Source organism: Vicia villosa, linkage group LG6 (assembly GCF_029867415.1).
Source record: "Vicia villosa cultivar HV-30 ecotype Madison, WI linkage group LG6, Vvil1.0, whole genome shotgun sequence".
NCBI classification, from domain to species: Eukaryota; Viridiplantae; Streptophyta; class Magnoliopsida; order Fabales; family Fabaceae; genus Vicia; species Vicia villosa.
In genome coordinates, this window is record NC_081185.1 from 28748638 (window position 1) to 28820726 (window position 72089).

The 72089-nt window shown below is 37.1% G+C and overlaps 4 protein-coding genes, 1 long non-coding RNA gene and 2 other non-coding genes across 7 annotated transcripts; 4 read left to right on the forward strand and 3 right to left on the reverse strand.

The window, feature by feature from the left end:
• The first annotated feature begins 17118 nt into the window (after nt 1–17118).
• LOC131615386 (small nucleolar RNA R71) lies at nt 17119–17225 on the forward strand. Its single transcript, XR_009287803.1, has one exon. It is a non-coding gene; the product is annotated as a small nucleolar RNA R71 (small nucleolar RNA).
• A 7426-nt stretch (nt 17226–24651) lies between these two features.
• LOC131613450 (uncharacterized) lies at nt 24652–25503 on the reverse strand. The gene has a single exon (XM_058885119.1). It carries the CDS (start codon nt 25501–25503, stop codon nt 24652–24654), a length of 852 nt encoding a protein of 283 aa, XP_058741102.1.
• A 16319-nt stretch (nt 25504–41822) lies between these two features.
• Nucleotides 41823–41928, reverse strand: LOC131615389 (small nucleolar RNA R71). Its single transcript, XR_009287806.1, has one exon. It is a non-coding gene; the product is annotated as a small nucleolar RNA R71 (small nucleolar RNA).
• Nucleotides 41929–44528: 2600 nt separating this feature from the next.
• Nucleotides 44529–46474, forward strand: LOC131611381 (uncharacterized). The gene is made up of 3 exons (XR_009286878.1): nt 44529–45019; nt 45434–46065; nt 46303–46474. It is a non-coding gene; the product is annotated as an uncharacterized LOC131611381 (long non-coding RNA).
• Nucleotides 46475–47273: 799 nt separating this feature from the next.
• LOC131613451 (G-type lectin S-receptor-like serine/threonine-protein kinase At1g67520) lies at nt 47274–47858 on the reverse strand. Its single transcript, XM_058885120.1, has one exon. The coding sequence runs from the start codon at nt 47856–47858 to the stop codon at nt 47274–47276; it is 585 nt and encodes a 194-aa protein (XP_058741103.1).
• A 392-nt stretch (nt 47859–48250) lies between these two features.
• Nucleotides 48251–51625, forward strand: LOC131613452 (uncharacterized). The gene is made up of 3 exons (XM_058885121.1): nt 48251–49713; nt 49897–50784; nt 50875–51625. The coding sequence occupies exons 1-3, from the start codon at nt 48251–48253 to the stop codon at nt 51623–51625; spliced, it is 3102 nt and encodes a 1033-aa protein (XP_058741104.1).
• A 1169-nt stretch (nt 51626–52794) lies between these two features.
• Nucleotides 52795–56338, forward strand: LOC131609057 (uncharacterized). The gene is made up of 7 exons (XM_058880688.1): nt 52795–52932; nt 53023–53269; nt 53354–53557; nt 53654–53746; nt 53833–53940; nt 54036–54398; nt 55990–56338. Exons 2-7 carry the CDS (start codon nt 53057–53059, stop codon nt 56134–56136), a joined length of 1128 nt encoding a protein of 375 aa, XP_058736671.1. The 5' UTR covers nt 52795–52932; nt 53023–53056; the 3' UTR covers nt 56137–56338.
• Nucleotides 56339–72089: the final 15751 nt, after the last annotated feature.

The following is a 72089-nucleotide window of genomic DNA, read 5'->3' on the forward strand; positions in this document are numbered from 1 at the left end:
TGTTCCATTTCATCTATTGTTGCATTTTTGGCTCCGCCTTGCACATTTATTCTGGGTGCGAGTGCATTTAGGTCATATATCCAATTATCCATATTCCTTGGGTTGGTGTGTGCTCTATTTGGTAGAACAATGGTTGGAACTTCCTTGTTTTGCACCATGAGAATGTATCCTCCTACATCCCTATTTTTGACTAGACCACCAGCGCGACAGTTGTTGAGATCAAGGAATTGGGTTGGAAGTCCAGGAAAATTTTCTATTTTGTTCAGTAAATTCAGACCAATCCGCCAATACAAAAAGGTGTGGTTCCATCTCTTGAAACAAGGTTGTGGATATGTTGAAATATGAATGAACTAGCATTTATCCTCCATTGTTTAGTAAAATAACAATACATAATAAAAATCTCCCTTGCGTTTACCTTGTTCTTGTTGGTTATTCCCATGATTGTATTGGATAAGATGCGATGGAAATACCGGATAGTTGGATTGTGGATCTGAGAGGCGAAAAGTTTGTCTCAACCAGTAGGACGCTCACCGGTTAAACTTTCCCATATTATGAATCCCATACCTAACCAATCCGCATCGGGTGGAATTCAGTAATGCACACCTTCGGTACGCGAGAAGCGTAGCATCTCGCTTAGACGTGCTTGAGTTATTGAGTATTCGGTGTTAAGCAGTCGGAATTTGGCGGCTCTGGTGAGGTACATGCAATCGTCTGGGGGAGTGATGTAGGAAAATGAACTTAGGAACTCCAAGGTTAAGGATTCAACAGTAGGGTGGTATAAGGTGCATACACATTCTAAATTTGACCATTGGAGCATTTCTTTGATACCTTCTAGGATTCCTAATTTGCGCATGCACTCTTCATCGGGATACCTTGTGGAAGTTACAGAGCGTTGATAATAGGATATGTACTTCTCTCTTTAAAGTTCTCCGGCCTCACCTTGGTGGAACACAATTTCGGTAAGATTCGGTTCTCCCCTATTTTGTTGAATGCGTTGATTTTCTCTACGGGCCATCGAATTTTCGCATGCGAGGTTCTGTTCGTTCACAGCGGAGATGGAAAGAATGAGAGGTGATAGAATGAGGATGAGTAGAATGGTTTGTAAAGAAAAAGGGGTATAAATAGAGATGGAGTTAATGGATAATTAAGTGAGAAATTTGAAATTTCAAAATGGGTGGTTATGAAATGAATGAGAGAATTAAAGTTGAGTTAATGTGATGGTGGAGTGTGACAGGAAGTTTGAAGGAAAAGAGAAAAATGGTTAGAAACAGAATAATACGCGTGGAATTAAATTCTGCGCAGACTTGGAAACTGGACAGAGTGCTTGTCGGCACCTGGTGTGTTCCGAGCGGAACAGGGAAAAAGGAAGGGGGTACCAGTCGGCACTGGGTGCAGGACGGTCAGCACTGATTCCACTTTTTGCTGTTTCACGCGTTCGTGAGGTAAAATGTGTTGCAGGCATGCTTTTAAGTAACGTGCTTCTTTGAATGCATTAATTGTAATTTTTTTCTGGAGCTACATTGTATGTCATATATTAATATTGGACAAGTGAACCATAACATGGGCTTGTCTTGAAATATTCGTAGCAGACTAACAGTAGCAACTTGTAATACAAATTTCCTGTATGATAAATATATGGCTTAAATAGTCCCTTGGTCCCTGTAAGTTAGCGTGTTTTTGAATTTAGTCCCTGTATCTTTTTTTTTTGGTCTAAATCCTTGTATCTCATTTTCACGTTGGCGTTAGTCCCTGGGGTTAGAATTCTGTTAAAAAAAAGCTGACTGGGCTAACGTTGCTGATGTGAAAATGATTTATAGTTATTTTTTTGCTTAATACGTGGAAACCTAGTGATGTGGCCATTATAAGGAGGAAGAAATCAAAAAGGGGTCATTTTCTCACATTCCTCCTATCTTCTTCCTACCTTCTCAGATTTCTTCATCTTCTCTAAATTTTCAATGGCAACATCGAGCATAGGTGATTGCACTGAGTCTCAAATCCCAATTTGTGGTTGCAATAAATCAATGAGGATGTTCATCTCAAATTCAACCGAAAACCCTAAAAGAAGATTTTGGAAATGTTCAAATTTGGGATTAGGTTGCAAGCTATTCATATGGGATGATGAACTTGAACGCAACACATCAACTGAACCCAACAAATTAATTGGATGCAATTTCTCAGAGGTAGTTCAGGAACTAGGTTGCATCATTAAAGAAATTGAAGCCAAGATAAAAGAGAGGATGAAATTGAAGTTGGAAAACGAAAGGAAGAAGGCCAAACTGCTCAAGCTTTTGTTGACTCTTTCATGGTGTTTGTTCTTTGTTTACCAGAAATGGTAGTGAGATTCAAGTTGTTTGTTGTCTGTAATGTTTTTATGTTTTGGTCCCTAGAGGAAAATTAAATGTGTGTATTTCGTCCCTGTTAGAATCAATTATTGACTCAATCGGTACTTGAAATAGTGTTGTTATATTTCATCCCTATTTACTAATGATTTGTTTGAGTACATATATGTTTGTAAATGGTTTGTTTGTAGTAGAACATAAAGGCTAACAAGACAAAAATGGCACATAATTATGTCTCAAAATACTTAAAGCATACTTAACCATAATGATGTTTGATATCTCAAACTTACATAAAGCCAAAAAATGGCATATAATTATGTCTCAAAATACAACAAGATACACCATGCATAAGCCAGTTTCATGGTACATATCTCAGAATTACATAAAGTAAACAAAGCCATATATTGGCCAACAAAGTCAAAAGGCAATAAGACAGTTCCATAAAAAGCTTATTAATCAAGACAGTTCCATAGGTTGTGATGGATCACTTCCTGCTCCATTGAGTTTCTTGGTTTTAAGCACCCTTGTCCTGTCACTTCTTCTCAACTCTAACTTTCTTGCAACTTTTGGTTTTGGTGTCTTCTTTTTCTACAAATTATAAAATATTAGATATACAACCACATCATCATTAATGCAGTCAAAATATTAGCATCTATAATAAACTCAACTAGTTTAAGAACTGTTGGAGTAGTAGAAACAGTTTCAGGTGGAACATCATCAGCAGGTGCAGTCAAAATATAGTCTGGGGCAGAAACTTGTACATCTTCAACAGGTGCAAATGTAAGTGATGATGTTGCTCCAGTCTATGCATGTGTATCAAGGCCAGTTTCAAATAGTTTTGGTTGAGATTGACTTGCCTCAAATGCTGTTGGAAGATCTACAGCAAGCATTTCAAACTCAGGGTCAACATCAGTTTGTGTTACATTATGTTGAGGTTCAACTCCTGCAGTTTCAGCATTGGTAGCCTGAGTTTGGTCTTGTGTTGAAGCTTCAGCATTGGTAGCTTGACTCTGGTCATTTCTTGCAGTTTCAGCATTGGTAGCCTGAGTTTGGTCATTTGTAGCAGTTTGAGAATTACTTGGATGACTTTGAACATCAGTCTTCTTTGGCTTTCTCTGTATAAAAAAATTCAGTGAAAAAACATTACACATCAATAATAGCATATGCCAATAATAGACAACATCAGTACCTTTCTTTTTTGAGCCTCAGGATCAACTTCTTTACTTGTACAACTTCTTGCATTATGGCCATGTACACCACACCTTGTGCAGTAGTAGGTTGTTTGTGTCCTCACCTTATTAGGGTCCTCATCAGGTTCCCCCCTCCTTAGCTTCTTTGGCCTTCCAGGTCCTCTTTTATAAGATGGAGGCAACATCTCTTCCATGTCAACCTCTGGCCACATGTCTTGGCCATTAATTGGACTTACACTATAGCTATAACATTTAGCATAAGCAGCTTTGGAATAATAATCATCCACAAAATCCTCAGGCCTTTGGTTCTTAAACCCTAGGGCAGCTACTGCATGTCTACAAGGGATGCCCACTAATTCCCAAAAGTTACAAGTACATGTTTTTTAGATGTATCAACAATAAAACTATTCCTAGTATGGATATGTTTAACTTGCCACAAAGTGTCACCAGACCAATTTGGTATCCAATTCCCTGCATGTTCCACCTCTTTATCCAACCTTATTCTAGGTCTAGGCATTATCCTATGTTTCAATCTATCAACCCTTTCTCTTAAGCTTGCATTCCTATTCATGAGGTAATTTCTTATCCATTCACACATGGTTAATATTGGTTTATCTCTAGCCACTAATGTAGTGCTATTAAAAGCCTCAGACACATTATTCATAAGCACATCACATCTAGGATAAAAAGAAAATGCATGCTTACACCAAGATTTAGTAGGTATGGCTGACAACCACTCCCAAGCCTTAACATTCAGCTCCTTCAATTCTTTCATCTTCACCTCCCAAGCTTGGATATATGTGGCTTTTGCAGCTTCCATCATTAAGTCTCTGATCTGTGTCCCTCCCCCAAACTTCTTTTTGAAATTGGCATATAAATGCCTAAGACAAAGTCTGTGTTCAACCCTTTCAAACAGTTCTTCAAAGACAGGTATCAGACCCTACAAAAAGAAAGGGATGTCATACAAAACAAAATCTACATTCAAGGATGATATCCAAAAAGAAACACATATTTAGGGATGAGATCTAAAAAAGTTTACATTACCTTTTGTTGGTCTGAGATGAAAACCCATCTCTTATCTTGACCAATATCCTCCAAAAGCAATGTAAGAAACCATCTCCATGACTCCTTTGTCTTAGTTTCACATACACCAAATGCTATGGGATAGTATTGGTCATTTGGATCTCTACCAACTGCTATAAGAAGAGTCCCTCCATACTTGGTCTTGAGATGACATCCATCAACACCAATGAATGGCCTACAAGATATTTTGAAGCCCTTCTTAAGCCCATCAAAGCAAAAATAGAAACTGCCAAATCTTGGTTGGAGTGTAGGTGCAATCCTAGCCATATCAATTTTACAAGTGTTCCCCATGTTAACTCTCCTTAATTCTGCAGAGTATCTCTGTCATACCCCAAAATTTGCTCATCATATTTTGACTTACATGATTTTCTAATGCACAAGACTACACCAGAATTGGGCATGCTCATCCTCCTCCTAAGCAAAAGGGCCCCAACTAGGGTTTTGTTTCTTTTCAGAAAAAAAGAGATTTTTGACACATCAAGTGGAATTCATGGCTTCCTATAGGCTTCAAGGAATCTTCATACCAAGTGTCAATCTCTGATTCATAAGACTGCTCCGTCAACAATTCAAATGGTCAACAATCGACTTGCTTGACCTAAAAGTCAACTATGGTCAAACGACAGTCAAAACTCCTGATTTTTGGTCAACATAAATATTTTGAAGTCACATTCATCATTTGATCAAGTTTTGATCATGATTCATCAAGGAGAGCTCAAAAATCAACAAAAGTACAAGTTGCTAAATTAGGGTTTCTAGACAAAAGTCAACTCAACTTTGACCAGTCATATCTCTCTCATACTTTCTTTGAAATTCTCCAACCAAAGCCTATTCTCAAGGAAATTTCATTCTCTACAACTTTGATGTTGGGCCCAAAGCCAAGAAATGTACCATTTGAGAGATATCAGTCAAAACATTACAGGTCCTTCTAGAAGCTCGCAAAAAGGTGTTTTTTGTCAGGAGCCATATCATCAAGATAAATTCTCCAAATGAAAAATATGTTCCAAAGTGGCTCGTAGAGGACATCTTGGGCTTTCCAAAAAGTCCTAGATCATCTCCATATGATAAAAATTGAAAGAGTTATGATTGACAGAAGTTGGGGAAAATTTGGGAAATGTATGAAACCCTAAATGAACAAAATCAAACTTTTGGGTAATGGGCCTATAATATTGAATTGTCCACGTGATAATGAGCTTATGAGAGGCCCATAGGTCATTTTTTTATTTATTTAGTGGTTTTATTTCTTTTATCTTTGAATTTATCAATTTAAGTTCAAAATTAAATCAAATAAAACCATAAGATATTAAATGATTAATACTCCAAATATATTTGATCACTCAAAATCAATCCAAGGGCCAAGAATCAATGAGAAAAAGTCTGAAAATAGAGGGGAGCTTGAAAAGGAAAACTTTGGTGCAAAAGTGAAAGCAAATATTTTGTCATCAAAAGCAATATATTTGTACACGAGTCTTAACCTAATGGAGGCCCCTATATATACTGAATACGTTCATGTCATTAGGGAAAGGGATTCAGCAGCCACGAAGCTAGGTTTCACTCTCAAAAATCTTCACGAAACTTACTCATTCGAGTTTTATTTTACAGCTCTTCCCAAGCAATTTCAAGCGCTCCACTACACCCCTGAGGTAGGTTTGGTCAGGTATGAAACAAATTCCATGGCTGTAACGCAACAAATCATGCATACGTGAACCTACTTCTATCATATTTTTGTGTTTTTCTAAACTTCATGTTACTGTCCGTTTTACCTCAAGCTAATGATACTAACATATTTCTGGAAGTTTTTAGAAGAGCTTTGACGTTTCACATGTGAAGATTTTGACCTGAACCACGACTTACCATCATTAGGGCACCGAGCTTTTGTTCTTCGTATTTAGGGTTACGGGCCTTTTCGGACAAAACTAATGTTACCACCTGATTCGGGAGGTCTTAATTAGTAGAACTGGGTGTTTTTCCTTTTTGTTTTGTGCCGTCTTCGCAGGTTCTAAATCCCTCCTCGTCAGAGAAGAAGGAGGAAACCGTCGTGGGCGGTGGTTTGAATTTCATGGGCCCAGTCAAAGACCTGCATGGTGTGGTGGCGAATGTTGATTGGTCCGTCAACAAAATCCAATTATCTCTCTAGTCCTGATTGGCCAAGCGTGTAACGAGGGTCCCACTTTGATTTCATCTTGGAATCTTCTATTTAGTATTTTATTTTCATTTATTTATTATGTGTTACCTATAATACTGATGACTAATAGCATGCAGCATGAATGGCAAATAAAAACGCTCACAATCGTCAAAATCTGGGTTCGAGTCCAGGTCTAGACAATGTTTTTTGCAGTCATTTGATCATTAATCCAGTACGCACGCACAGCCTGCACGCATGAAGGACCCTCGCCCTTCAGCCGTTAGATCTCCTGGACACGCGATCAGGTGTCTCCTAGATGATACTCCACCATGGTCCGTCAGAAGCCTACAACACTTAATCAGAGCTAAGTGCTCTAATTTTTCTTATTTCTATCTTATTTGTTTTGTTTTTACTACTTAGTTTTTCTATTCTTTTAATAAAAAAAACATTTTAATTAACACTTTTAAACTTCAATCTTCCCTTTTTTACATATAATTTAAATTAAATTGATAATTTTAAATTAATTAGGGTTAGGTTGATAATTTTTTTTATTTTTTATTTTTTATTATTTTCAAACCAATTGCTTTAAACCCTGATTTTATTCTAACTATTTTTCATATCACTAATCACTGTTATATTGGTAGATGTTATCCACTAACGCACGGTTAAACCTTATATACCTTTTGGGTCAATAAGTTTTCTTAAATAACCCTTTAGGGTTTGTAAACCTTTAGGGTTTGTGATCAATTAGGGTTTAGATCAGTCAAATGCACTAACCTTTTTCTGTCTTTGAATTTTCAGGATTAATCAAGGTTCGTCCGCCCACGCGCCATGCCAATCAAAAAGCTAAGTTCCGACTCTTTTTCTTAAATTTAATTTTTATTAATTGTTACATTTGCCTTATAGGTTCAACTAGGGTTTACTTCATCTGTTAAAGAATTCCGCTTACACTCACCCCTATTGTTTTTCTGTTTAATTCTCAGATAATCAAAGTCAATCGGAGGTTCGAGGAATGTCAAGACTCAAGAGGAATTAAATTAATTATTCATTTATTTTATTTTCTATTTTAATCCCCCATCCCCGCAGGTGTTTATTGTAATAGCGTAGGACCTTTAACTTCTGCCTTTAAATTCTGCCATTTTAACTGCGTGGTTAGTAATATTAGGGAGTGCAAGCCTTTAACAGAATTAGATAACTAATTACAATAAATATCTGAATTAACCACTTGATTGTGCCACACACGCACCTTTAGGGTAATCCCTCTGGTTGCCTTGTTGCCTTATACTGTTGCATTATTGTTGCCTGTTGCTTCTAAACGTATTAATAGTCAAAGTCCCTCGATTCCGAGGATACCTAAAGCAATGTTGCCTGTCGCCTTCAGAGTTATTGAAACTCCCTCGATGTTGCCTTATAAGATGATTGTCCCAATTGCTAAGGTATCCTCGCATGATGCCTTAAATGACTATTCTATCCTTCCCTTAGACTACCTGCCCTCTTTATGGCATGGGACAGTCTTATGGCGAAAGATACTCTCGATGACCCTTCAAACATCCAATTGAAAGGCTTCCTGCCCTCTTATGGTATGGATAGACCCTTTCGCCCGAAAGACTAAGAGAACAATTTTCAAACTTAGGGTAGGTTGTTTTTAATTGCTTGCTCAATTCAAATTCAAAATTCAAACTCTTTTTCCCACTAATTTTCAAATACTCTTCAAAAAGACTACGCTTATTTACAAGCTAAAGTTCTTCTTCAAAGTTTTTACTTTTCACACCTCCTTTTCAAACATTTCAAACAATACAAAAGCGAGCTAAGCAATTAAGAACCCATGGGCAACCATGGATACAAAGGGTGCCTTACACCTTCCCTTTGTATAACTTACCCCCCGAACTCAAAATCTTTTTAAAAGGTCTTTTTCTGTTCTTTTAGCCTTTCCAATTGGATAAAATAAAAGTCGGTGGTGACTCTTGCTATCCGCAACATTTCAAATAAAGTCAGTTCACCGTATTACAATCTCCATAAAAGGTTGTATTGTTTCACTGCATCACCTTCAATCAATGCCTTTAAAATTTGTTTGGCCTTCCATGCCCTGCTCATAGTTATACCAACAGCAAAGTTACTCCTTATTTCAGAGACAATATCACGAATCTTCACACCATCAGAAGATGCCATTCTAATCGCCACTGTTTTAGCAACCCATTTGGAACTAGCAGAACTATTATTCAATACCCTACCACACGCGTGACTTTCAACCCACTTCTTCATTCTATACGTGTGCTTATTCCCAACTTTACTTACTAGTGCTAAAAATCCACATTTGTCCTTGCAAATTACCCTTACTCTGACTTTGTCATTTTTCACAAACTTGATCTCCCTCCCATTCAATACAGACCATTCAGTAATTGCTTCTTTAAACTCATTTAGTGATACAAACTCCAACCCCACTTTGAATTTGTAATTCTTGCTCATATCCTCCTTCTTAAACCTTGGATATTTTTGGTCCTTCTCTCCATCAGATGCATCAGGGTCACTGCTATCAAGCTCATCACTAGCATAGTTTGTCTCCATCTCCTTATCCATACCACTTGTTGACCCTGCATTATCAACACTAATTTGAACTTTCTTTGGAGTAAGCTTGTGCTTATTTGCTGGAACTTTCACCCTACCTTTTTTGCTATTTGCTGAGTCTTCATCAAAGCAGTCATCCAACCCAAGAGCCCTTTCATTATCACTGTCATCAAATGATAAACCATCAGCTTCATAGTCACTATCCTGACTGTCCTCACTATCCTCAGTATCCTCAGTTTCATCACATACTTGTACATCATCACCTCCACCATTATCATTTCCTACTTGTACATCATCACCTCCACCAACATCATTTCCTACTTGAACATCTTCAACTCCACCAGCATTATTGGCTACATGCACATCATCACCTCCACCAACATCGTTTCCTACTTGAACATCTTCAACTCCAACATCATTGCGTACTTGTACATCATCACCTCCACCTATATCATTTCCTACTTCCACTGCATTGCCTTTAAGCTCGACATATAAGTTGACTACAGATTTCATTTCTAAAGCATAGTGATATACATTGTGAGCATCCACATCACTGATCATTCTACTATACCTATCAGCATCATTGTTATACCACCATAACCAATATTTTGACTGCTCAAGACCAGTTATCTCTTTCACAATCCCTGTTGCTTCAAATAAGCTCCATCTATCTGGATCGATTTCTAATGCATGCTCATTCCCCCCACTATAATATACAATACAGTCCCTAAAAAACCTACCCCCGTAATGAACAATCACAGTGAACTCCATGACTTACAGGTTTAACAGATAATGAGCAGAAGTAGAAGTAACTCACCTATAGAACGAAGAACAAATAACGAAGAACAAAGAACTGAGGCGAATGCGTTACTTGATCATGAAGTTGAGCATTTCTCCATCTTCATCCCTTCGTCTCCTCCAACCCAGAAACAGAGATTCTAATTTCATCCAACATACTTAACCCTAATTTACAGGGACTAAAAGCAAATGTACATTTCTAAAATATTTGACATTTTTGGTGAGAAACTAATAGGTTTCCACGTGTGCAACATATTAAGCAAAAATAAATGTAAATCATTTCCACATCAACAACGTTAGCCCAGTCAGCTTTTTTTTAGCAGAATTCTAACCCTAGGGACTAACGCCAACGTGAAAATGAGATACAAGGATTCAGACAAAAAAAAAGATACAGGGACTAAATTCAAAAACACGCTAACTTACAGGGACCAAGGGACTATTTAAGCCTAAATATATTCATGTTCATGTAGAAGTAAGCTTATGATAAATCAGGAAAAACAGAACATGCAACTGAAACAATGATATACTCATAGTAAATAAATGGAATTAAATATTTAGAACCAGTACTTAATGTAATTCATCATAAAGAAAATAACAGTGCAGAACTTAGGAAATCCTAAAACTAATAAACTTAAATTAAATTAAAGCGGAGAAATCCTAATACTAAAAAATAAGTCTTCTTCACATACTTTCAGCCACTCTTTTGTCTGCCATTGAAAGGTGCAGTTGAATAGATGTGCTTGAAAACATCATCGAACTGTGTTGTCACCGTGTCCATAAAACCAAGAAAATCTACTTGCAAGGAGTGTAGTTCTTCTCGCACGTGTTGAAGGTCATGTTGCAACGCATCGATAGCGGTACCATGATCAACCGGGTGATGAGCATGGACAGGAAACGCATATGGAGCGTTAATCGGAGCAACAGATTAAACATATGCAATATGACGCACAAGAAGAGCGAGGCGCGCAGGAGAGGCAATTTCATAATACCCAGTAGGAGTTTCAGGGTCAGGCTCAACTTCATACATAAGAGCATCAAAATGCTCATAAGGTTGTGGTGTCTCAAGAGATGGCTGTCTTTGCTGAATTTCTCTGTCATATAGCCAATTGTCTTGGTTATGAACACTGGTTCTTGGATTAGGCAAGGTAAAAAGGTCCATGGTTTGGTTGTTAATGAGTAGCTCAAAATGATTGGGACCTAGGTTTCCAATGATGCATGTGTTGAAGCAGAATTCAATATTCATGGATCAGAAAGTACCAAGAGGTGTGAGTCCAAGGAGTGGTTGTCTCGAGCCTATTGCATTGGCTATCATGGTAACTAAACCTCCAATTAGGATAGGTGAATGGTCATTTTGTGTGATACGCTCAAAATTGGCTAGCATGAAGGTGGTCGCATTCACCGGACGGTTTTGGGAGGCACATAATATAATAAAAAGATCATCTCTTGAGACAGTGGTGGTGTTTTCTGGTTTTCCAAAAAGGTAGTGAGATAGGATCTTGTGGAAGTATCTAATGGCGGGATTATGTATGTCCCTATAATTCATGGTATCATGTTCAGCATTATTACCAGATATGCTACTCCAAAAATAGTCAAGCTCTTGGTATTCAAAAAGGTCTTCTTGAGCTATGGTGAAAGCGTCGACTCAGTTAGGAAGTCCCAACAGGTCAGCAAACTCATGGATGTTATAACTGTACTCAATGCCGAATAGTCTAAAAAGAACCACTCTTCTCTTTAATGTTAGTCCACAGTAAGGCAGGTAGGTGAGTGAACTTAAGAATTCCAAGGTTAGCCTACGGTAATAATTAAATCTCCTCATTAGGTGAGAACTAGTCCAACCTATTTGGTTAAGCAGGTACATCACACTTTCCTCAATTCCTAGGGAATTCATGGTTGGATTATCAGGATAAAAGGTTAATGTCATCTCTCTTTCAGCCAATCTCGTATAACACCACACTTGTCCTCTCCCTCTGAAAATAACTTCTATTGTGTCAACTCCTTGCATCGTTAGTTAATTCAGTTAGCTAAGTTAAGTTAGCCTGAAAAGTAAGTTGATCAAAGGAAAAATAAGTCAGAACTTGGCCAGATGCCGAAAGAAGAAAATAAAGAATAAAAATAAGAAAATAAGAAAATAAGAAAGTAAAAAATATATAAGAAAAAGATAAAATTTCTGAAAAATTCAAGAAATAAAATATGAAAGGATAATAATGAAAAAGAGTAAAGATAAAATGAAAAATATGGGTTGTCTCCCACAAAGCGCTTTGTTTAATGTCTCAAGCTCGACACAAATGGTGACTAATCAACCTAGAGCTTGTGCGGGAAACTCCTTGAGCTTCAGACTATAGGAATATTCTTGATTTTCATCGTAATTATAATGTTTCAACCGTTGTCCGTTTACCATGAAAAGTTTACAAAACTTTCCTTTTATTTCTATCGCTCCACTCGGACAAACTTTTGTTATTTTGAAAGGACCAGATCATCTAGAACGTAATTGTCCTGGAAATAATTTTAGTCTAGAATTAAATAGGAGCACTATGTCACCCTCATTAAAGTTCTTTCTAGATATGCATTTATCAGGCCATTTTTTCGTTCTTTATAAATTTTGATGTTTTCGTAAGCATCTAGTCTAAGTTCTTCTAATTCTTTTATGTCTAAGATTCATTTTTCTCTTGAAGCCACATAATTTAAATTGAGGGTTTTGATGGCCCAATACGCTTTATGCTCTAATTCTACCGGCAGATGACAGGATGTACCATAGACTAGTTTGAAAGGTGTAGTTCATATCGAGGTTCTATAGGCTGTCCTATATGCCTATAATGCTTCATGTAGCTTTGAAGACCAATCCTTACTAGATATAGCAGCTGTATTTTCTAAAATTTGTTTGATTTCTTTATTTGATACCTTCACTTGTCCACCAGTCTGTCAGTGGTAAGGTGTTGCTACTCGGTGGCGGACTCCATATTTGAGAAGAAGTTTCTCCAAAATTTTCGAGATAAAATGAGAGCCTCCATCACTAATTACTAGTCTATGGACACCGAATCTAGGGAAAATGATGTTCTTAAATAGTCGGATAACAACTCGTGTGTCATTGGTTGGAGAAGCGACAACTTCTATCCACTTCAATACATAGTCGACAGCTACGAGGATATATTTATTACCAAACAAAGAGGGAAATGATCCCATGAAGTCTATTCCCCACACATCAGAGATTTCGACTTCTAAAATGCCCTTTTGAGGCATTTCATCTCATCTCGAAATGTTTCTAGTGCATTGACATCTATCGCATTTTATGATGGCGGCATGCACGTCTTTCCACAAGTTAGGCCAATAGAGGCCGGATTGTAGGATTTCCGCGCAAGTTTTAGACGTACTTGCATGGTCTCCTTAGGGAGCTGAATGGCAATGTGCTATTATGCTTTCTACATCCTCATGGGGTATGCAACGGTGAAAAATACCGTCGGCACCTCTCTTGAAGAGTAGAGGGTCATCCCAATAATATTGTTTGAGGTCGTGGAAAAATTTCATCTTTTGTTGGTAAGTTAATTCAGGTGGAAGTACACCAACGGATAGGTAATTTACGAAATCTGCATACCATGGTGTAACGGAAATGGCTAAGGTGGTTTCCACTAGTTCATCAGTTTTATTTTCTTCTAATTGAGAGATAAGTTTATCATATGGAAAATCATCATCGATTGGTATTTGTTCAGGTTCTAGGTTTTCTAGCCTAGAGAGGTTTTCTGCTACAACGTTTTCGGTTTCTTTTTTGTCCTTAGTTTCTAAGTCAAATTCTTGTAGTAGCAGGATCCATCTTAAGAGTATCGGTTTAGAATCTTTCTTAGTCAGCAGGTATCTAATAGCAGTGTGATCTATGTATATGATTATTCTGGCTCCTACTAAATAAGAACAAAATTTGTCTAGTGCGAAAACTACTGCTAAAAGTTCCTTTTCAGTTGTGGCGCAATTGATCTGAGCTTCGTCCATAGTTCTACTTGCATAATATATGACATGAAGTTTTTTATCTTTTCGTTGTCCTAAGACAGCGCCTACAACATAGTCACTCGCGTCACACATTATTTCGAATGGTTCGCTCCAATCTCGGGGTTGCATAATAGGTGCTGAGATCAATGCTTTCTTAAGATTATTTAATGCTTCTAAATATTTTTCATTAAAGATGAACTCGGAATCTTTCATTAATATTTCAGTTAACGGTTTATTGATTTTTGGGAAATCTTTAATGAATCGTCGGTAAAAACCGGCGTGTCCTAAGAAGCTTCGTATCTCTCTTACAGTTTTTGGAGGTTGAACGTTTTCGGTGACTTCTACTTTTGCTCTTTCTACTTCAATTCCTCTATTTGACACGATATGTCCTAACACAATTCCTTCTTGTACCATGAAGTGACATTTTTCCCAATTTAGTACTAGGTTTACTTTCACACATCGTTCTAGAACTTTTTCTAAATTTTCAAGACATCCTTTGAAACTTTGACCGCATACGGAAAAATCATCCATAAAGACTTCCATGATATTATCAAGGAAATCGGCAAATATTGCCATCATACATCTTTGAAAGATTGCGGGAGTGTTACATATTCCAAATGGCATTCATTGATAGGCGAAAGTTCCAAAAGAGCAAGTGAAAGTTGTCTTTTATTCGTCATTAGGATGAATTGGAATATGGAAGAAACTTGAATAACCGTCTAAGTAATAGAAATGAGAGTGCCTAGCTATACGTTCTAACATTTGATCAACAAATGGTAGAGGGAAATGGTCTTTTCGGGTGGCTTTTGTTTAGTTTTCTATAGTCTATGCACATCCACCATCCCGAATCAACACGTTTGGTTATGGTTTCACCCTTCTCGTTTTTTATCACAGTGACACCTCCCTCCTTTGGTACTACATGAACTGGGCTAAACCATTTACTATCGGATATGGGATATATAATTCCAGCCTCTAATAGCCTAAACACTTCTTTCCTTACTACTTCACTCATGATCGGGTTTAGTCTCCTCTGGTGTTCTCAAGAAGTTTTTTAATCTTCTTCATGCATGATTCGATGCATACAGATAGAAGGACTTATTCCCTTAAGATTAGCAATGTTGTATCCTAGGGCGGTTGGATATTTTCTCAAGATGTGTAGTAGTTTCTCAGTTTCGATCTGTCCTAAATCTGCATTGACTATTACAGGTCGTTCGAGTTCAATGTCTAGGAATTCATATCTTAGGTTTTTAGGTAAGCTTTTAAGTTCTATGGGTGGTTTCTTTGGACATGGTATAGGGTCGGGTGTTAGTGCTAAACATTCACCTAAACTATTGTCTTGATATTCATTGTGCAAATCATCAGATGTTGGAGTCATGGGAATTTTTAAGATTTATGGATCTTCAGGTGGTTCGATTTTGGCTTCCTTTATGCATTCATCGATGACGTCCATGAAACAGCAAGTGTCGTCCATTGTAGGTGCTTTTAAGAAATGGGAGAGGATAAATTCAATTTTCTCTTCTCCTACTTCGAAGGTTAGATTTCCACGTTTCACGTCTATCATGGCACCGACTGTTGCTAAGAAAGTTCCTCCTAATATGATTGGAATGTTAGAGTCTTCTTGGGTATCCATGATGATAAAATATGTTGGAATGTAAAATTGACCCGCTCAAACTAGAATATTTTCTAACATACCTACGGGGTACTTAACTGAATGGTCAGCTAGTTGAAGGGGCATTCTTGTTAGTCTTAGCTCACATAAGTTTAGCTTTTCACAGATTGAAAGGGGCATTAAACTTACACTGGCTCCCAAATTGCACAAGGCTTTGTCTATAATGGTTTTCCTATTACGCACGGTAGGGAAAAGCTACCAGGATCTTTTAATTTTGGAGGCATGTTGTTTTGGATAATGGCGCTACATTCTGCTGTAAGCATTACTGTTTTGTTATCCTCGAGTTTCTTCTTGTTAGATAGGATTAATTTGAGGAATTTAGCATAGGAAGGCATTTGTGTTATAGCTTCTGTAAAATGTGTTTTAATATTTAATTGTTTCAGAAGTTCTACAAATTTCTTAAATTGCGCTTCAGTTTTAGATTTTGCTAGTCTTTAAGGATATGGAATAGGTGGCTTATATGGTGGTGGAGGTACATAAAGTTTCTCTTTTTCAGCCTCCACTTCGATTTCATTTTCACTTGTCTTAGCAGGTTGGTCATTATTAGTCATCTTTTTAGCTTCCTTTACCTCTTGTTGAGACATGGGTACACTTTGGATTCTCGGATCGACTAGCCCTTCATATTCTGTTCCACTTGGTAGTGTGATATCGTGAGCGTGTCCTTTTGGATTTGGTTGAGTTTGTGCGGGAAACGTGCAAGCAGGGGCAGCAGTGGGCGCTTGTTGTTGTGCTATTTGAGAAATTTATATTTCAAGCACTTTATTATGTGTAGCTAAAGCGTCTACATTGTTCGCTAGTTGTTTAAGTTGCTCACTAGTGTGTATGTTTTGATTAAGGAAATCTTTATTAGTTTGAGCTTGGGTAGCTATGAAGTTTTCCATCATGATTTCAAGGTTAGACTTCTTAGAACCGTTTGGAACCACTACATGGGCTTTTTGATATCCAGGTGGTGTAGCAGGTTGTACGTGTTTGAGTAAGGGTTTCCCTGAGCATAGTTCACTTGATCAGGCGGTATACATGTTAGTAGTTGGCATTCAGATATGACATGTCCGGTTACTCCGCATATCTCGCAGTTAGGAGTTAGAGCAGCCGCAGTGGCTACAGGAGTTATGGTTAAGCTTTCGATCTTTTGGGTCAAGGCGTCTACTTTGGCATTGACGCGGTCTATACCACTAAATTCCTCCCTTGGTTTGAGATTTCTCTACAGAGGTTCGTTCTCCTCCCCATTAGTAGTGGTTTTGTGCCATGTTTTCAATAAGGTTATAGGCTTCATCATGAGGTTTGTCCATCAGAGCACCGCCTGAAGCAGCATCTAGAGTCATCTTAGTGTTGTATAGGAGACCACCATAGAAGGTATGGATAATCATCCACGGTTCAAGTCCATGATATGGGCAAAGCCTTAACATATCCTTGAATCTCTCGCAAGCTTCGAAAAGTGATTCGTTGTCTTTTTGGGTAAATCCATTGATTTGGCCTCTTAGCATTGCGGTCTTACTATGTGGTAAATATCTCGCTAAGAAAACTTTCTTTAGTTCGTCCCATGTAGTTATGAAGTTAGAGGGTAAAGATTGGAGCCAAGCTCTAGCTCTATCTCTCAAAGAGAAAGGAAAAAGACGTAATCAGATCGCTTCGGGACTGACATTATTAGCTTTAACCGTGTCTGCATATTGCACGAATACTGATATATGGAGATTTGGATCATCCATAGGGCTTCCAGAGAATTGGTTGTGTTGCACAGCTTGCACTAATGAAGGTTTTAGTTCGAAGTTATTCGCCTCAATTTCGGGAGGTAGAATACTTGAGTGTGGTTCAGCTTAAGAGAGCAGCGTAGTCCTTAAGAGGACGGTTGGCGGCCATTTCTGGTTTTGGAGTTGGTTCTTCAGGAGTGGGAATCAGCTCTTGGGGAATTGGAATTGCCTTACTTCGGGAAGATCGTGGATTTTACGTCTTATATTTACAAAACGTTCGATTTTGTTGATTCGTTGTATTAATTCCCCTCCTTGTAAATGAGTATTTGGCATACAAACGTTTAAAGAAAGGAATATGTTGCCTTAGTATATACGGTGCAACTACAGAGTTACGATATTGACTTAATTGGTCTCTGGCAACGGCGCCAAAAACTTGGTCGCGAATTTATATGTCTAAGAAACTTGACATCAAGTGCATTGTCGTATCGTGTAGTTTTAAAAGATATCGAACCCAAAGGACCAAAAATCAATCTACAGTTATCCTAAATTACTATGTAAATCTAAGGCTAGTATTTTAGTTTAATTAGGGGAAATAACATGGACTAAAAAGGGAATAATTGAATTCTAGTTCGAAATATTAATTAATGGGATATCGATATGTAATTCGTCAAACCTAGGAAATCTAAAGTTTTGTTGGCCATTCTCAATTAACAAAAATTCTTTTCAGCATATACCATTAACTTAAAAATCCTTATCTCACACTTCCGTGTTTATTGAATTAGACTATGATCCTAGACCGTAATGTATGCTTCCGCTATCCCGTCAGGTGTAAAAACACTTTTTGAAAACAATAGAATCTAATTAGTTTTAAAGTGCTTCCGCTGTGTTCAAAACTAATGTTCAGTGTCCAATATCCAATTAAAATCCTCAAACTTTTGCTCTTATAGTTTTCTAACCTTTGTTCGTTTTTACTTTCGTGACAAACCGTTTCAATATTAATTATTGGAAACTTATGCCGGAAAAGTGATTTTTCATAAAATGTAATTAGGCCGACTTATTTCGGACCCCTTAAATTTGATTAATTTACATACCGATATCTAATTGGTTTAGTGAGACATACTTATTAATTCAATCATGCATAAACAATAATAACTCAAATATCCAGACATTTTCATAAATATAGAAACAGCAAACATAAATTAGATAATTAACTTTATTAAACAAGAACCTGAAATGAAATAGTTCTGGAATTAAATCTTGAAATTGTGAATACTCGAACAATCTACCACACGCCGGCTAGATTTGTATCGTAGAAGTTCTTGAATCAAAATGACAAAGACAAGGAAATAAAAATACTAAAACCTAACGTAAGGTTAGATTCAGTAAAAATTTCACAATAATTTCCGGTGTAGAAATTATTGTGAGAAAAAGTATCTTCCTAAATCTATGCGGAAAATAAGAATTAAAATTGGAACTTGAATACTTGATTGTTGAAGAATGTGCTCGCTGGAAACCGCTCTGGAAAAATTAGGGAAATTGGCGAGAGAGCTTTTGGTTACCAACTTCCTTGCTTTTATATCCTCCTTGTAACTGTCCTTGAGAAAATATAGGGAAGGTGGAGTCAATCCCTTTTGTTTCTTGTTGAGAAAAAGCAGGAGAATTAGTGAGAAGCATGGAGGAAAAATAGGAGAAAATGGGTGTTTCTGTTGAAAGAGTGAAGTGTGCCATGGGGCAGCCTTTTAGTGCCGAGGGGCACTCATTTTTGAACCAGTGTCGAGCGGCACTCACGATGTTCTGAGGGACACACATCATGTGTTGCATTCCTGGGCTTATATTTGGGCCTCTTCTTTTCTGTTGGCTCTATTGCTTCGTCCTTCCTCCATTTTTACTTTTTCTACCAAGCATATATCATATTTATTTGAAAACCCGAAATACTACAAAATGCCATAATAATACCATCATAAAAAATAATTATAATAAAATAACGAAATGATTTATGTTTTAATTAAGCCAAATATGCAATATATTTTGGTGTTATAAGTTTTTCCTACTGGGGAGAAGAGGATCTGTTCGTCGTAACCTGACAATCAGATCCCGATGTACGACATATGTTTTCGAGAGCTGGAATTGTAGCCGCCCTTCACTAATCTCTAGGTGGTCATTTTTTATTATCTACATCTCACACCCTCCCAGTTACATCCGAACTCGACAGCCTTTCTCTGGGCGTTTGAGTTGGTTTGCGACTATCTCCAGCTCAGGGCTACTCTTCCTTTGTTGTCTCCATCTTCAATGGGGCATTTCCGCTGGTCGTTGCGGATGGGTCTCTCTAAATCAGCCGAAGAAACTCTTCAAGGCCTTTTCTAATACGGTGGGATAACTGACTTTTAAAATATGTGGATAGCAAGAGTCGCCACCGACTTTTATTTAATCCAATTGGAAAGACTAAAAGAACAGGAAAGACCTTTTTAAAAGACTTGAGTTTGGGGGGTAGATTATACAAAGGGAAGGTGTAAGCACCCTTTATATCCATGGGCTCTTAATTGCTTAGCTCACTTGTTTGTTTGATTGAAAAAGTTTGAAGTGTAGTGTGTGATTTGAATAAGAACTTTAGCTTGTAAATAAGTGTAGTCTTTTTGAAAGTATTCATTGAAAAGAAGTGTGAAAAGTAATTTTTGAGTTTAAATAGAGCAAGCAATTAAAAGCACCTACCCTTAGTTTAAGTCTTTCTTGTTCTTTAAGATTTTCGTTTGAAAGGGCTATCCATACCATAAGGAGGGTAGGTAGTCTTTTCATTGGATGTACGGGTCATCGAGAATCATCGTTTGCCATAAGTCTATCCATACCATAAGGAAGGTAGGAAGTCTTAGGAGAGGATGTGAATAGTCATTTGTAGGAAACCAGTAAGGATACCTTAGCATTCGAAGGGACGATCATCATTTATCGAGGCAACATCGAGGGACGAAATCATTTTACCGTATGCAACTCGAAGGGACTGTGATCTTTTATTCCGAGGGACTATGATGATTTGAATCAAAGGCAGCAGGCTAAGGTATCCCTACGCTCGAGGGACTTGACTATTTTATCCGAAAGGCAGCATAAAAGAGGTTACCCTAAATGTGGGTGTGTGCATCAATCATGTGATTCAGCTCAAATATTTTATCTTGCAGTTTAGTGATCTATGTCCAGTTAATTGTTTTGTAACTCCCTAAATTACTAACCACGCAAATAATATATTGACGGAAAGTAAATTGTGGAAAGTAAATGTCCTACGCTATTACATGGTTTTGGGGAGGGGGATTACAATAAAAACCTGTCGGGGGATGTGCGGAAAGTAAAGTGTGAAATTAAAAGACAGAAATTAAAGTCATAATTACTATTTCATAAAAACCTTGATAGTTTGAAACCTAAGGAGTCATATGAAGTCCATTGGAGACCTTGATTTATCCTTTTTCACCAAGATATTCACAACCCTAATTTAAGAGCCTTGTGCATTCTGTTAAATCTTGAGCTTTTGATACTTGGATGATTCTTGCATGAAAATATGGTGGGAAAATTTTGGGGTATGACACCTTTTCTAAATACATTTGGGGATTCAAAGATAAGTATTTTTTGGTGTAACCTATCTCGAAAAGGACCCTCATAAACTTATTTTCCACTGACTTCATATATCGGGGTCGTGCAGCGCGTGGCTAAAGGAGGCCTCCTGATTTTTAACCATAAGGGGGAGCTCGTGTTTGATCCTGTACTGATTAATGTTAAGGATCTCCTCGAGTGCAAGACGAACAAGGAGATCCATCGTTATCTGAGTAGATGTTTTTGTTTGTTTTTTAGGAGTGTGCATGTTTCTTCTTTATTTACTGAATTTTGTTAGAACAAGATTTGTTCTGATCAATTATCTTAGTTTTGATGATAACAATAATATGAATTTTGCTTAAGATAATATGGTACTCTAATCCATTGCAATTTCCCTTTCAGGAAATATATAAAGAGTACGCATAATTCAGCGCTCAGAAGCTTTGTCTCAAAGGGTTCAGCATGCAACATCAGAACATGGTCTGGCAAGACATCAGAAGATGGTCGAAGCAGAATCAGAACATGGGTCTATGGAAGCATCAGAAGAACAAGAGAACAGAAGCACTGAAGTTCTGATGGTATCACGCTCAGAAGCACTTCAAGGTCAGAAGATCAGAAGATGCTATGCACCAAGCTGTTTGACTCTGATGATATTCAAACGTTGTATTCACAAACATCAGATCAGAAGAAAGTACAAGTGGCAAGCTACGCTGACTGACAAAAGGAACGTTATAAGCTATTAAAGGCTACGTCAGTAGACACAGCGTGAACAAGGCTCGAGGTAGTTGACAAAAGCGTATAACATTAAATGCGATGCTGTACGGAACACGCAAAGCATTAAATGCATTCAACCACTACAGGAAAAAAGGTCTCCCGCCACGCCCAGAAAACCGAGGCTATATGCAAAATAACCGTGGCGTAACGCTTAGGCCACGGTTTGGCCACGGAAATCCAACTGTGGAGTATACGGTCGTGGCCTAAAGTAAAGTCCACGGTTTTTTGGTATAGACCACGCCTTTTTTACAACCGTGGCATTTTTAGGCCACGGTTTACGTAGCTTGATTAAGGCCGCGGTTTGATCTTGCCATGACTTATAAACTGTGGCTTTATGGTAAAGCCACGGTTTCATTTTAACGTTTACGACACAGTATTGGTTCAGGATATAGCCACGGTTTGGTTATGACCACCTATTTAAAACCGTTGTTATATGTTATGCATTTTAAACCATTTATATGCCACGGTTTATTTCATGTTATGCATTCTAAACCATTTATCTGCCACGGTTTATTTCTGTATCATTACATAAATATATATATTTATATTTATATTTATATATATTTATAATATATATATATATATATATATATATTTATATTTATATTTATATATATTTATAATATATATATATATATATATATATATTTATATTTATATTTATATTTATATTTATATATATTTATAATATATATATATATATATATAAATATATATGTATAAATATATATATAGCAATATTAAATTAACAATGAAATTAACATTAATAGTAGTTCATCCACTAATAATAGTTGGATACTAAGTTTTTCATCCCAAATTCAAAATCAAAACAACCATATTAAGTTGATCCATGATCCCTACACTATTTAAGTTGTACCACCACAAGTTTCTCTCAAAATGGAGTCATCCCAAAATAACCAAAAAAAGTTCTAAAAACTGGGCTAGATAACATAAAACAACTATTCTTCTTGATCTTCTCCTTGCTCTTCTTCCACATCTTCTGAACAACCACCTTCTTCAACATCTTCAGCATAACCTCCTTCCACATCTTCACGATCATCACAAGCTTCTTCCATATCTTCATCACAATCTGCTTCCTCTCCACCCTACAATAAACATAACATCATTCAACATTCATAAGTGTACGTACTAGTCATGGTTGTGTAAAATAGAATCATGAATCAAAAGACAGTTTTAGGCCATCACCACCAGAATCATGCATACACCTATTTCAGAATCGTTTCCCTATTTCATACACATATTTCAGAATCAAATCAATGGAAATATAGAATTCTTACAAACTGAAATAAAATAATCAATTAAACAAGTTGGTCCATCAAGGCGCAAGGGCTTGAATTCAGTAAGTATATCCTAAGTTAGAACCCACTTTTACTCCATTTCATTTGGTCATTTTTGGAGTAAGTATATCAATGACATGTATTGTAAAAAAGCCATGATGGCATCACCTTCCAACATCAGAGACCATTTATGAGGATTAAATAGAGTGATTGAAGATCTAACTTGTTTGATAAGAGGTCCATTTCTATCACACCTTATTCTTTTTCTAGCAAATACACTAACATCATGTTTAGCCTAAAAAGCTGCAGCATTAGTCACTGCAATAACTTGGAATGCTAAAAATAGAGGAGTTTCTATGTACAACAAAACACAATGATTCTTTTATTTAGTGCATGGCTTATCAAACAAGAATCATAAAACCACAACAAAACCTTCAAAATCAAATACCTATTAAGGGAAAGCCATATAAGACACTCAGTTTCAAAAGGTCAATCAGCAACACAAGTTAAAACTAGAATACTAGTTATGTCATAGATTTTTGCTTCTTTGAAAAGATGGTTTTGAAACACTAAGATAATATTGAGATACTATAAGATACATGAATATCTTCTAGCAATTTACCTAGTTATAGTTCTTGTGTATTTATCTTTATGCCTACTTTTTTTTGGCACAGGTTTTAGAGGCAAAAGTTATCCAAATAAACTCTGCACGTGGGCGCATATTTTTATCATTAAAGGAGGTCACGGTAATCATCTATATAGTTATTTTCTATGAAGTACTTCCATTATTTGGGAAAATCTATTTAAACTAAGCAAGTTTAGATTCCTAATTCAACAAATCATTGCCTGCCTATTACAGCCTGATCCATTGATGGAATCCTTAGAGTCTGTAGTTGGGGATCATGAATCCTTTGATGGGAGATTGGAAGCAGCTCAAACTGATACAGAGGTAATCTTGACATGAAAGTAGAAGTGACCGGGAATTTTTTTTAAATGAACCTAAGTACACCCATTGTATTGATTAAATAACTGTGTTGTTGGATCTTATTGTGTCAGTAGTTTAGCAACCAACAAAAGGCTTATGAAAATTTAATTCTCAGACATTGACATGCAGAGTCATGTTCGTTAGATTATTTCTGCTTGATGATAAATCCAAGGGTAACAAAAAATGGTCAATCAGCAACATGATGAAGCAAATCAAGTAACAAAAATTGATCAGTTTCTAATTCAGTGCCCTATACACTTTCAGAAAACACTTGCCATCAAATTAGTGCCCTATACAGTTTCTAATTCAGTGCCCTAAACAGTGCCATATGCTGCAATTTCAGAAAACACTTGATAATTCAGTTCCCTAAACAGTGCCATATGCTGCAATTTTTGTAGTTTAGAGTATACCTGTTCGCAATGCGGAATATGAGTTGATGCAGACGAATGTGGATCAGCAGGAGCAGCAGTAGAACTAATGGAACAGCCCATAGCACTTGCCATCAAATTAGAGATCTCGTCGTCGCTCATTTGTGGGTTTTGTTGCTTCATCATTGTCTTAAATAGCGCCTTCATACCATCCATCTCCCTCTTCATGCCATCCATCTCATTGACTCAGCTGTCTTTGAACACATGAACAACCTTTGTAGTCTAGGAATCAACGGAAAGTGCCTCAAAACTTTTGCAGGAACTCTACAGTCATTTTTGGGTTGCTCAGACTCACATCCTTCAGTTGCAGCATTTTGTTTCCACCGTGAAGCTTCACAAATAGTGCAAGAATTGTCCTTTTCATGCTCCTTCCAAAATAGCATGCAATCATTTGGGCACGCATCTATCTTCTTATAATCAAGGCCTAAACCACTTATCATGGCTTTTGTCTTGTAAAATGATTCCGGAATGTTCAAATCAGGCATTGCTTCTTTCAATAATTCTAATAGGGCAGTGAATGACGTATTGCTCCAGCCGTGGAGACATTTCAACAAGTAGAGTCGAATCGTGAATGATAACGAAGAGAAGTCTTTGCATCCAGGGTACAGTTCTTGTTCCGCCTCTTTAATCAAACTGTAAAACGTTCTAGCCTCGTCATTGGGACCTTCACCAACTCCGTGTGCTTCTGCCCTATCTCCATATATGTCATGCAATAAGCCAGGAATGTCATCATGTGATCCATCTTGATCTTCCATCCCATCACCAATTTCCATAGACCTTTGTAGTTTCTCCCCATGGTGCACCCAAACGTCATAACCGTCTAGAAAACCTTTGGCTATTAGGTGATCCCTAATAATATCCCTGGTTTTCCAATATATATTTTTACACTTAGCACAAGGGCATAGAAGTTCACCTCCTTGAGGACTTCCTTTAGTGAAGGCAAAGTCTAAAAATCGAGTAACACCGTTGATGTACTCTTGACTAAACCACGGTAATTTAGTCCACTCTTTGTCCATCGCTTGATAATCTATATATTTGAAACACAACACATAACACATTCAAAACACATAACACATTCAAAACTGAATTCATATAAAAAAAATGCACTAACAGTACCAAAACATGTGTTGAGCAACCAAAAAATTACTGGGACAGAATTATTGTATATAAATGGAATTACTGGGACAGAATCTTTGCAAGAATTAAATGCAGTTGGTGGTGGCAGAGGCGGATCTCTCTCTCTCTCTGACAGAGATTGGAGAGAAGTTCCTCTTCCCAGCCAAAGAAAGACAGCCTCCACTAAAAATTCCAGACAGATTTACCTCCCACCAAAGATCAAATCTCTCATACACTCTTTTTTTATAGTCGAAAAATAAGAAAAAGCCTATAGAAACAATACTTTGGCTACTATGCTAGACACAGGTAACTTTGTACTTGAACAACTTCACCCCAATGGAACTAAGAGTTTATTGTGGCAGAGTTTTGATTATCCATCAGATATTTTGATCCCAGCAATGAAGTTAGGTGTTAATCGAAAAACGGGACATAATTGGTCTCTAATTTCGTGGTTGACTCCTTCACTGCCATATTTGGGTGAATTTAGTCTTGAATGGGAACCAAAAGAAGAAGAATTGAACATTAAGAAACGCGGGAAAGTGTATTGGAAAAGCGGAAAACTTGGAAATAATGGATTGTTCGACAATATTCCAGCAAATGTTCAACAAAATTATCAATACGTTATTATCTCTAACAAGGATGAAGATTCTTTCAGTTTCAAAATTAAAGATCGGAACTCTAAGATGCTTACAGAATGGGCACTCTTCTCTGATGGGAGGTTTGTGAGTTTGGAAGGAGAGTTGGGTAATGCAGATATTTGTTATAGATATAGTAATGATACTTGCAAATTGCAACTACTATGGATAATAAGCATGAACAGAGTGAAAGAGGAAAATCATAATCAATGCATAGTCAGTTTCCAATATATTATGATATGAAAGTAGTTACTAGTTTGCCAAAAAATCACTTTTCTACTTAAAGGTCATCAAACACAAATCATTCCGCTACAAAGTACATGTCAAAATCAACTCTAGCAAGATCTAATCCAACACATAGGAAAGCAGCAGCAAACACAAATCTAAGTGAGCTCAGAAACAAGTTAGAACACTGACCTTAGTGCCAAAACGACCTTCTGGATGATCTGTTTCAAGAATATTCCTCCCCTAAACAAACAAACAAAAAATACATAATTACAAACTTCCTTCAAATGAATAATCTATAGTATATTGCAGCATAATAGAGTTTCAGAGTAAAATTCATAAATTATCATACACATACACATATCATAATAACAAGAATTTCTTCTAATAATCACAAGAAATTCAATTCAATTCATGATATTAAGCATAACTAGCATTCTGATTTCGTCCCAAACAGAAATTCAATTTTAGATTTAACAATACTAACAGTCAAATAACGGAAATAGCAGTTATAACTTGAATCTAACATACTTTCTCAACCTAAAATCCAGATCAGTTTTCAACCCTAACAAAATCTAACCTAAATCACCATAACAAAGTCTAACATAAACTCAGTGCCTCTCTCAGTTTCAAATCACCATAACAAAATCTAACATAAATAACAACAACAGATATAACAATGCAGAGATTAGTTCAAAATGAAGCCCTCAGTAGATTAGGTCAAAACAAAACATGCATCAAATCACACTATCCAAACATCAGTAGTAGAATTTCTTTAAACATAGATTAGGCCAGAAAGAAACCCTACCGTATTAGTGTCCAGAAGCTTTGGTACCTCACATGCAAAACAAAATATATATTAGGTCAAAACAAATCAGAGGAGACGAGGGAAGATGAGGAACACGAAGAGAGAAGAGAATCGTACCTCAACTACAAAACAATCGTACGCAGATGAATAGAGGAAGCCTCCAGAAGCTTTGGTACCTCAACTACAAAACAAAATATATATTAGGTCCAAACAAAATCAGAGGAGACGATAGAGAAGATGAGGAACACGAACAGAGAATCGTGAGATGAAGAGAGTTAGGGTTCGTGAGTTAGGATTCGTGAGATGAAGAGGGTTAGGGTTCGTGAGATGAAGAGGGTTAGGGTTCGTGAGATGATTGAGGTTAGTGAGATGAAGGTGAAGCAGAGATTAAAGCAGAGATGAAGGTGAAGAATCTAACCTGTAGGCGATGGAGGTGGCAGCAGCGGCGGAGCGGCGGAGCGGCGAAGCTGAGATGGAGTTTTCAGATAGTTTTGGGAGATGAAGTTTTCAGATAGTGTTTTGTTCATATGGCTCTGCAATCTCGTTTTTGTTATTCTTTCATTTTTTTTCTTTTTTTTAATTAAAAAAATAGAAAAGAAAATATTAAAAGATAGAGGGAAACTAAAAAAAAAAGGAGGGAACTTTTGGAGGGTTTTTTTTTTGGGTTTTGGCCACAGTTTGAACTGAAAATTATAGGCCTCGGTTTCTTAGTTGCGGTTTAAAATATCTACCGCTATACAGGCCACAGTTTTACACTCCGGATTCAATATTTCTATAACATACATCTACGCTTTGATAATCATGGCTAAATCATATAAGTGGCCACAGTTTCTGAGCTGTGGACAATTTTAGCGTGGCCGTAGGCCAAATTTCTAGTAGTGCACCGGTCATCTTCTCCAACGCCTATAAATATGAAGTTCTGATGAGAAGCAAGGTTAACGATCCTGAACCAAAAACAACTCAAATCAACTTGCTGAAACTCTGTTCAAATCAAAACTCAGAATCTTCATCTTCATCAAAGCTCACTACATTGCTGTTGTAATATATTAGTGAGATTAAGCTTAAACGTTAAGAGAAATATCACAGTTTGTGATTATCGCTTTCAAGAAGCAATTGTAATACTCTTAGAATTGATTACATTAAGTTGTAAGGAACTAGAGTGATCGTGTGGATCAGAATACTCTAGGAAGTCTTAGAGGTTATCTAAGCAGATTGTAACTAGAGTGATCGTGTGGATCAGTAGACTCTAGAAAAGTCTTAGAGGGTATCTAAGCAGTTGTTCCTGGAGTGATCAGTGTGTGATCAGAAGACTCTGGAAGACTTAGTTGCTGACTAAGTGGAAAACCATTGTAATCCGTGCGATTAGTGGATTAAATCCTCAGTTGAGGTAAATCATCTCTGCGGGGGTGGACTGGAGTAGTTTAGTTAACAACGAACCAGGATAAAAATAACTGTGCAATTTATTTTTATCTGTCAAGTTTTTAAAGCTACACTTATTCAAACCCCCCCCTTTCTAAGTGTTTTTCTATCCTTCAAATTTATCTCTGCTTTTCTTTTCAGGTGCTATGTTGAACCCTCAGAAGCGTCAAGAGCATCTACAGAGGAATTTAGCGGCCAAGGTGAAGAAGGGGCAAAAGGTCTTCGCTGGTCGTGTGGTGGATGGGGCCCTTACAACCCAAACAGGCTTGGATGGCTCTTCCTCGACTCCCCAGGTTGAGCAGGCTTCCCCCTAGGCGATGATGTTAAAGCCTAAGCGTTAAAGGACTGAGACTCTGGTCAACCTTACAGGTGAACAAGGAAAAGGAAAATATGTGTTGCCTCCCGTGCTCCATGACCTGCAAATCTTCAAGGGGTCGTCCTTGGAGATGGACCGAGTGCATTATCTTCACCTGGAGGAGATGGATCACCCGAGGAGGAGGCTCCAGCTGGCTCAGGATGCTTCTACCGTGATGAGGTTAATTGGGATGGCCGGGAGATTGAGCTACAAAAAGTCTGGGCGTCGTTGACGTATGCCAAAAGGAAGCTGAAAAGGGCCGACTTTGACCTCATATATTTTAAGAAGGTGAAGGATGCTTTTGCTCAAGCGAAGAAGGATTTGGAGACACTCTCTGAGGAGAAGAAAGCCTTGGAAGAACAACTTGCATATTTTAAGGCCGCTTTTGTCCCTGTCGAGAATGATCTGGAGGAACTTATGGGGGTGACCACTTTGGATGAGCTCGTTGCCAAGTATCAGGTGGCTATATATGATGGTCTGTCCAATGCAACACTGGATTTTGATAATGCTGTGGTGCAACTCAAGCTCTTTAATTTTGAGCTCGACATAAGTACGGAGGGGAACAGTTACATGTACTCCGCAAAGGACGGGAAGGTGGTGGTCCCTGCATTTCCGAAAGATTTTAATATGGCAGGAGAGATCCTTGAGACCATTGTCGAGGATTCGAGCCTTGAGGAGGTCGCTCTAACGAATTCTGGTGTCAGGGAACAGCCATCCCAGGAAGCCCGGGTTGTTGTCGAGGAGCAGCCGCTTGAGTAATTAGTTGTTCTTATCTTTTTTGGCCTGCTTGCCACTTTATAAGAATTGGTAATGTTTGGTTGTTCATGCTTTGCATGTTTTGATGTAATTTTCAAACAGATATGGTCTTTGCGGCTACTTTTTATATTCTGTCGGGGTTTCGGCCCCTTTTCATGTAATTCAACATATTGGTCCCTGTTAACCCAGGTTTTGTGAGTTAATTCATGTCCTTATAGTATTTAGTTTGGTTCTATTTTAGGTTTATATGTTCAAATTCCCTACAAATTTATTCTTAATTTTAATAAAATTAGTGGGGGTACATTAGGTGCTCCCTTTTGTTAATTTAATTTTTGTTTTGTGTACAGAAGTCAGTAATAGTCAATATGAGGCAAGACTGAGCTAGTTTGTGGGTGAGCTAAGAGTTGAGGAAGCATAATTCAGAATGAAGAAACACTTGCAAGCTGCTACGTTAGTGGAGAGAGAGTGGAAAGAGATGCTAATTAGAGGGAGAGCTCGGTGGGTGCTGAAAATGATAGTGGAAATGATTCAAATTCAAGGATGAAGGAGGTGGAGATAAAAGACAAATATGGTACAAAGGTACACTACGGGCCGCCTGCTATGAGAGTCTACAGATTTCACCTTGTCCCCCTATTGCTGTCGGGTAGTACAAATATTCCCTCTTTCTATGCTGAAGACGTTGAGGATGTGTGGGCTGAATGAAATTCTTGAATCCAGGCCCATGATCCAAGGCAACTGAAGAAACCCTAATTCCTTGGCCTATAAAAAGAGCTGGAAGCAAAATTGGAAAGGGGTTCAATAATATTCCGAGTTCATAATACACTAGTCCTAGAGCGTGTTTGTGGAAGTGTGAAAAAGTCTTCTCTCCTTATCTTCGTCTGTGCTTAGTGATGATCACTGGCGCGACTGGAGTTTCCTCTTGAAAACTTAGCCGTTTCAAGTTTTACTACAAGTTTCTCTTGTAACCCTTGTACTCGGCTCACTATGAGCTAAACTTGTTTTTGTTGAGCCATGTGATATTAATATTAAAAGTGTCTTTATGTTAGATGTTTGTGTGGTTAGTGCTTGCTTTATTGTGTTTAAAACTCCAACATTTATTTCCTTGATTGATCACCTTAGAGATAGGTAATAGCTTGTTGTTATGAGAGATCGAACAACAAGTGTATTTCATGCATAAAAATGGTTGAAAAAGTATGATATATATATATATATATATATATATATATATATATATATATATATATATATATATATATATATTCACTTGACCTAGTTTGCTTAGACATAAACCCTAAGGAATATCAGAACCATTAAGGAATATCAGAACACTTAATAGACACATATTAGGGTTACAAGTGGAACTTAGATATTTGCTTTCCTTGCTCTTCAACTATAATTCTCTTGATACTTCTACACACATTTCTTTATTTTCGCTTAACAATATTTTAAATGAAAGTTGGATTCAAACCATCACCTATTATTATTTCTCTACTTATGCTTAAAGTGAAATAATAGATTTAATAAAAAGTCATATCTAAGTAGTAACACTCCCTATGGGTACGATACTCTTTCTTTTATCACTTGCTATGATAAAAAACATGTATACTTGCATGTGACACCTTTGAGATACGAACAAGTTTTTGACGCCGTTGCCGAGGAGTGATTTCACTATATTTTTTATTTTGTATTTGTTTTTATTTTCTTTTCATTTTAAGCATTTGTGTTTTTGACAATCTATTGAATTTTGGTGTCGCGACAGGTATTGAGCTATTGCATGCACAAATTGTTGCGCCAATTGTAACACCCTTCTAAGTCCCGCGGCAAATTAAATAAATAATCAGAGTAAAAACATGAACACAAGGGTGCCACAATTATTTAAAAACAATTAAACCGACTATGGTCAAAGTCATGCTTCATTAGGAAACGATTTACTAAAACATAATCATGTTTATCACAGCGGAATAAGAAACATCGTCAATACAACCAAATGGAAACACAATTCATCACCAAATAAAATAGAGTAATCTCATAAAACTCTAAGACTATCGTCCCCTAGTGTTACAAGATCAGAGCATGACCGACACGATCCAACATAAACGGATAAACTCTACGAGTCATCCTCACCGAGCACTAATGCCGCTACTCCTCAATCTGAAAATGACAACATGTAAGGGTGAGTCTCATTCTCAATTAGTAAATATTATGCAATTCATAAGCAACAAGCATCATAATATACCGTTCACCCAATTATACATATTCAGATTCACATCTATTATTCATCAACTCATACAAATATAGATTACACTACATAACATAGAAATCCATTCAACCACGAAATAACAGAATGCATATGACACAACTGACACTATGCATGTGGTACCAATAAACCGTGGAATCAATCCACCTGACCGATCTACGCCTCATCGAGATACGACCCACCGACGCAATTTTCGCACAATGAGAAATATGTCCACCATCGATCCAAACATCACCGGGATCCATCACCGAATGCATATGAATGAATGAAACACACATAACATACTTAAAAACATCATCGAATCACGATGAACAATTCATCTCAACACCACATCACCGAATAAGTATGTACATGTTTTTAACATCATTCAAATAGTCATGCATTCATCACAATCATAATAGTAATCACAACCATTTCATCATCACACCAAATACATTGTCACGCCTATTTCATATGCACACAATGTTCAATTCTCATCAAGTAAATAAATCGAGTTTTAAAGAAATAAAGTCGGCCACTGCCCATATTCATCATTCTGTTAGACGCTGGCCTTAGGATCTAGAGGGGGGGTGAATAGATCGTTCACAGTTTTACGGAGTTAAACGACTTTTCAGCGGAAGTGATTCTGAATCGACTCGCGTCTATTCCGAACCACTATCGAAACGATTGTATATGTGTTTAAAACCAGTCAAAAACTTGAGGTAAGTGATAAGAGTATACGTTGCAGAATCAAAGCGTTGCTCTTATTGAAAATCAGATTAACTTCTTGTATGATGGACAATGTTTGCAATGCAGTAAGAGTGATAGAAACAAATATTCAAACACTTGGTGATAGTGATCAAATTGACGGTGATTCAATATGTGATGGATTGTGATGTTTATATAAGTTCTTAATTCACAATCTTAACACTCGAATCGTTGATCAATTTGCTATTATAACCAAATATGAACAGAACGTAAATGAAAAAAGTAAAAGCGACAAGAACACGATATTTGTTTAGGCAGTTCGTCGATCGTCCTCGCTACGACTACGTCTGCCCCCAATTCCAAATTGAAATTGGGTAATCTTTCATTAATGTTGAAAGTAGTATATACAAAGAAGATAACAAAGCGATAAACCATAAACCAATTATGTCGATCCTTTGAATCTTCTTCCCCCTTAATCTTGAGTCAGATCAAGGTTATCCAAGAGCTTCACTTTGATCCCTTTCTGCAGTGTCTTCAATTCCCTCGAACCCTTGTTCTTCAATCTTCACACTCAGCCGGATCCTCGATGAAACCTCTTGATAAAAACCCCCAAGAAACACCTATCTTGGAGGACAAAACCCGCAGATTTTATTCACCAAAATCCCCACAAATCTTCACCCACTAGGAATCTTCAATTTCGTTCCATGGACGTTATCGAACTCGATCACTAACCCTCAACGCAAGAATGATTATGTGTAATTGCGTTGGAGATGACGAAGAACGAAGATGAGAAGCCTTTGTGTATCTTTCAGTCGTTGGTGTTACGTGTAATAATGAACCTTGGACAATATATTTGATAGCTTAACAGTTGGAGATGAGAGAAACAGAATTTTTGGCATTCTTGATCAGTTAAGTCGACCTCTTGTAGTGCTTAGGTCGACCTAGCAGAGCTTGCAGAATTTTGCTCCCAGTTAGGTCGACCTGTTTAAGGAGTAGGTCGACCAGAATCCTCTTCAAATGCATTCTGGGGACATTTTCTCAGATTAGGTCGACCTAGTTGTTGTGTAGGTCGACCTAGCAGACTGGTATGTAGATTTCATCAATTTAGGTCGACCTAGATGATGTGTGAGTCGACCTAACAGAAGTATTTGGATTTTTCTCCATTTTAGGTCGACCTGGTTTGACAGTAGGTCGACCTAACTGCTGGTTTTCTGCATTCTTCTTGTTCTGCTTGTGTTGAGTCAACCTATAAGCATAATAGATCAACCTGTACTATCATGAGTGATCAATGCTTGCTTTTCTTTAAGTTTTCTGCTTCCGCCTTGTTTTTTGAATGCTTATTTGAGTTTGCCATGAATCAAAAACATCTTTGAGTGTAATCTTGTATTCACATACTCCCCCTTTTTGATGATAGCAAACCATTAGTCGAAGCTTTAGTAGTAAGTGATAAAGACTCAACAAAGCTCCCCCGTACATCCAGCATCTATCTCTCAACCAGGCAATCTCTCAACAAAGCTCCCCCGTACACTCAGCATCTATCTCCCCCTTTGACAACATCAAAAAGAGGAAACAAAGAGAAAACAGGAGAGTAGAAGAGCAACGAGAGAAACATAGATAAAATGACATGAAAATGATAAAACAGTGAAGTTGACAATAAAATAACATAGATAAACCATAAGATACATAAGATCCAAACATGTTTAGCAGTACATTTTAACATAACAATGATCCGAGATATAAGCAAACTACAAAAGAGTGTGACAACACATAGAAATATAACATAATTATGATGAGATAAGATGCAATGATATGATGATATGATGAGGAATGCATCCTAGCGCCTGCCCCTTCTTCCTCTTCCTCTCTGAAACATGTGCGGGCGATCTTCTTCAACCTGTTCCAACAGATCCAGCACAGATAAGTTGAGAGTGTTGAAGCTTTGGCTTATGTTTGCATGACGATTCAGAGCAGTTTCTTCAAACTGATTTTGTCTTAGGACAGAGTTGGATGCAAATGTTTCAAAATCATTCTTGTGGTCTTGAATCAAGCCGTATAGTGATTGATATTGAAGTTGTTGTTCATCATATCGATCTTGTTGTAGCTGTTGCATTGTTTGGAACTGGAGCTGTTGTGATTGATATTGAAGTTGTTGTTCATTATATCTCTCTTGTTGAAGTTGTTGCATGGTCTGTAACTGGAGCTGTTGTGATTCAAAATGTTGTTGTTGTTGAAGTCGCATATTTTCAAGCATGGAGATAATGTTGGACTGATCTTGTGGAGGTGGAGCCGTGTATCCCCAAGGGATTTCTTCCTCTTGAGACGGAACATATTGCCAATTTGGATCCGTGTCATGAGCTATATCTTCCATGGTTTGATCCTCATCATTTGCTATTTCTTGATCATTTCCCTCTTCTTCATTTCCTACAGTATGACCAAATTCAGTAGGATCATCATAGTTGTAGATAATTTTTCCGGTTCCCTTTTGTATAAGATAGTAGGTTTTCTTATTCGGATCCCAATGATATCCCATGAGAGTTAAAGTTGTTTGAGAGAAATCCTGGTTCTGTTTCATGTGCACATAAGACAACCCATCCAGTTTCATACCAAAGTGGTTTACTATGGTTTGAATGATCGAGCCATAGCATAAAGCAGTAGTCTTTTGTTGTATCTCTTGAAACTTGGCAGTCAGAAAGTGTGGCCAGTGCACACGCGTCCTGTTTTGAATCAGGTACATTAACACAATCTCATTCCTTTCAATTCTGGAAAATCCGCCTGCTCGTGGTCGAATGACTCTTGAGATAATCCAGTTAAGGAGCCTGGGATCCCTTTTTAGGTGACCGGCTGTGATGGATTCATTTTGCTTGTCAAGAACAGCAGGATCTTTGAGAATGGATGTCATGTAAGCGACATGATCATAATTGGCCGGAAAGTCACCGTCTTCTATATGAACTTCGTCTCCCAAGAGTGTAAGACCAAAGATACTAATCCATGCTCGTTTGTCAACAATATGAGATCTTGACCCCATCTTAAACCTAAAATTACAGCCTTCCTCTCTTGTGAACCCTGCATAGAAGGCCCTAACAGTGTTCTCACAGTACGGTGTGGCACATTCCAAAAGGGGGTGAACGTTCTGATGCTTAATAAGACTAACAACATCAGGAATATGCATATTCTTAGCAACATGCTAGTTAAAGATATATTGCTTCACTACCTTCCTTTTCATTTGCCATTTTTCAAAATTATCTCTGCAATCAGGGTGAACAAGGGCTACAGCACTTACCGGTTGTGAGGATGATCCAGACGCAACTTCCTTTCCCTTTCTTGATTTTGGAGGCATGGTTGTTGAAGATTTGTGAGAGAGAGAGAGAGATGATTTTGACACTTTTTGACCTTTGAGGAATTAGGGTTGGCCGTACACAATGAAGTGAGAATGAATGGAGATGGAAAGAATGAAGAATGGTTATGTATGGGGATGGGTCGGGTCGACCTAACAGACCCAATTTGGGAATTTTTGAACCAATAGGTCGACCTAAATGAAGACCTGGTCGACCTAACAGAGGTAGTGAGAAAAATAACCAGTTTAGGTCGACCTAAAGAGTGAGTAGGTCGACGTAACTGGACAATTTTAGTTTATGCTGAAATTTTTCTTCTGTGGGTCGACTCAGATACAAGGTAGGTCGACCTAAATTGCTTCAAAATGTTTGAAATGACTTAGAGATGTTGCTATATGATGGATTTATGCTTAGTTGCTTGCTTGTATGCCCTAATTATGATATGTTATGAGTGGAGATGATAAACACATATGTAATTGAGATATATAGATAAACATATATGAAGTCACTATAAGCATGTTAATTGATAGCATATTATAGCATCAATAAAATTTTTGGAAGTGAACAATAAACATGTTACCGCTTTCTCAATATGTAGGTGTTTTGTCATCATTGTGTGGAGTCCTCTTGTTAGTGTGCCATACTCCTAGATTTGATGATGAATTGTTTTGATGGAATGTTTCACAGCTTGATTTGCTTGATTTTTGCGAAAAACTCATCTAGTGTCGATTACTTGATGTTCTCCTGGATGCGGAACATGGTCCCAAACAATATTCTACTAAGAATAGGTTTAAAATCTCTTTGCAATGCAACTTGCCAATTGCACATCAAGTAATGCGTCCTTTGCGTTTTTCGGGTTAACTGTATTTGTGATGTATCTTATACATTTGTGATGGCCAGGTCACCTACATTTCCTCTGCCAAGTATGGTTCTTCAATCTGTCTTTATAGATGACATACCAAGAGTGGTATGTCTTCCTTTATGTGTCTTGAACACCAGCTGTCAAGGAACCACCACCTTTCGGCGATGTCAAGACACTTTTTCTGCAAAATTAATTTAGAGTGGAAGGTCCCCAATCTTCATTGGGTCCTGGATGGTGAGTACAGACATTGTTGCACTTAGGCAACCATTGAAATACTCCTTTAGGAACTAAAATTCTCCTAAATTTGCATTTTTCAATGGTATGTCCCTTTTTGCAACAATAATGACAGGTAATATGATGAGAATATGGAGTTTTGCTAGTTGATACTTTTGGTACAAAAGTGTATTTACTATATAAAGGAGTATACGATCTTTTGAACTTATTTGGATCAACCGTAAAAGTCACTTTTGGTTGTAGAGCCTTGTCTAACTTGGCTTTTAGATCTCTTACTTCTTTTTGCCAAATGTGACATGTCTCACAACCAAACCATGATGTAGGATCTATTTCAACTTTATCCTTTTGAATGTCTAGCATAGATTGTTTTAAAGCTTCCATATCCTTTTCGGTTTTCTCAACTTTTGATTCAAGATATGAAAATATTTTCTTATTTGAGGCCAAAAGTTTGAAAGCTTTAATTGCATCTCTATGTAATTCTTCAAAAGCAAGTTTTAGTTGAGAATGAGATACCTTATCTACGAGTTCAGGTTTAAGATGACTTACAGCTTTCTTTTTCTTGTGTTGATGAGCCATGAAACATAGGTTTGCTGATTCTTCTTCATCGCTTGATGAGCTTTCACTAGATGAATCACTTTCCCATGCTATGTAGGCTCTTTTAGATTTGTTATGACCTTTGCTTTGGTTCTTCTCCTTTTCTTTCTTAAGGTATGGACAATCCGGTTTGTAGTGACCGGTTTTCCCACAATTGAAGCAAAGACCTTTGATTTTTCCTTTGTTGTCGTCATCTTGTTTGAACTTGTTTGATTGCTTTATATAGTTGATCAAGCCTTTGTCAGAATGTTTTGCTCCATTTTTCCTTAGAAATTTGTTGTATCTTCGCACAAACAGTCCCATTTCCTCATCATCGGAGTCTTCGTCATCACTTGTATCACTATCCTTTGGCTCTTGTCTTGAGGTCTTGGAGCTTGAAGCTTTTAGAGCTATTGACTTCTTCTCTACCTCTTTCTCCATGTTCTTTTCTTTCTTTGCCCTTTTCTCATGCATGTCAAGGCATTTAAGGTGTTGTTCATGTTCCTCTAGTTTACCAAAGAGAGTGGTAATGTCTAAGGTGTTTAGATCATTTGCTTCCTTTATTGCTGTAACCTTGGGTTGCCATTCCCTGTTCAAGCATCTTAAGATTTTGTTAGTAGCAACTGCATTGGAAACAGGTCTATCAAGAGAATTTAACCGATTTTTCAGGTGAACGAATCTCTTCTGCATGTTTTCGATGGATTCACCATCTTCCATGTGGAAGAGTTCGAACTCTTGAGTTAACGTATTGATCCTAGCTAGTTTGACATCATCCGTTCCCTCGTGGGCAACTTGCAATGTGTCCCACATAGCTTTAGCTGATCTACAATGGGAAACGCAATAGTATTCATCAACTCCTAGAGCTGAGATTAGAATGTTTCTCGCTTTCCAATCGTATGCATATCTCTTTTCATCTTCAGCATCCCAAGTATTTTCTGGTTTTGGAACAACTGCACCAGCTGCATTTGTCATGGTGATCTGAAAGGGACCATTGACAATAGCTGTCCAGATGTTCCTATCAATTGCATTGATGTGGACACACATACAATCCTTCCAATAGCCATAGTTTTCACCGTTGAAAACTGGAGCTCTATTGTGAGCCCCTTTAGGTCCGGAAGCCATCTTTCCAATAAGTGTTCCACGTAGCACGGAATAAACCAGGCTCTGATACCACTTGTTAGACGCTGGCCTTAGGATCTAGAGGGGGGTGAATAGATCGTTCACAGTTTTACGGAGTTAAACGACTTTTCAGCGGAAGTGATTCTGAATCGACTCGCGTCTACTCCGAACCACTATCGAAACGATTGTATATGTGTTTAAAACCAGTCAAAAACTTGAGGTAAGTGATAAGAGTATACGTTGCAGAATCAAAGCGTTGCTCTTATTGAAAATCAGATTAACTTCTTGTATGATGGACAATGTTTGCAATGCAGTAAGAGTGATAGAAACAAATATTCAAACACTTGGTGATAGTGATCAAATTGACGGTGATTCAATATGTGATGGATTGTGATGTTTATATAAGTTCTTAATTCACAATCTTAACACTCGAATCGTTGATCAATTTGCTATTATAACCAAATATGAACAGAACGTAAATGAAAAAAGTAAAAGCGACAAGAACACGATATTTGTTTAGGCAGTTCGTCGATCGTCCTCGCTACGACTACGTCTGCCCCCAATTCCAAATTGAAATTGGGTAATCTTTCATTAATGTTGAAAGTAGTATATACAAAGAAGATAACAAAGCGATAAACCATAAACCAATTATGTCGATCCTTTGAATCTTCTTCCCCCTTAATCTTGAGTCAGATCAAGGTTATCCAAGAGCTTCACTTTGATCCCTTTTTGCAGTGTCTTCAATTCCCTCGAACCCTTGTTCTTCAATCTCACACTCAGCCGGATCCTCGATGAAACCTCTTGATAAAAACCCCCAAGAAACACCTATCTTGGAGGACAAAACCCGCAGATTTTATTCACCAAAAACCCCACAAATCTTCACCCACTAGGAATCTTCAATTCCGTTCTATGGATGTTATCGAACTCGATCACTAACCCTCAACGCAAGAATGATTATGTGTAATTGCGTTGGAGATGACGAAGAACGAAGATGAGAAGCCTTTGTGTATCTTTCAGTCGTTGGTGTTACGTGTAATAATGAACCTTGGACAATATATATGATAGCTTAACAGTTGGAGATGAGAGAAACATAATTTTTGGCATTCTTGATCAGTTAGGTCGACCTCTTGTAGTGCTTAGGTCGACCTAGCAGAGCTTGCAGAATTTTGCTCCCAGTTAGGTCGACCTGTTTAAGGAGTAGGTCAACCAGAATCCTCTTCAAATGCATTCTGGGGACATTTTCTCAGATTAGGTCGACCTAGTTGTTGTGTAGGTCGACCTAGCAGACTGGTATGTAGATTTCATCAATTTAGGTCGACCTAGATGATGTGTGAGTCGACCTAACAGAAGTATTTGGATTTTTCTCCATTTTAGGTCGACCTGGTTTGACAGTAGGTCGACCTAACTGCTGGTTTTCTGCATTCTTCTTGTTCTGCTTGTGTTGAGTCAACCTATAAGCATAATAGATCAACCTGTACTATCATGAGTGATCAATGCTTGCTTTTCTTTGAGTTTTCTGCTTCCGCCTTGTTGTTTGAATGCTTATTTGAGTTTGCCATGAATCAAAAACATCTTTGAGTGTAATCTTGTATTCACACATTCATCATATAAAACATTTAATTACTTGCACAACGCCCAAAACGGCACTAGGAAAAGATTCACGGATCAAAAGATACACTATTTTAAAGTTCAGAAAAATTCCCACACAGCAAGGTTCGCTTAGCGACGCAAGGCAGAAGCGAATTCCTTCAGACCTCCGCTCAGAGGACCTCTAGCGACGTTAGACAGAAGCTAACCAGGTCGGGTCCTCCGCTCAGCAGACCTGCGATTTTACCAATTCTCAGGTCTGCGACAGACCTGCGATTTCACATCCTTTTCACCCAAAAATGATTCCATACATCATATACAGGTACACAAACATTGAATTTATCATCATACATCATCATACCTAAAAAATAACGCATCATAACCATCAATCATACAATTTCATCAATTCAATCCAAATCATAACACCCTAACCTAACAATCCCAATATCTAATTGAATCAAACCATACATCAATCTACCTATTACCTAAGACCACATAAGAGATACTAAAAGGAAGAGTCCCTCCTTACCTCGATGAATTTCTTGAATGCCCTTCTTCCGTTTCACGTTCTTGCTTCTTTCTCTTCTCTTGCCCTTTTCACGTGTTCTTCCTTTTTCTCCCCTAAATGGCTCTTTTCTTATTTTATGAAAAATAAAATAAAATGAACACCACTTAGTAAAAAGGCCTAACCAAATAGCACCCCTCTTTTACTAACATCACACCATAAGCCCAATAGCTCTTATTCCATAATTTTTCAATTAAATCCAAATTAAAATACTAAAATTCCAATTATTTAATTTAAATCCAACTTAAATTAATAAACCGAAATCATGGGGTGTTACACCAGTGGGTATCCTGAACCTGAAAGAACATTTAGAGCGTTAAGAAGAAATAGACGTGCTAGACGTATCCCAGAAGTTCTTGTAGAAGCTAATCTGGCTGATCATGATCCACCGGAGCCACCACCAATACTAGAGGATTCAGACGAGGAAGAGCAAATCCCAATCATGGCAGACAATGACAATATTGTCTTTGATTCTACCACCATGAGCACTTGCATTGTATTGCTAGAAGTTACTGCAACTCTGTTTAAATTCAAGAAAATGATGTTCTAAATGTTGCAGACCACTGGTCAATATTCTGGTTGTCCAATTGAAGACCCTCACTTGCACCTAAGACAACTTCTGGATGTCGCTAGAAACTTCAAAATTCCAAGCGTGACTAACGATGCCTTCAGGCTGAGGTTGTTTCCTTACTCTCTAAGGGATATAGCCAAGAGTTGGTTAAATTCCTTGGAGCGTAATTCCATTGCGACATGGAATGACTTGGCTGAGAAGTTCTTAGTTAAGTATTTTCCTCCCAAGAATGCAAATATGAGAAATGAAACCACCTCATTTAGGCAAGGAGATGAAGAATCAATTTTGAAGCCTGGGAACAATTCAAAGAGCTGCTTAGGCAATGTCCTCACCATGGTATCCCTATTTGCATCCAACTTGAGAAATTTTACAATGGGCTAGTTCCTTCTTCAAGGAATATGCTTGATGCATCTAGTGGGGGAGTGTTGTTGTCTAAACCATATGAAGAGGGATATCAGTTGATAGAGAGCGTTACCGAGAACACTTATCAATGGCTTATTACAAGAGCTAATGCTAGTACTGCTCAAAAGAGATCTGCTGGAGTTCATGAAGTTACTGAAACTACTGCCCTTGCTGCTCAAGTGGCCCAAATTCATCAAATGATTAAAATAATTATGACTCCAGAAGCGCCTAAACCTGAGCCTGTAAAGGTGGTTACTAACGCATCAGAGGTTTCATGTGTCTACTGTGGAGGGGCACATTTATTTGAAGAATGCACTACAAACCCTATTTCTACCAACGATGTAGGCAGCAACAATAGGTATAACAATCATTACAGCAACACTTACAACCCTTGATGGCGCAACCATCCAATTTTTTTATGGAGCATTAATCAAGGCTAAGCAAAGCCTCATGCTACTCAAGCAACCCAAACACCACAAGTTCCTCCAGGTATTGCAGCACCGACTCAAGGCAATAACGAGTTGGAAAACATACTGAAATTATTCATCCAAGAGACCAAGAATTAGTTCTTAGCACAAGGAGTGAGTATCAAAAATCTTGAGAACAAAGTGGGGCCAATTGCCACCGCTTTGAGTTCAAGACCAATGGGGAGACTTCCAAGCTCGACTGAAACACCATCCATATTTGGGGTGAAAATGTGGAAACTTGCAAAGTTATTAAGCTAAGAAGTGGTAAAAAGTGCGAAACACCCTTACGCAAGGATAATGAGACTAGTAGAATCCTACCTGAGAAGGATAACACTGACGATAAAGAAAATTCTGCTGAGGAACCAACCTCACTGGAAAATAATGAAGATAGAGGTGGTGTAACTAAACTTTGAAAGGCTTCTGAGTCAGTTAAGCAACCTGAAGTCATGCTAGAGCCACAGAAGATGTGGCGGCGGCCACAACCTTCTGTGTGCAAATTTCCTTTGTTTCTTTTCTGTCAGTATCATTTCTTCTCATTTGTTTTCCAATTCCTCTTCTTTTCTCATGCAAGCTCAGTGGAATGGACATACCTGAAATACACTAGAAATACCAACATAATACGACATAAGTAACTAAAAACAGTAACATAATTCATGCAATTCGAGTCGAATACGCAATGTAATTTCGTGTTATCAACGTTAGACAACCTTCACCTTAGAGTTGGGAAAATTTTGTAATAGTAACTGAATATATCAACTACCTAACTAAGATTGAGACATACCACCAAACACCCTATATTACCCTTTAATTTAATTTTCATTTACACTACTTAATGTCCTTTTATGTAATTGACTAAATACACATTTATTATCCAATGAAAACCAAGAATTATGCCAAGTGGAAACTACATCCCATTTTCAATGTTTCCCTCTCTCATTTGTTTTCAAATTTGCTTCATTATCTCTCTTTCTCCCTATTTCATTTTCTCTTTCACCGAAAACCATAAATCCCGTCGCCATACCTATATCCATCACCACCTCTATCTTCCAAACCCTAGCCGCCGCATCAACATCTTCCAAACGCCTCTTCTTTCACGGGTAATGGAGTTCTGTGTGACCAGGTAAAGGAATTATGTATTCCAAACCCTAGCCGTCGCAACAACATTTTCTATTACTCTTCATTCATGTCTTCTTCTTGTGTTCACAACAGATTTTGTTTAACTTATTTATTGTTGTGTTCTTTGAATTTTTCCATTTTTTCTATTTTATGTGTAGATGTGATTATTGCTAGAGGAATGATATGACAAAGATGGTGTCCAGTCAAATATGAGAGGACGTGTTTACAACTTTCCATGGTTCACCTGCTCTGTTGACATTCGTGTATTTTGAATTCGAATGTTTACTATAACATAAATTAATTTTCGTGTTACTCATTAGCTATTTGATGAATGATATCAAACTACATTTTTCTGTGAGAATTTGAATTAGACTAATCATATTTTGTTTACCACTAAAACCTAGGCCTGATGCTTTCTTAATGGATGCAACTGCAACAATATTGTTAGAGTTTTGTGATTATATAATTTAAGAGTCACATGGTTCTAAATTATAATTATGTTTCTGCATTACAATTGATGACATGAAAGTGTTCAACATGCTGCACTTTATGTTCACCTGCACTTTAATGTTCAACATAAGCTACTAAAAAATATGATGTCAAATAGATTTTATGTTACTTGAGTTTCTTTGTTGTGTTCATTGAAGGCATATATAATTTTGGATGAGCATAATAACAATTATGTCACTTCTTCCTTACATTGTTTGTTACTTCTCCATGTACAGGGGAAAGGGCTTATCCAAGCTAATAAAGAAATATGGTGAGGTAGACGGCGTGCTATAGATCCAGCATTGCATTTAAAGATTTTCTAATGTTCTTAGATTGTTTAACTTATAGTCATAGTTGAATCATATCCAATATATATTTCTTGTCTGCTATTTAATGTTTGTCATATAGTAAACCTTGTCTAAGTAGTTCTAATACCATGGATATGTCAAGTATGGTGAATCTGTACTGAGTCGCTTTAGTTTGTGTTTTGTATTGAAAATAATCTTAATCTGTTGTTTTCTTCATGAAGATGATTTTGTCTGTGTCTTTTATGGATTATTATGGCTATAGTCCTACCGTTTGGATATTCTTATCTAGATTTTGTACGAAGTTGATTGGTCAGTTGGCATACTTCAGTTTTTGTTTTGGTGCAAAGCCATCCTGATCTGTTAATTCACCTATCTTCAATCAATCATATCAACAATATCAGTTTTCATATCTTTCAATACAGTAAGATAAATTTTATTTATATTTAATGAGCAGTGTGATACTAATGGTCTAAAATTTCAATTTTCACATGTAGAGCTGGGTAACTACCTGTATGGAAAGCTTCTTTCAGTCCCAAATATTCGCATCTATGGGCCAGCCCCTTCAAAAGAAGTCAAAAGAGCTTCTCTTTGTTCTTTCAATATTGAGAATTTGCACCCTACTAATCTTGCAACGTTTCTAGACCAACAGGTAAGAAGATGAAATACTCTCTCCAGCTATATGCATTTTCTTGGTCTTAACACATTCTATGGTGCCTTTGGATGAATAATTTAGTCAAGTACTATATACATTATTCTAAGGAAATGATTAAGTACTAACCCATAAGCTATTACATTGAAATAAGTTGGAAACAACTCTTGAGCATGCCAAAAGCTATTATCTATAAGTGTATCTTATGTGAAAGACAAAGATGACAATAAAAAACACCTATCCGGAGTAAGTATCACAATCTTCTCGGTGCATGCAACTCTGTATAAAGGCTACTTGTCGCTCCCTACTATGACAAAAAATTATCAATCCGTCCTGGCCTATAGTTGTTTATTTCTATTCCGAACTGTTCTATCTTTTGGTTTAATATTAATCCATATGGATGTGGTCTTACAGGTTTATGAGAGGGTAACTTCCATCATTTCTATGGAAAGAGAGAATTTAAATTTGACAAGACCACTAGAATGATCATGGAAGAGATAATGAGCAAATTTCGGTTTACTTTGTCTACATGTAAATTACTCCAGTTTTGTTGCCTGTTACGTGATGCAATGTATCACTACTAGAAATTTGGCCTACGGCCACGCTAAAATTGTCCACAGCTCAGAAACTGTGGCCACTTATATGATTTAGCCATGATTATCAAAGCGTAGATGTATGTTATAGAAATATTGAATCCGGAGTGTAAAACTGTGGCCTGTATAGCGGTAGATATTTTAAACCGCAACTAAGAAACCGAGGCCTATAATTTTCAGTTCAAACTGTGGCCAAAACCCAAAAAAAAAACCCTCCAAAAATTCCCTCCTTTTTTTTTTAGTTTCCCTCTATCTTTTAATATTTTCTTTTCTATTTTTTTAATTAAAAAAAAGAAAAAAAATGAAAGAATAACAAAAACGAGATTGCAGAGCCATATGAACAAAACACTATCTGAAAACTTCATCTCCCAAAACTATCTGAAAACTCCATCTCAGCTTCGCCGCTCCGCCGCTCCGCCGCTCCGCCGCTGCTGCCACCTCCATCGCCTACAGGTTAGATTCTTCACCTTCATCTCTGCTTTCATCTCTGCTTCACCTTCATCTCACTAACCTCAATCATCTCACGAACCCTAACCCTCTTCATCTCACGAATCCTAACCCTCTTCATCTCACGAATCCTAACTCACGAACCCTAACTCTCTTCATCTCACGATTCTCTGTTCGTGTTCCTCATCTTCTCTATCGTCTCCTCTGATTTTGTTTGGACCTAATATATCTTTTGTTTTGTAGTTGAGGTACCAAAGCTTCTGGAGGCTTCCTCTATTCATCTGCGTACGATTGTTTTGTAGTTGAGGTACGATTCTCTTCTCTCTTCGTGTTCCTCATCTTCCCTCGTCTCCTCTGATTTGTTTTGACCTAATATATATTTTGTTTTGCATGTGAGGTACCAAAGCTTCTGGACACTAATACGGTAGGGTTTCTTTCTGGCCTAATCTATGTTTAAAGAAATTCTACTACTGATGTTTGGATAGTGTGATTTGATGCATGTTTTGTTTTGACCTAATCTACTGAGGGCTTCATTTTGAACTAATCTCTGCATTGTTATATCTGTTGTTGTTATTTATGTTAGATTTTGTTATGGTGATTTGAAACTGAGAGAGGCACTGAGTTTATGTTAGACTTTGTTATGGTGATTTAGGTTAGATTTTGTTAGGGTTGAAAACTGATCTGGATTTTAGGTTGAGAAAGTATGTTAGATTCAAGTTATAACTGCTATTTCCGTTATTTGACTGTTAGTATTGTTAAATCTAAAATTGAATTTCTGTTTGGGACGAAATCAGAATGCTAGTTATGCTTAATATCATGAATTGAATTGAATTTCTTGTGATTATTAGAAGAAATTCTTGTTATTATGATATGTGTATGTGTATGATAATTTATGAATTTTACTCTGAAACTCTATTATGCTGCAATATACTATAGATTATTCATTTGAAGGAAGTTTGTAATTATGTATTTTTTGTTTGTTTGTTTAGGGGAGGAATATTCTTGAAACAGATCATCCAGAAGGTCGTTTTGGCACTAAGGTCAGTGTTCTAACTTGTTTCTGAGCTCACTTAGATTTGTGTTTGCTGCTGCTTTCCTATGTGTTGGATTAGATCTTGCTAGAGTTGATTTTGACATGTACTTTGTAGCGGAATGATTTGTGTTTGATGACCTTTAAGTAGAAAAGTGATTTTTTGGCAAACTAGTAACTACTTTCATATCATAATATATTGGAAACTGACTATGCATTGATTATGATTTTCCTCTTTCACTCTGTTCATGCTTATTATCCATAGTAGTTGCAATTTGCAAGTATCATTACTATATCTATAACAAATATCTGCATTACCCAACTCTCCTTCCAAACTCACAAACCTCCCATCAGAGAAGAGTGCCCATTCTGTAAGCATCTTAGAGTTCCGATCTTTAATTTTGAAACTGAAAGAATCTTCATCCTTGTTAGAGATAATAACGTATTGATAATTTTGTTGAACATTTGCTGGAATATTGTCGAACAATCCATTATTTCCAAGTTTTCCGCTTTTCCAATACACTTTCCCGCGTTTCTTAATGTTCAATTCTTCTTCTTTTGGTTCCCATTCAAGACTAAATTCACCCAAATATGGCAGTGAAGGAGTCAACCACGAAATTAGAGACCAATTATGTCCCGTTTTTCGATTAACACCTAACTTCATTGCTGGGATCAAAATATCTGATGGATAATCAAAACTCTGCCACAATAAACTCTTAGTTCCATTGGGGTGAAGTTGTTCAAGTACAAAGTTACCTGTGTCTAGCATAGTAGCCAAAGTATTGTTTCTATAGGCTTTTTCTTATTTTTCGACTATAAAAAAAGAGTGTATGAGAGATTTGATCTTTGGTGGGAGGTAAATCTGTCTGGAATTTTTAGTGGAGGCTGTCTTTCTTTGGCTGGGAAGAGGAACTTCTCTCCAATCTCTGTCAGAGAGAGAGAGAGATCCGCCTCTGCCACCACCAACTGCATTTAATTCTTGCAAAGATTCTGTCCCAGTAATTCCATTTATATACAATAATTCTGTCCCAGTAATTTTTTGGTTGCTCAACACATGTTTTGGTACTGTTAGTGCATTTTTTTATATGAATTCAGATTTGAATGTGTTATGTGTTTTGAATGTGTTATGTGTTGTGTTTCAAATATATAGATTATCAAGCGATGGACAAAGAGTGGACTAAATTACCGTGGTTTAGTCAAGAGTACATCAACGGTGTTACTCGATTTTTAGACTTTGCCTTCACTAAAGGAAGTCCTCAAGGAGGTGAACTTCTATGCCCTTGTGCTAAGTGTAAAAATATATATTGGAAAACCAGGGATATTATTAGGGATCACCTAATAGCCAAAGGTTTTCTAGACGGTTATGACGTTTGGGTGCACCATGGGGAGAAACTACAAAGGTCTATGGAAATTGGTGATGGGATGGAAGATCAAGATGGATCACATGATGACATTCCTGGCTTATTGCATGACATATATGGAGATAGGGCAGAAGCACACGGAGTTGGTGAAGGTCCCAATGACGAGGCTAGAACGTTTTACAGTTTGATTAAAGAGGCGGAACAAGAACTGTACCCTGGATGCAAAGACTTCTCTTCGTTATCATTCACGATTCGACTCTACTTGTTGAAATGTCTCCACGGCTGGAGCAATACGTCATTCACTGCCCTATTAGAATTATTGAAAGAAGCAATGCCTGATTTGAACATTCCGGAATCATTTTACAAGACAAAAGCCATGATAAGTGGTTTAGGCCTTGATTATAAGAAGATAGATGCGTGCCCAAATGATTGCATGCTATTTTGGAAGGAGCATGAAAAGGACAATTCTTGCACTATTTGTGAAGCTTCACGGTGGAAACAAAATGCTGCAACTGAAGGATGTGAGTCTGAGCAACCCAAAAATGACTGTAGAGTTCCTGCAAAAGTTTTGAGGCACTTTCCGTTGATTCCTAGACTACAAAGGTTGTTCATGTGTTCAAAGACAGCTGAGTCAATGAGATGGCATGAAGAAGAGCGCTCAAAGGATGGAAAATTGAGGCATCCTGCTGACGGTAAAGCGTGGAAGGACTTTGATGAGCTCCATCCAGATTTTTCTAGTGAGTCCCGCAATGTAAGACTTGGCTTAACGAGTGATGGGTTTAATCCATTTAGGACCATGAGCTTATCTCATAGTACATGGCCTGTCTTGATGATGGTATACAACACACCACCTTGGCTGTCCATGAAACCTGAATATACAATGTTGTCATTGTTGATTCCTGGACCAAAATCTCCAGGCAACGATATCGATGTTTACCTCCAACCACTGATAGAGGAGCTAAAGGAGTTATGGGAATCCGGCATAGAGACATATGATTCTTCAATGAATCAAACTTTTCAAATGCGTGCAGCTCTTCTGTGGACAATTAGTGACTACCCTGCTTATGCTATGTTGTCGGGATGGAGCACCAAAGGAAAATTGGCGTGTGCTTGTTGTAAATCTAACACCAATTCGTTATACCTCAAACACAGTCATAAGATGTGTTATATGGACCACCGTACCTTTTTACCAAGAACTCATTCTTGGAGAGACGATGTCAAATCATTTAACGGAGAAGAAGAACATAGAACTGCACCATCCATGTTAAACGGGGCTGAAATTCTTGAACTCTTAAAAGATTTCAATAATGAATTTGGGAAGAAAAAGAAGAAAGTTGATGGCCCGTGGAAGAAGAGGTCAATTTTTTTTGAGTTGCCTTACTGGGCTCAAAATACATTGCGCCATAACTTAGATGTAATGCACATTGAAAAAAACATATTTGATAGTATTGTTGGAACTCTTTTGGACATCATGGGGAAGACAAAAGATCATATTAAAGCCCGTTATGATTTGCAAGAAATGGGAATTAGAGAAAAACTTCATCCAAGGGAGATTGGTGGAGGACGTTCAGAGTTTGCAAAAGCGTGTTTTTCAATGACTCCGCACGAGAAGTCAATTTTTTGTGGAGTTATAAAGGCTGCCAAGTTACTAGATGGGACTGCATCAAATATTTCAAAATGTGTACAAGTTGGTGACAGAAAAATATCTGGTTACAAGAGTCATGATGCGCATTTCATGTTACACTATTTGTTGCAAATCGCAGTAAGAAGCACAATGCCCAAGGAGGTGGCAACCCCACTAATTCGTCTTGGTTCCTTTTTCCGCTCTCTATGTCAGAAAGTTATACAAGTGGAAGATTTAGATTACCTAGAAAATGAGATTGCAGAGATACTTTGTCAGTTGGAGATGATATTTCCTCCAAGTTTCTTTGACATAATGGTTCACTTGCCTATTCACCTTGTAAATGAAGTTAGATTGGGTGGTCCTGTTCAATTTCGATGGATGTATCCCACCGAAAGATACTTGTGTAAACTTAAGAACTATGTCCGCAATAGAGCTTATCCTGAAGGTTCTATTGCCAAGGGGTATCTGGCTGAAGAAGCTATAACATTTTGCTCAAGGTATTTGCATAGCAATGTAGATACAAGGTTTAATAGGAAGAGTCGGAATTATGATGTTACCGATTCACTTGAAACAGATCCAGATGATTACTTTACAACTGCCGGTCGTCCTTTAGGGGGGGCAGGCAAACCCTTTCATCTTGATGTGAAATCAAAGGATGATGCCCATCGATACATCTTATTCAATTGCAATGAAGTTCAAATTTACATCAGGTAGTACAATAACTATTTGTCCTCCTATGTATTTATCTACTAATCCTAAGATTAGAGATATGTTAACATATAATTTGTTGACTTTTGTAGTGAGCATGATCAAAGTGTTAATTCAAACACTAACAAAAGGAAGTGGACCAAGGCCAAAACTCAAAGTAAAGAATTTAGTGAATGGTTTAAAACTCGTGCCCAGAATGATGATGTGCCATTACAACTTGAAAAACTTTCTAGAGGTCCTAATTTTGTTGCAAAGAGGTATCCAGGTTATGTCATTAATGGATATAGGTTCCATACTAGGAAACGAGATACAAATCGCAAAACTCAAAATTCTGGCGTAACTTTAGTTTCACTAACTTCAAGTTTCGCTAGCTCCAAGGATGGAAATCCTAGGACAGAACCCATCACATATTATGGAACCATTGTTGATATAATTGAGTTATACTACTATGGAAATTTCAACTTTGTATTGTTTAAGTGCGATTGGTTTGAGGTTGAAAAAGACAAATACGGACTTACTTGTGTGCGTTTCAATAAGAAAATTTATCAGAATGATCCATTTGTGCTACCTTCTCAAGTTCATCAATGTTACTATATCCAAGACCCTTTTGATCCAAACCGGCATTATGCTCTGCAAACAGTTCCACGAGATTTCTTTAACATTGCTGAACCGTCAAACTTACAAGCTGAAAGTGGAGAAAATAGTGATGGTGATGGTGAATTAAATTGGGTTAGGGAAGACATACCTGCAACAATAGCTGAAACACCTTATGAAATGAATGAAGCTGAAAGTGATGGAGAGGATTTTGATTATGATGATACCCTATTTGATTTCATGGACTAATGTCAATCTATTTCATTTCTGGTGTAATACATTTCTTTTTTATTTTCCATTTGAACTTTTCATGTATTGGTTTTATGAGCTGTTTTCATTAGGAGAATGACAATATCATTAGAATTTCTGATGTAACTGATTGGATATTGCAAATTAGTGAATTATTTGTGACTGGTTTTTATTTTTGATTGATTAGAATTTCTTTTTCCTGATGTAACTGGTTTTTATTTTCCATTTTGATATCATTAGAATTTCATGTCCAGTAATTTGTGAGTTATTGTTAACCGTTTGATATCATTAGAATTTCCATTCTGATTTGTGACTGATTAGAATTTCTTTTTCCTGATGTAACTTCTTTTAATATTTTCCATGTTAACAGAAAATGAAGAAGGTTTCAAACTTGCAAAAGAAGACGGCTGCCGCACAAAAGGGTGAACAAGTTACCGCCAATTTTCGGTTGCCTCTATTTAGATCCAGTGCTGAATTGGCTAAGAAGTATGATATCAAATGCGAGATGGTAAATAATAATAACCGTGAAGGAACTAGTAAAGTGGGCATCCGACCTCCTTTTGTGCCTGCATCTAGGGAACTATTCAACTTATCTAAGTTTGAAACTGCTGCTTCAAAGATTGATAGTTCGGCCGATGTGTTTTATCCAACCAAAATGAGGACAAGGCAGACAACTCCCAGAAAAGTAGGGGCTGAATGTACTGATTCAAGGACCATGCAGCAAGTGAATCCCAAAACAGGGCCTGAAATTGCTTCAAGGACCAGGCAGCAACTTGCTAAAAAAACAGGGCATGAAATTGTTGATTCAAGGACCAGGCAGCAACAAGGAAATGATAAGCAGAATCCTTCAAGTGCAAGTGCAAAGCAGCAACAAGGAAGTGCAAAGCAGCAACAAGTTTCAAGTGCTAAACAACAAGTTTCAAGCGCTAAGCAACAAGTTTCAAGTGCTAAGCAACAAGCTTCGAGTGCGAATCAGAAACGTCCTTCAATTGCGTCTCAGCAACTTCCTTCAAGTGCAAAGCAGCAACCTAAGGAGAAACGGGTGGCTGACACTGCTGATTCAAGGTCAAACCAGAATCGTATGAAAAAGGCAATGATAGAAGTCGATGGAAATTCCGGGAAAGGGCAAGGACAAACCGTGAAGAAGACAAAACGAAGCCCAATGTGTAAATCGACATCCATTGAAGAATTCCTCAAAGAAAATGGGGAAAATAGTGAAGAAGATGAATGTGAGAATCTTGAGGAAGAAGAAAATATGATGGGTGAAGAGGAAAACACTCAGCAAAATGGAAGTAAACAAACTGAAGGTACGTACTAAGCTTCGTGTCATGCATTATTCTTTATTATTGTTTCATTCAAATTTATATCCCATGCTAATTATATTTTATCTAACACAGGGGCAAGTAAGAAAAGGACACGTGGACCAACTAAATGTTTGAAATCCATGCTAGAAAGAGTGCGGATCGTGAAGAGGTGGTCTTAGACGATGATGGAGAACCTATTGGACCCAATGATCGAACCGTGACAGATTTGAGTTGTTTCCTTGGCACTGTCGCAAGGAATTCAGACTTGTGTCCCTTAGTTTTTACTAACTTCAAAGCTTTGAAGAAAGCAAACAAGGACCGTATATGGGAATTTGTCACTGTAAGTGGGAATTTGTCACTGTGTGAATCTAAACATAAGTTGTGTTCCTTATTTACTTGTCACTAATTTCCTTTTTTGTTGTAGGATAAATTCATTATCCCTGAAAATGGACGTAGAGCGGTTTTCTCTCGCATTAATGATGCTTGGAGGCGTTTCAAGAAAGATCTCAAAAAGAGTTGTTTTTTAAAGTACACTACTATGAGTGAAAGATTGAAGCATCGTCCCCAGACCGTACCTGAAGTTCATTTCAAGCAATTGATATCCTATTGGAAGAACAATAACATCCAAGTAAGATAACAATTAGCAATTGATCAATGCTGTCCCTAATATTTAATTCTGTAATTTAACATTTGCTGTCCCTAATTTTGCTGTTTCTGAATGTAGAAAATTAGCAAAATCAATGCTGTGAACAGAGCTAAGCAAAAGTATATGCATCGGATGGGCCCAACAAACTTTGCGAGGATTCGTGCAAAACTGGTAGGGTGTTCATACATCCTTCAATTTACAATTATGTATTGGTTGAGTGATTCATATTTTGATGTGTTTATTATCAACCAATGTAGCGTGCTAAGAAAGAGGACGGAAAGGAAGTTAGCCAGGCAGAGATGTTCATTGAGACTCGACAAAGTCGAAAAGGAAAACAGCCGGATGAGGAAACTTCAAGTGTAATTGTAAGCCAGGCAGATTATGCCTTTAATCAACATTTGCCTTTAATCATTTATTTTTATAATGTGAATATTTTCTAATGTGAATATTTTTTAATTAGTCTAAGCTTCAAGAATCAGTTCAGAATTCAACTGAATCTGAGACATTTAACTCCTTGTTTGGGAAAGAAAAATCTGGACGAGTTCGTTGCTATGGAAGAACAATAACACCTACCATGCTTAAAAGAAAAGAAGAAATTCTGGTTATTAAAAGGCAACATAATGATGAAGTGGCTGGCATGAAGAGGGAGATGGATGGTATGAAGGCGCTATTTAAGACAATGATGAAGCAACAAAACCCACAAATGAGCGACGACGAGATCTCTAATTTGATGGCAAGTGCTATGGGCTGTTCCATTAGTTCTACTGCTGCTCCTGCTGATCCACATTCGTCTGCATCAACTCATATTCCGCATTGCGAACAGGTATACTCTAAACTACAAAAATTGCAGCATATGGCACTGTTTAGGGAACTGAATTATCAAGTGTTTTCTGAAATTGCAGCATATGGCACTGTTTAGGGCACTGAATTAGAAACTGTATAGGGCACTAATTTGATGGCAAGTGTTTTCTGAAAGTGTATAGGGCACTGAATTAGAAACTGATCAATTTTTGTTACTTGATTTGCTTCATCATGTTGCTGATTGACCATTTTTTGTTACCCTTGGATTTATCATCAAGCAGAAATAATCTAACGAACATGACTCTGCATGTCAATGTCTGAGAATTAAATTTTCATAAGCCTTTTGTTGGTTGCTAAACTACTGACACAATAAGATCCAACAACACAGTTATTTAATCAATACAATGGGTGTACTTAGGTTCATTTAAAAAAAATTCCCGGTCACTTCTACTTTCATGTCAAGATTACCTCTGTATCAGTTTGAGCTGCTTCCAATCTCCCATCAAAGGATTCATGATCCCCAACTACAGACTCTAAGGATTCCATCAATGGATCAGGCTGTAATAGGCAGGCAATGATTTGTTGAATTAGGAATCTAAACTTGCTTAGTTTAAATAGATTTTCCCAAATAATGGAAGTACTTCATAGAAAATAACTATATAGATGATTACCGTGACCTCCTTTAATGATAAAAATATGCGCCCACGTGCAGAGTTTATTTGGATAACTTTTGCCTCTAAAACCTGTGCCAAAAAAAAGTAGGCATAAAGATAAATACACAAGAACTATAACTAGGTAAATTGCTAGAAGATATTCATGTATCTTATAGTATCTCAATATTATCTTTCTTAGTGTTTCAAAACCATCTTTTCAAAGAAGCAAAAATCTATGACATAACTAGTATTCTAGTTTTAACTTGTGTTGCTGATTGACCTTTTGAAACTGAGTGTCTTATATGGCTTTCCCTTAATAGGTATTTGATTTTGAAGGTTTTGTTGTGGTTTTATGATTCTTGTTTGATAAGCCATGCACTAAATAAAAGAATCATTGTGTTTTGTTGTACATAGAAACTCCTCTATTTTTAGCATTCCAAGTTATTGCAGTGACTAATGCTGCAGCTTTTTAGGCTAAACATGATGTTAGTGTATTTGCTAGAAAAAGAATAAGGTGTGATAGAAATGGACCTCTTATCAAACAAGTTAGATCTTCAATCACTCTATTTAATCCTCATAAATGGTCTCTGATGTTGGAAGGTGATGCCATCATGGCTTTTTTACAATACATGTCATTGATATACTTACTCCAAAAATGACCAAATGAAATGGAGTAAAAGTGGGTTCTAACTTAGGATATACTTACTGAATTCAAGCCCTTGCGCCTTGATGGACCAACTTGTTTAATTGATTATTTTATTTCAGTTTGTAAGAATTCTATATTTCCATTGATTTGATTCTGAAATATGTGTATGAAATAGGGAAACGATTCTGAAATAGGTGTATGCATGATTCTGGTGGTGATGGCCTAAAACTGTCTTTTGATTCATGATTCTATTTTACACAACCATGACTAGTACGTACACTTATGAATGTTGAATGATGTTATGTTTATTGTAGGGTGGAGAGGAAGCAGATTGTGATGAAGATATGGAAGAAGCTTGTGATGATCATGAAGATGTGGAAGGAGGTTATGCTGAAGATGTTGAAGAAGGTGGTTGTTCAGAAGATGTGGAAGAAGAGCAAGGAGAAGATCAAGAAGAATAGTTGTTTTATGTTATCTAGCCCAGTTTTTAGAACTTTTTTTGGTTATTTTGGGATGACTCCATTTTGAGAGAAACTTGTGGTGGTACAACTTAAATAGTGTAGGGATCATGGATCAACTTAATATGGTTGTTTTGATTTTGAATTTGGGATGAAAAACTTAGTATCCAACTATTATTAGTGGATGAACTACTATTAATGTTAATTTCATTGTTAATTTAATATTGATATATATATATTTATACATATATATTTATATATATATATATATATATATATATATATATATATATATATTATAAATATATATAAATATAAATATAAATATAAATATAAATATATATATATATATATATATTATAAATATATATAAATATAAATATAAATATATATATATATATATATATATATATATTATAAATATATATAAATATAAATATAAATATATATATATATATATATATATATATATATATATATATATATATATATATTTATGTAATGATACAGAAATAAACCGTGGCAGATAAATGGTTTAGAATGCATAACATGAAATAAACCGTGGCATATAAATGGTTTAAAATGCATAACATATAACAACGGTTTTAAATAGGTGGTCATAACCAAACCGTGGCTATATCCTGAACCAATACTGTGTCGTAAACGTTAAAATGAAACCGTGGCTTTACCATAAAGCCACAGTTTATAAGTCATGGCAAGATCAAACCGCGGCCTTAATCAAGCTACGTAAACCGTGGCCTAAAAATGCCACGGTTGTAAAAAAGGCGTGGTCTATACCAAAAAACCGTGGACTTTACTTTAGGCCACGGCCGTATACTCCACAGTTGGATTTCCGTGGCCAAACCGTGGCCTAAGCGTTACGCCACGGTTATTTTGCATATAGCCTCGGTTTTCTGGGCGTGGCGGGAGACCTTTTTTCCTGTAGTGTATATACAACAAATTTATGGTAACAAATCCAATAAAATTGAAGTCAATGATCTTTATTTTGTTAGAGTGCCTTGAATGACTAAAGTCACATGCCTTCAAATATTTGTTGGATTATTTATGGCCAAAATCTCCTTATTATCTCAAATTATAAGTTGTTTGTAAATAAATGTATCTAAAATTATAAGTTATTTTAGAATTTCAATGAAATATTAATATTTATTTTTACTCATATCATTTATTATTAATTATTATTATTTTTTCAATTTTTCACATTAGTTTAGAATTTCTTTTTTTAATAATAGAGGATATAATATGGTGAGGCATATTATGAATTTCTTTTTTTCTTCTGCATCTTAAAAGAAAAATCTTTGAAGCATGAATCATACGGAACTCTATTGAATTGTTAAATTCATCAAAATGATATAAAGTTTGTTGTCTAGCTTGACACCTTACTTGATTTTGGGCTCCTATATACATTTTAGGGTCTAAGTTGGTGTGGTTGTAATTAAATTTTTTTTACATAGTTTTGTGAATAATTCTAGGGATAAGAGAATGGTGAGATTGGTTAAAGAAAGCCTTTGAGGACCATTCATTAAAATAAAAAACTGTGTTGGTAAGAAAGCAATGAAAGTGATATTTATAAATTTTATCGACTGTAAATTTTATTACTGAAACTCACTATTTTCACGGGTCACTATCACAACAATACCTTTTTTATTTATTTTAGCCAACTAAATATTTGTAAATATTTATTGTTATTAGTGATATTTGTTATTAAATTATATAATTGCATATTTTATAATTGCATTTAAATAAATTATATGCCAATTAAAATTAAAAACTATTCGTCTAAGTTTTCACGGGACACTATCACCACAATACCCGTTTTATAATAACAATTATATATCAGTAACAACCAAACCGATCTAAGATACTGAATTTTATTACTGCAACTCACTATTTTTACGGGTCACTATCCCGATAATACTTTTCTTATGTGAATTTTATCATTGAAACTCACTATAGTTACGGGTCACTACCACCATAATACCTTTCTTATGTGAATTTTATCACTGAAACTCACTACTTTCACGGGTCGCTATCACCATAATACCATTTTTTATTGCATTTTCAACTTTTTTATTTTGTTTTAAAATAGCTACTATATATAGTTTCTTTATATCTATATTATGTTTTATGAATCTTAATTTAACATTCCTCATTCGAGTTCTTAAATTACCCGTGCAGACGCACGGCTCTTCTACTAGTTTTACTATAGTGTAAAACTATGAAATACCTACGGTAACAGAATGAAAAGATTGAACTACTCTAAGAGAATCACTTTTGCAGATAATATGATCTAACCTTAACGGAATAATACATTGGATCACTTCTTTAAGAGCTAAAGCTTCCACTTCAAGAACAAAAAGGTTACCAACCTCTATTATTTGTGCTTCTTATTATTGTTATTGAAGCATGCGTCCAAGTTACACTTAGACCAGATGTGGGGAGGCGAATTCCAATTTAGAGGCTGATGATTACCATTATTATTATCCTGAACCCGTTGCGTCAATAACCATTCTCGCCAATTATGATAAGCAAGCCAACCTACTCGGGAGCCATTTTCATGCTCATTATTCCAAATAAGATCATTCCTACTTTTCCAAATAGACTCAATAGTAACGGCAACTCGACCCGCCGTATTCTTATCTTCCTTACTGCAAATATCAAGAAGGAGTGACTTTACATCATAAAAAGAAAAAGTTATGTGATCAATAATATTGCTTAAACTGCTACTCCCCAACAAGCGTAAGTATCTGAATAAATGTTAAAAACTAACTTTAGGAAGAAGTCATTAATATATTCCATGGAAAAATAGATCCTGGCCCGCGGGCGGTATGCGGCAGGTAGGCGGGCCCAAAATTCCAACCTAACCCGCAATTTTTTGGCGGATGAGCAAGTCGTCCTGATAGACCACAACCAGTTTTGGCACCCCTAAATATCATTAAGTTCACACTTCATCCTAAAATCAATTTGATCTTTTGTCATTCCTTCAAATGTGAGTCAACTTTAAATTAGGCTAAGAAACTCTAAACTAATGATGCATAATATACTTAAATTAGGCTAATAAATAAAGAAAATATTTTTTTGTTTTTTATTATTGGGCCTGACAAGACTTTGAATCTCGCTCCTATATATCTCCAGGTGCGATGGAGAACTAAAGGCTACGTAGTTCTTAGTTGAAAGAACTTTGTTCTTTGGTTGATTTTATTTGTGAAAATAACTCTAGTCGCACTTGGGCGGAAAAAACTAATTGTTTTGAGGGTGTGAACTGTAATGGTGTGGTGATGAGGAGTAATGGATCGGGTTGCCATCTAGACCCGAAGGCACATCGTCTAATTCAATGCAAAAGAAAAGGGGGAAAGCGGCACTGACTAACAAGCACTCATGTCTTAACATTTTTGAAAAAGCTTAAATATTCTTTTGATTCCCCTAGTTTAGGCGTTTTAAACAATTAGTCCTCCTATTACAAAACCTACGATTTTGGTCCCTAAATTTTAATGGCTTTTGGATTTTTGTGGTCCCCTTCATTTTTGCTGACGTGGCATGGATGATTAAGATAAAAAATAATTTTTAATTTAATGACTAGGATAATTATTAATAAATATGCTTTTAAATGAATTAATATTTAATTATTTTAATTAATAATTTTAGAAATTCATTAATTAAAACTTTTAAAAGATTTTTGGAACTAAGTCCAATTTGTAATAACTTCCATTTAAAGTTTTTGTACATGTAGACATTGGGTTATGCATTATTGTGTTTTACAAACATTACAATTTGTTTATGAAAAAAAAAGGGGTAAAATCCTCATTTTGTTTTTTAACTATAACTTTAGATTCAGATTACTCCCTTAATTCTTTTTGTGTCACATTGGTCCTTTAACTTCTAAAACGTTTTATTTTAGTCCTTTTTGCCTAACTAGAGACAGATTTAGCGATCGATTTTAAAATTTTTCGTGGCTAATTAGACAAAAGGACTAAAATGAAACATTGTGAAAGTTAAGGAACCAAGGTGACACGAAAAATTAAGAGATCAATCTTAAATCACGAGTATAGTTAAGGGATCAAAATGAGTTTTTGAAAAAAAAAATGTGGGACTCAATTACAAGCTTGTTGCATTTAAATAATGACAAATACATCTTCTAAATTGTATCATTTTACTCTCTTTATCGACATCATAACCAAGTGGAAAGGATGAACTTAAACTATCCAAACCCAACAACATTTGCTATTTTGACTCAACTAATCTAGTGTCTACTTTTACTGGTGAAACTTAACTCCAAACATCATGTTTATAATGAAAAACAAATCTCCATTCATCTATAATAATAATAATAATAATAATAATAATAATGATGATAATAATAATAATATAATAATAATAATATACCATTAATTTAAGCCTCCCAGTTCGACCTGTAATTTATAAGAGCGTTTTCGTAGGTAGGCATATAAGAGCGTTTTTAAAATCTCTGTCGTTGCTAAACGCAGTATTTTAAAGTGCAACCTGTAATTTAAGCCTCCCAGTTCGACCTGTAATTTATATTTATTTTCAACCTGTAATATTTTCGACCTGTAATATATTTTCAACCTATATTTATTTTCGACCTGTAATATATTTTCAACCTGTAATATGGGTAGGATATTATATACCATTATATACCAATATAATACCATTATAATCCAAAATAAAATATATACACCATTATAGTTCAATTCACATGTTTACAACAGATACATATAACTAAATCATTTCTAACAATAACTAAATCAGAATATAAGCCCGAAATTCTCAAAATCCGACGAGCGCACGGTCCTGGTCCTGCAAAGTATAAACAGAACAACACGGTCAATTAAACTAACTTTGCTCAAACACAATTAAAGGCTCCAACACAAAGTCATTATCAAAATCCGTCACACAATAATGAGCAAGCAACACAGAACGACTCAATCCCCTCATATAAAATTTTGCACTAATAGTATTTCTTCAATATGAAAACAACACTAAAATTCTATACCACAACAAAGTTTCAAAACAGACCCCACAACAACATCTATACTTCAAATTTTCCAAGAAAACAAATTGTCATTCAGAAACATCAACAATATTATTAGCAACAATTTCATGTGATATGAAACTCAATCCACCAATGTAATGTGACATCAATCCAGTCTCAAATCAAACTATTAACACCACTTATTTAAGAATCAAACTCAACAACAACAAAAACAAAGTTCAGCACTCTTATTCAGCAAACAACAAACTTGATTCATATAACAAAGTCATCATCGTCAATTAATATTAAGCAAAATGAACCAACATCCACCAAAGAAACTCAAACACAAAGTTGTCATACCCCAAAATTTACCCGGTACAACCCCCATTCTAATTTATTAAGGGTATTAAAAATTAGGAGCCATAGGGTTTAATATACCTATTATTAAACTCGCTCTCCTATAAAATTCCCTCATAAATTTGTTTAAAATAAAATGGAGGGATAAATAGCAAATATCTAAAAAATCCAATTTGTTTTGGGCCCAATTGTCCCTCACCAATTAGTCATTTTTTATTATTATTTTACCAAATAATATTATTATGGTTAATTATTAGTATCATTAGTCCTAATGGGTGTTAATTATCACTAGAATTATTTGGATATTACTAATTAGTATTAGTATTAAGATTAGGGATACTAATTGAGTTTTTTTGTTAATCGTTAAGCATCACTAGCACTAAGATAAGTGGATAATTATTAACTGAATATTATTGAGATTAGTATTGTTATTATTTTTTATTATTGAAACAGTTGGGTCAATTAAGCAAAATGGGCCGGATTAGTAAACCCAAGTATTAGCCCAAATGGCCAATGGTGGACCGAGTATGGATCGGGTCAACCTGACCCAGGTCCTGTTCATCTCCCCTTCCCTTGCGCAAACCCTAGCTCCATCACCAGCGGCGGCCGCTCCTTCAAGTAACCAAACCCTAGCTGCGAATCAAACGCCCAGGCCCACGGATCAAAGCGCAATCGTAATAGAAATCAAATAATCTCAATCACAACATAATCAAATCTTAACAAAAAGAAACCAAATATTCACTAATCAATGAAGAAAATCGAATCAGTTAATAACGTAAAATCAAAGTATAATTTTTTCATTACAATCCGGAATGAATCAATTAAAAACAAATTGACAATCGAATCAATTCCTAAAAAACTGATTGAATCCTAAATCTCTAATTTCCTAACTTAAATCTAAACCCTAGGCTATATAAACTAAAAGAAAAGAAATTAGAAGGGGTCGGATATTTTTGCGAACAAGGAACGTTGAGAACGCCGCGAACACGAACCTTCTTTCATCTTGATCACCTGCAAAACGCACACACAGAGGAGGGGATTTGGAGAGGAGCTTACACGTTCCAGAAATCAAGAACACAAGGTAACCGGATCTATCACTTAGCTTAGAGATTTGCATACTTGTGTGTTGTTTTTTTGTTCCGGTTGAATCGATTGCATGTTTAATTTGGGATTTATGGTATGAATCTGGGTTTATTTTGGGATATGGTTTGTTTGTGTGTTGGATTCTGGGTTGTTGTTGAATATATGGGGCAGAGGAGATGAAGATTCATCGGAATCTTCATCTGAACTGGGTTTCACGGTGGGTTTCAGGGGCGGCCGGTGGTGGTGTAGTTGGTTTTCTGGATAATTGTTCTAAGAGAGAGGAGAGAGCGAAACGAGAGAGGCGAGGGTAGAGAGAGAAAGAAAACACAAAATGAAAGAGATTTTGCTTGGAATCGGTGAGTTACCACCTTCCCTGGCTGACCGATTTACGCCACTTGGCCTATCATGGCCATTTGGCAGCATCATGGAACATGATTCCATATGCATTCTTATCGTGTACTCCCAATTCCAAACACATGCAGACCCTTTGATTTGTTTGGATCTCGATCCAGCGCTCCTAATCTGAGTGCACACTATAATACCATGAACATACCCACACACAACCCCGCGGACCAACAACCATTGTGGGCTTAGCCCATCACTATTCACACACCCCCTAATCACTACCATTCAACAAGATGCACCCCCCTGCGAATAAACAAATTAAAACTTATTTAAATTAATTTTCATAAAGATTAATTTGTTTAATTGTTTTTTTTATATAACTAATTAACTAAAATTCTAAAATGTGTCAATTGTTTTTTTTATATAAACTAATTCATTCAAATTTCTAAAATTTGTTTAATTGTTTTTTTATTGATGACTTAATTTCTCCTCGAACCGACTAAATCTATTAGTCGTATTAGACGAGAAATAAATTGTTCTAATTAACTTAATTAACTTAATTAACTCTTATTAATTCTCTCCTTGACCCGATTGAAGCTATCAGTCGCTTTAGACGAGAGATAAAAATATGCAAATTAAAACACCTTCAATTTGCTGCCCGCGGTGATCAATCTATCGATCTGAGCAATCAGCAATGCCTTTAATCCGTTAGCTATACTGACCAAATCCATTGGTCACCGCATCTAACGGTGCCAAATCAAATCAGGGTTGTACGCCAACCTCAAAACACTTTCATCTTTCAAATCAAACTCAAACTACGAACAGGCCATTCAAAAAGCCTTTAAAACAATTTCAAACCATAATTACTAATTCTAAGGCGTACAGCCCTGTGCCCGAACTGCGTTGACTCTGATCCTCCATAAGGAGGTACGTAGGCACTTGGTAACAAGGCGAGTCTCCCCCCTAAAAATCTCAATTCAGTTTTAAATCTTAATTTTTACCCTTTTCATTTCATTAGCTATAAACCTTATCTTTTGCCATAAACCTCTATCTTTAAATGTTAGCCTTTAGGAAAGGGTTGAGGGTGCCTAACACCTTCCCTCAACCTGATTGTAATAACTTACCCTGAATCTCATGTCTGCGTAGGGTTTCCTATTCGCCCTTCAAAATAGGTGGCGACTCTAAAGCTTCAATTTTAGGGCAGGTTGCTACAGCTGGCGACTCTGCTGGGGAAATACATTATAGGTTAATTATTATGCTCCTAAGGTTTGAGAGGGTTTAGGTTTGTGGTTTAGGGTTTTTGGCGCATTTTAGGGTTTGGCAAACTTGCCACGTTTAGGGTTTGGGGGAAAGTTCATCTTTTAATAATAAATGCTTAATTATTTATTTATTTATTTATTGTTTTTTATTAAATGTTTATTTGTCATATTTTCATTAAATGTTTAATTATTATATAATTTGCACTATTGGGTATATTTTACTGTTGTTAAGCCTAAGCGTGGGAATTATAATAATGACCAAAGGGGAACTACATCGCCTACGAGTCTTATTATAATTCCACTCAGAGTGGGTTAAATATTCGGAAAATTCTGATACGAGGCTCGACCTTGTTGAGGGGTGGACTGGGTATTTAGCTGATCTCTCTGGGAACCAACCCCTAAAATTCGAACCTCATGGACCAATAAGTTGTTCTAAAATCCAAAGAGACAAAAAGTCTCGGCGGCTACGAATGATCCCATGAGACCTTCTAGAACTTTCCCATGGGAAGGGTAGCTCCTGAGCCGTTACGTCGAACCTATGAACTTAGGGCCTATGTGATTATATGCTGAATATGTGCTTATTATTATTATAATATTGTGTTTTTTCTTTTGTATAATTATTTGCATGCATCATACATCATATGCATATTTTTATCATGTCTTATCCACAGGTGAAAAAAAAAGGAAAAAAAAAAGAAGAATAAAAAAAATAATAATAATTCTTTTTGGTGAAAATTCAGGAAAAATGAATGCTAAGAAGCCTATTGTCCACCTCACCGTCTCAGTGCCTGACATCAAGAAATTGAGAAACATAAGGGATAAAATGTCATCAACTGCTTTGAACAGGTTTGAAGGCCGTTATGGAGATATTCTGGATTTGCTCAAGGTTAAGGTTCAAGAAGAAGCAATCACCGCTTTGATCCAGTTTTATGATCCGCCGCTTAGATGTTTCACTTTTCAGGATTTTCAGTTGGCTCCTACTTTGGAGGAAATGGATGCTATGCTTGGGTTTTCAAGGATAAAAAAGGTATTCTATACAGGTGCTGGAAAGAGGGTTGAAATGTCTGATTTGGCCAAAGCTTTGGAAGTACCCGTTACGGATTTAGAAGCTAATCACAAAACTGATGGAAGAATACAAGGAATTAAAAGAACTTATTTAGAAGCTCAAGCTATGTCTTATGCTCAAAACAAACAATGGGACATTTGTGGACATTTTTTAGCTCTTTTAATTTTTGGTGTTGTTTTATTGCCTAATAAGGCGGAATATGTGGATGATGCTGCTATCCATGTCTTCACTTCCTTCAGAAATTCAAATGAGGATCCAACTCCTACTATTCTTGCCAATATTTACTATACTATCCATGATCGGTATGAAAAGAAAAGGGGAGCGATATCTTGTTGTCTTCATTTATTATACTCTTGGTTGACTTCTCATCTTTACAAGGCTAGCTATTTAATCAAAGATTTGACTAGGCATGAATGGTCTCAAAAGCTAAGAGCTCTCAATGCGGATTCTATTTTTTGGTTTGCAAGGAAATTAAATTCTGAAAGAATTATTTATAAATGTGGAGAATTTAATAATGTGCCTTTAATGGGAACTTTGGGTTGTATTAATTATAATCCCGTGCTTGCATTGCGCCAATTGGGTCATTCTATGGATTGTGAGCCTTCCGATCAACAAGTGGAAGGATTAATTTTGCAAGACAATGGGAAAGGAGAACCAAGGACATTAAAGAAAATAATTCAAGCTTGGAAGCATGTTCAAACAAAGAACTATGGACCGAAGAATATTGTTGCTAAGGAACCTTACACTAGATGGGTTCAAGAGAGAGTTGGAAAGATTTTGCTACCTATTGTTGTGGATCCCGCATACAAGCCCGATTCTCCTAATTCTATTTCTCTATCCATCGAAGAGATAGAAGGAATCAAGGCTGCCCTAGAGGCGTCCCGTAAGGAAAAGGAAAAATTAGAGCTTGACATACATCGACTTTCCAACGAAAAAAGTCAACTACGCTTCGATCTTAAGGAGAAAAGCCAAGAGCTTCAAGCCGCTAAGGAAGAGAATGATAGACAAAGGAATAAAAGGAAGCGAGCAACCGAAGTAGTTCTAAATGCTAACTTTGATTTAATTGCACACAATGAAAGGTTGGAACAAGCGGACATAGAAATTGCAAGATGGAGAAGGCGCTATGAGAAAGCTTCCCATGACAAAGCTGAATCTGAGAAAAATCTAGAAGTTGTGGTCTTTGAATTAACTGATAGGACTAAAGATCAAGAGGAGGAAATAAGGAACCTCAAATATGATCTTCAAGAAGCTCGCAATTCTGGACAACAAGAGCGCGCAAGGAGATTAACCACGGAAGAAGCACTTTTACAGCGCACTGATGAGTACAATAGAGCATTCCAAGCCATGGTATCACTTAGGGAAATATTCACAAGACAAAGAGAGGTACACGAGGCAACCCTGAACGAAAGAGACCATTGGAAAAGACAATACACAATTGTTTCTACGGCAAATGAGCATGTGAGCATGGTCCCCAAGATGCTTGAAGAATATGAGAAGTGTCGTGAGAATTATGACAAGCTAGTCTACTTGTGCAATGATTTAATTCTAGACATTCCGAAGGGTTTGGAAAAAGCGGAGTCTTCTCCCATCATCCTTCCCAAATAAGTGAAGGAGTTCTTGGAGCTTTGTAGGGGCATGGTGGACAACTTCAAGGAGGACATTCATAGGCGTTCTTAGTCATTTATAGTTTTTATTTTTTATTATTTAGAAGTTTTATTTCTATGGGTGTTTATTTCCTTTCGCAATGTTGAACAATTTAAATTGTACTTTCTTTCAAGTTTTTTTGAATTAATAAAGTGTGTTTATTTCCGCATTATTCAATTTCTTCGCAATTATTCACCAAAAAGAATTATTCAAAAAAAGAGAAAGAAAAGGTTCCTACTACAAAAAAAAACAAAAAAAAACAACACAAAAAGAAATAATATATATATATATGTATAGACATATATGCTAATATATAAATATATATATAAATATATTATAATAACAATGTGGATAAGACATGAGCATAGCATTTGCATATCATTCATAGCACACATATCATTGCATTTCTTTTCAAAACATTAAAAGGAAAACTGTCTTCATCTCCAGTCACGCCATTGCAACCCGGTCACTCATCCAGACAAGAGCTCAGAAGAAGAAAGCAATGGAACAACTAGAGCAGAATCAAGCCGCCCTTCGCGAAGAAATGACCCAATTGAAAGACACTGTTGAGGACCTCAATGAAGGGATGACCCAAATGCTGAGTTTCATGAAAGACCTCAAGGATAAGCAAGACAAAGCTAAGGAGGTACAAAATCAGTATGGAGAGATACCAAAGGATGGCAACCCATTGTTAGGGTATGTTCGAGGCCATGACCCTCACAAAACAAATGCTCATGCATCTAAAAGGGCCACTACGACCCATGAAGAGGGAGAGGCCTCTCAAGAAGGGTTTATTCCTACTGCTCAGAAAGAAGGGACGTCTCGCACAGTTCGCATTCCTATCAACAACCCGCTTAGTGATGAGGACTACCTGGATCTGCAATATGGGGACACTAATGACACAGATCAAGTCCCTCAACCAAAGCTGACCTCTACTAATTCTGGGGAGGATTCTAAGGAGAGTGGGCAAATCAGGGCATTGGAAGAGAGACTGAAAGCTGTAGAAGGATATGATACTTTCGACGTGGACACTTTTGAGATGAGTTTAGTCCCGGACCTGACAATCCCACGCAAATTCAAAGTTCCCAACTTTGAAAAATACAAGGGACTCACTTGTCCGAGGAATCACTTGCGCATGTATGTGCGAAAAATGGCTGCTTATGCTCATGATCAAAAGCTGATGATGCATTTTTTCCAAGATAGCTTGAGTGGAGCATCGGTTGACTGGTATATGCAATTAGAGAAGTCTCATATCCGAAGTTGGACCGACCTTGCTAATACATTCCTGAAGCAATATAAATACAATTTGGACATGGCACCCGACCGGATGCAACTCCAAAATTTGTCACAAAAGAAAGAGGAATCGTTCAAAGAGTATGCACAGAGGTGGAGGGAAATGGCTTCCCGAGTCCAACCTCCCCTGTTGGAGAAAGAACTCGTAAACATGTTTATGGCTACATTACAAGGGCCATACTACGATAAAATGGTAGGAAGTGTGTCCTCAGGGTTTTCAGATTTAGTGGTTATTGGTGAAAGGATAGAAGACGGAATTAAGAGCGGGAAGATACAAGGGGCATCATCTGGATCGTATCAGTCAAAGAGGCCTGCTCCCACCTTCGCAAAGAAAAAGGAAGGAGAAACTAATGCAGTGGTGCATCAGGAAGCTAGACCTCCTATGTCATTCCCACCACAACAAAATAGGTTTCAAGTGCCCCAAAGGAGGTTCGATCCACTTCCTACTTCTAAAAAGGAGATACTGAGATACTTGATAAACGAGTCCTTAGTAGAAGTCAAACCATTGGCACCTCTTCCTCCAGGAAAAATCACACCCAACTACAAACCAAATGAGAGGTGTGAATATCATGCCAATTCTCCTGGACATACCTTGGAGAAATGTTGGGCTTTTAGGCACATAGTTCAAGATCTCATTGAGTCAGGGGAAATCGCCTTTGACAAACCCAATGTGAAGACGGATCCGATGCCACACCATGATGGCGCGGTCAATGCAATAGAAGTCGTCAACGAGCAAGAGTTGGTTCAACAAAGGAACTCCCCCGTAGATGCCCTTAAGAGGTATCTTCTTATGAAGGGGTTTATCCTAGAACATAACGAAGCTTTCAAAGACACTTTGCAGAAGCTCATGGATCAAGGGTTGATCCAACTGGAGGAACACCCTGAAGAAGAGTATGTGGCTATGGTGGAGAGAAACGAGCCTTTAATGATACCCACACAAGGGGCAAGAAAGCCATTAATCATCCCATGCTCGAGATCACCGTTGATGATACCTACACAAGAGCATACTAGGATCGTCCCGGTCACCGATCCATATCCTTTGGATAAAATGAAAGCAGTGCCTTGGGAGTACAATTCTGGCACTAATCCTGATGTATCAAGCATTGTGGGGCCTGGGGGCATGACCCGTAGTGGACGCATATTCAAAACTGCGCAAGCACAACCAACGGCTAATGAAAACTTGACACAACCTGGTGATCAAGCTGCCATGAGTCGAAGTAACGAGGTTGAGCCTAAGGGTAAAGAGACTGTCAACAAGGATGCTGAGGAGTTTCTGGCTTTGATTAAGAAGAGTGACTATAGGGTGGTAGATCAGTTGCAACAGACGCCATCTAAAATATCACTCTTATCGCTACTGATACACTCCGAGAGGCATCGAGATGCCTTGATGAAGATTCTGAATGCCGCCCATGTAACTAAGGATATCACAGTCAATCAATTCGATGGCATGGTGGCCAATCTGACTGCTGGGGCATGCCTGGGTTTCAGTGATAATGAGCTGCCTCCACAAGGAAAGTCACATAACAAAGCCTTACATATCTCCATACAATGTGGAAAGGCTCATCTGGCTAGAGTTTTGATTGACACAGGTTCATCATTAAATGTGATGCCAAAGGCTACACTAGATAAAATAGCTTTGGAGGGTCTTGTGGTTAGACCAAGTCGTCTGGTAGTTAAAGCTTTTGACGGATCGCAGAGTCCAGTATTTGGAGAAGTAGACCTTCCTGTTATAATTGGCCCTCATACCTTTTGTATCAATTTCCAAGTAATGGAGATTGAACCAGCTTACACTTGCTTACTAGGGCGTCCTTGGATTCACGCAGCTGGGGCAGTCACCTCCACTCTCCACCAGAAATTAAAATTTGTGAACGGGAACTCCATAGTGACCGTCAATGGAGAAGAGGATATATTTGTCAGCAACTTAAATTCATACAGATATATTGAGGCTGGAGAAGGTGCACTGGGTACTGCGTTTCAAGCTCTCGAGATAGCAACTACTGTCACACTACCCGTGGAGAAAGTACGAAGGGCGGTAACATCCTGGAGAGATCTACAAGACTTGAATGTAGAAGGCTGGGGAAAAGTACCAGAGATCTCAGAGAAGAAGGATCGCCTAGGGCTAGGATACCAACCATCAAAGGTCACAAGCACTGTGAAGGAGGAGCCACAATTCCCTCCGATTACGCATACTTTCGTAACAGGAGGATATGAACATGTGGCTATGGTATCCAACGAGGATTCTAAAGAGGGAACGTCCAACTTCATCCGAGAGGTCAGACCAGGAGAGCAGCTTCAGAATTGGGCAAGCCTGGAGATACCGGAGATAGTTTTTGTTTCAAAGTAATTTGCTTCTGTGTGTTTTATTTCCCTTTCCAATAAAGAAAAAAACAATAACGCTCATGCCTCGCCCGAAGCATAGAGTTTGTTTGTAAGGGCCCCATTTATTTCCAAGTTTAAAAGTTTATTAATAAAATTGTCCTTGCATTTGGTATTGAAAACATCGTCTTTTCCCGCATTTATTTTCTTTTTCTTCCAAAATGACAAATAAATTTCTTGCACAAAAAAAGCACGTTCATATCTGCATACTAAAAAAAACATAAAACGTGTGCAGATCACCTTTTAACACTACCGATAATAATACTGCTGAAACTCTATACAAACTCGAGGCTCTTACTAATCAGTCCGAAGAAGGGGACGAGGAAGACGATGAACCTCCAGAGGAGTTGTCAAGGTTAGTGGATAAGGAATCCAAAAGTATGCTCCCTCCTCAAGAGGCCATTGAAATCATAAATTTGGGTACAGACGAAGAACCCAAGAACATCAAGATTGGGGCAACACTGAACGAGGATGTGAAAGCGACGCTAATCAAACTCCTCCACGAATATGCAGAGATCTTTGCTTGGTCATACCGTGACATGCCAGGGTTGGATACGGATATTGTGGTGCATAGGTTACCGCTCAAAGAAGGATGTGCACCTGTCAGGCAAAAACGTAGAAGGGTTCGACCGGATATGGATAGTAAAATCAGGGAGGAAGTGCTCAAACAGTTTGACGCCGGGTTTCTTGCTGTAGTTGACTATCCACCATGGATTGCCAACATAGTGTCAGTTCCTAAGAAGGACGGGAAGGTACGCATGTGTGTGGATTACAGAGACCTGAACAAAGCAAGTCCAAAAGACGATTTTCCACTACCACACATAGATGTCTTGGTGGACAATACAGCGCAAGCTTCGGTGTTTTCCTTCATGGATGGGTTCTCCGGGTATAATCAGATCAAAATGGCTCCTGAGGATATGGAGAAGACAACCTTCATGACATCCTGGGGTACCTTCTGTTACAAGGTAATGCCTTTTGGATTGCGAAATGCAGGGGCAACATACCAAAGAGCCATGGTCACACTGTTCCATGATATGATTCACAAGGAGGTCGAGGTATATGTAGATGATATGATTGCCAAATCTTGCACAGAAGAGGAACATATCACACATCTACATAAGCTGTTCGAGCGTTTAAAGAAGTTCAAGCTGAGGCTAAACCCGAACAAGTGTACATTCGGCGTAAGGTCAGGAAAGCTATTGGGATTCATTGTAAGCCAACGAGGCATAGAGGTTGATCCCGACAAGGTAAAGGCTATACAAGCAATGCCTGTTCCAAAGACAGAAAAAGAGGTGCGTGGGTTCTTGGGTCGATTGAATTATATATCAAGGTTTATTTCACATCTGACGGCTACATGTGAGCCTATATTCAAGCTGCTCAGGAAAGATCAACCTATCAAATGGAATGACGATTGTCAGGTAGCCTTCGAAACTATAAAGAACTAATTGCAAGAGCCACCGATACTCTTACCTCCTGTGCCAGGGAGACCACTGATCATGTACCTCTCGGTTCTCGAGAGATCTAT

Bases quoted from the DNA above. Each gene is read 5' to 3' on its own strand.
- LOC131613450 (XM_058885119.1), bottom strand. From the start codon at position 25,503: ATGGACAAAGAGTGGACTAAATTACCGTGGTTTAGTCAAGAGTACATC.
- LOC131613451 (XM_058885120.1), bottom strand. From the start codon at position 47,858: ATGCTAGACACAGGTAACTTTGTACTTGAACAACTTCACCCCAATGGA.
- LOC131613452 (XM_058885121.1), top strand. From the start codon at position 48,251: ATGGACAAAGAGTGGACTAAATTACCGTGGTTTAGTCAAGAGTACATC. The intron at 49,714-49,896 runs GTTAAACGGGGC...CATATTTGATAG, and splicing joins CATAGAACTGCACCATCCAT to TATTGTTGGAACTCTTTTGG. The intron at 50,785-50,874 runs GTAGTACAATAA...TGACTTTTGTAG, and splicing joins GAAGTTCAAATTTACATCAG to TGAGCATGATCAAAGTGTTA.
- LOC131609057 (XM_058880688.1), top strand. From the start codon at position 53,057: ATGTTTGAAATCCATGCTAGAAAGAGTGCGGATCGTGAAGAGGTGGTC. The intron at 53,558-53,653 runs GTAAGATAACAA...TTCTGAATGTAG, and splicing joins GGAAGAACAATAACATCCAA to AAAATTAGCAAAATCAATGC. The intron at 53,747-53,832 runs GTAGGGTGTTCA...CAACCAATGTAG, and splicing joins CGAGGATTCGTGCAAAACTG to CGTGCTAAGAAAGAGGACGG.